Raw genomic sequence first — 72,089 nt, forward strand, 5'->3', positions numbered from 1 at the left:
TGTAATTTTATCAGAGCAACAGTTTGGTCTACTAGCTGAGTAGCTGTGGGGCTGGTTACTTTATAGAAGTAAAAATATATTTTTCACTGTTTCTTGTGTTACTTGATAAACACCACTAGGAGGTAATGGTACTTTGTTCCTCATTTTCTATTCCTTTTTTTTCTTTTATTTATTTTAGAGGCGGTGCAGATAGTCGTGGCACATAGCATTGCACATACAGTAACAATGACAGTACACACCGTTGCACCTTGAAAGCTAATTTTATCAATAACCAAAAGATATATCAAAATAGACAAAAGAGACCTTTTTTTGCAGAAAGTTTAATTTAAAATTCTACAAGTGGTCTCTGCTTCAATTTGATTAATGGTTTGGCCATTGTAAAGTCGAATATCGACTAGTAACAAATGCGATTGTTACTAAAAGCCAATAAAATGTTCACCATGTTGAAAAATGTTGTAATGGAAATGTATGCCAACGTTCTTTCCAGGTATAAAAATTATGCTCATTCAAAATTTCAGCTCAATCGGTCGAACAGTCTTTGTGTGAAAGAGTAACAGACTCACAGAAACCACTAGATTTTTATATATGTATGTTATACCAGATAATGCAAATAAATATGATAAATTCAATTCTCCAGTTTAATTTGTAAGCTAATCAGCATTTGTGTGATAACCAGGATTGTATGCTTATATGGGCTTTGTACTGCAGGCAGTATCACTTTCATCAAACTAATATTTACATTGCTCTGTGTGGTTAGTAATTGATTGTCTTAGATTTAACGCTTCATCTTTGGCGCACATACTGTGAGAATAGCCACCAAAATCTAGACAGAAAACTCAAAGTTACTTGTTACTTAAGACAGCATTAAACATTTTAAAAGTAATAAAAAATACTGTCTTGGTGGTTAAAAGATGAAATTCCTTCATTTTTCCAACTGTTCTATACGAGTACATTTTCAAAAATGAAAATGAATGCATTTTCTAAATCAGAAAGGAAGACTGAAACAGAAAGCTCTCGTAAATTTCTATCTACACATACACTCACAGAGGTGGATATAAAACAAAAGGTAGTTTTGTACGAGAAATTATGCTCACAAGTATAACGAAATAACAAATATACACACTTACTAATACATATAAATACTTTTTTACTTATTTATTTTAAGAATATTGTTATTCTTTTTTCATGACTGCCCAAAAAAGAGTGAAGTGCATTTAGAATGTATGTTTGTTCCATAATAACAGCTCAAAGACTGAACCAATTTAGATGTATGATTCTGGGTTGGAATCCTAGCATTACTGCGACTGTCATAGGCTATATAAATATGTATATATGTATATATATATATTTGTTTAAATAAATTTAAAAAAATCTGATGTGGACACCACATGACTTCTTTATAGGCCTATTAAATTACATATACACATTTAAAAAAAAATCAAAAGTATATAAATATTTTATTTCATGATATTTAATATTAAATTCTGATATTTTTTCATAGTTTTTTTTTTTATTGTTACTATTGAATTATTATTTATTGTAAAACTTTTTTACAATCAGAGCTTAATAATTATTAATAAATAAATATATTTAAATTGAAGTCTTAGAATTATAACCGCCTGTGACTTCCCCTTCTAAGATCCAAATATTTCATTAATTAAAATTTTACTTTACTGTAACTCTAGAACAAACGAAATAAGTACCACTTATGATATATCGTTGAAAAGCTCTCAATGAAGGCTGATTACTGCAATTAAGAAATAGTCGAAAATCCAAATTTGTTTTTGGAATTTGGGCTTTTTTGGAAAGTTTTTCTTCAGCCGATTGCAATCAAAAGGGCAGATGCACAACTAGATGTTACAACAGTTCTAAATCCAAAATTTCAACATTCTACGATTAATCGTTTTTGAGTTATGTGAGTGCATACGTACGTACAGACGTCACACCGTAAAAAAAAGACGTTTCGCCGAAACTAGTCAAAATGGATTCAGGGATGGTCAAAATGGGTATTTCCGTTGAAATCTGGAAACTGAAATTTTTCGCGATCTTAATACTTCCTTTACTTCGTACTACAAGTAATAAAGCACTGGAATTTTTATTTACTAATATTGTCATAATATTTTTATTTGCCTGAGACAATCCGTTGGATCATATTTGATTCCATTCTCTCGTCTGTTTTTATTGTGGAATTATTAATTTTTTTCTTTTGATTTCTGAGTGTTTTTGATCTCTCTGGTTGTTTGTTTATAAAAAATTACTTTTCAAATTATTTGTATTCTCTAAATGTTTTAAGAAATTAAAGAATAATCTTTTTTTTTCATGTAATGCAATGCTACAATCAAAATAAAAGTTATTTTCGTTGAAGTTCTATGTATATTAGCTTGTAAAAGTTATGTTATTGTATTCGCAATAATTAACGAAAATAAGATATGTTAATAAACGATTTTTATTAGCAAATGTCATTTTTATACGCATTACGTAATTTTTTATTATTTTTTATTTTTTGCTTTTACTTACACAATTCATTTAATTTTATTGAATTAATCAACTTTTGCTGCTTTTTTGAACGACTAATTAATTTCATATTACTTTACAATAAAAGGTAATATAAAATGCCCTAGATTTTATTTCGTGGTCGAAATGATTTTTGGGGCATAATTCGTTTATATGTGAAAATAAAGAGTGAAAAATTGTGAGAATGTGCGTGTGTAAATCCGAAGGCAACTGAATTATTAGTTCTATACGGGTATGTGTGTTTTTTTTTAATGATTATGCGTGTATTTTTTAGTTCGAAGTTATATTATGATGTTAATAACTAATATGCTACACACTCAGTTGAATTCACGCAGCTATCTACAAAAATTAAGAGATATTATCTTTTATTCATCTAATTTTTCGTATATTTCTTTTATTAATAATGTTTTACTTTACGCATGTTGAATATCTTCTCTTTTTTCACGCACCACATCTCTTCTCCGCTAGTATAAAATTTTCAGCCCGACTTCTTAAAAGATCTAGTTTTTTACCGTCAGTACATCGAATAAGATCTGCTTGTCTTCTCCTGTTTCTTCTATTTTAGAATATATTTATTTACAATTTTTGTTTCGTGCTTTTGTGAATTTTTTTTAGTGTTTTTATTAATAAAATACGATACAAGAACATAATTATGGCTAATGTGTATTACGTTAGAGTATTATTATCAAATGCAGTATTTATTATTTTGTTAACAAATAGTGTAATATCATCTTCAACGCCAACATCTACATCATCGGATACCTGGAGTTCAATTGTACCACGAGAACTTAAGGTTTGTTATTATTATTACGTTTTACATTTATAGCGATGAATTATAAAAAAATTTCATTTCAACTAATTAGGGGTTTATAATTTACCATTAAACACAGTCTCCAATCTCCGTAACAGAAAGGGTAATACGACCTTTAATCCCGATGTTTTGGGTTCACATTTGTCAGTATTTTATATCCGGTTATAAGAATCGGAACAAATAAATACAGTTATTAGGGAAATTTCTCTAAAATTCTCTAAAAATCTAAATTTCCCTTGGTGTTCCGTTGTAAGTTTTCCAAGTAGCTTAGTTAAACGGAAAACTTTTAACTGAAAGTTACATTGTTTTTTTTTCTTTTACTGTCTGATGAATTAATTCATTACAGAAGCTTACAAAGAAACTTGTTCATGGAAATATGAAAATGGAAATTTGTAGCGTATGAAAAATGCGATGCCTGACCGGAATTCGAACCCGAGACCTACGGATGGTTTCGTAAATGATTTGAAGATATTCTTTATAATGTATTTTCACTGTAGTATTGGATTGGTGTAATGTAATATTATAAAATCTGATATTTAAAGAATATTTGAGGAGAAATGAAAGAAAATTTGTAGTAAAAATTAAGTAATAATATATATTCCAGGGAAAAGGCTTAGAGCACGTTTGATAGTATTTTATTTGCGTAATTTCTTCTCTTACTTTTATCAGAATGTGGGGTTGCAAAACCTATTATTATAATAAAAATAAAATGAACTTAAAAAAAATAAATAGTATAACAAAAGATTTTAAAAATTTGGTACAACTTTTTCGAGTCAGCGATAAACTTTTAATTTAGACCTAAATTAAAAAAAATAATAGAAAATTTAATAAGTTAATGTATTAAGTTTTGAAGCTCTTTTTGTATTTTGAAATCAAATTTTTTCAGTTCATTTAATACACATAAAATTCCTGTTAGTTCAATTTAAATCTAACATATATCTGGATTAAAAAATCTAATATGTTTGAAATATCTTTGAGATCTTTCTGTTTTTTTATATTTCTTTTAGGATCCCTAAATCTAAAATGTTTTCTAGTAAAATTTAGGAAAATTATATGTTGAGTATTTTTTAAAGTATGTACAGGAATGTACTCTACAGTGATAAATTTATTAAAAAAAAAGATTTTTAATTTATTTTTCGAAAAAAAAAGAAAACATTAAAACAATTTTTAAACTAAAATCACATACATAAATTTTCTCACGAACGATGACAAGTAATATAGACCATGATGAAAGTAACATCATGATATAGACCATATGTTATATTATCAGCGATTAAAAGCATATGATATCGCTTCATTCGTCTTTAACTAAATAATTATTTTTGTTATATTCACACCAATAAACTCATTACGGTAGGATCCAACAATATTCTTCTGATACCGAATATTTTTATTGGATACATTTAACAGCTACCCATATAGATTTCACCGATCTGTCTATGCGATCCACTTGCATTGTTATACGATAGATTTACACTAGAGTGACTTAAAATAAGCTTTTTCTACGGCTGTAATAGCGTTTGAATTACGCGGCTGGAACCTATATTATGAGGGTAATTATGAAACAGATTTTCCGCTGATCTCTTCATAATTGGATAGACGAGATCCTTATGGTGTACTCCAGCGCCCCAGATGAGTGGCTGGGAACTAAATAAAACCGTTATACGCTTGCGCGACTATAATCGTAATGAGGGATGTTTATTTCACTCGAGTCAGATTACTAAAAAAACGGTCATTTTTCCAACACAAGCAGAAATTTACGGACAGTTTTAGAAAATTTCAGAATTTTTTTTTAAACATAATTAAATAGCTGATATTTATACAGAGCTAAAAAAAGTATATGAACAATTTTTCTACGCCAATCTGAACAACTAAAATATAATAAAAGATATTCAATTTTTTAAATCAATTTCTCGCAACATATTTTGAACAAATTTCAAAAAATAATCTGCGCATGCGCCGTTTCATTTTATTTAGTACTGCCACTCATTTGGTGACGTTAGGTTTTTACCAATTCCAATACATGAGATCCATGAGATTTTCATTATGGTATAGGTGTTAACCTATAAAAAGCCTACTTTTTTCAATTAGTGACCAATCAGAAGCGGTATTCTTTAATCTATCGGTTGTTTCTTTACTTTGATTTTAATCCGATTTAGTAGTTAGCAAGCAGAGAATAATATGCAAGTACAATGTAGGTAACTAAGTTTCTTATTACACAGTTTATCCTTTTGTTAATTATGTCGTATTCTGAGGAAGAAATATCTTTAACACTTATCGATACTAAAAAAGAGGCAGAATTTATGAATAATTTTAGACAGAACTTATGACCTATGCCACAAAAATGTATTTTTTGAAAAAAAAATTTCATAAAAAATCTATTTTATCATAGATTTAAATCAATAATCCCAATATTTTCTCAGCCGTAGAAAACGTACGGTATGCAACTACTCTCTACAATGCTCTCTACCAATGCACTCTTGCGAAGTTTAACGAGTGTCGTAAACTTCGCAAAAGTGAATTTCGTCGTTACTTCGCAAAAGTGAATTTCAGACCATTGTTTTCTGTTGTGTTATATGTATTTTATTCAAACTACATATTTAATCCGCCGAGTTAGTCTAATAGTTAAACTCGTCATAGTAAAATCAGCTGATTTTCGAAGTCAAGAGATCTAAGGTTCGAGTCCTTGAAGAGGCAGTTACTTATATGTATTTGAATACTAGACTGTGGTGTACTTTGATGGTTGGGTTTCAATTAACCACACGTATCAAGAATGGTCGACCTGAGTATGTTCTAGACTACATATTTACCGGTACATTTTCACTTAGATTGCGTTACGTCAGACCTGGCAAGTTGGTAGAAGTAATTGCATTTATCTATACCACACGCATCCAAATCCGGGAGTAGCTGGAAAACTGGTTGGAAAAACAAACGAATATCTTTATTTAAGACGTGTTATATTGTTGCCGACGAGTGAGGAGTTCGATAAATCTTTTCATTTTAAATAAAAAATAATGGTCTTATTTATTTCCCAATGTTATTTTTTTTACCCGTGCAAAAATTTCTTACTGAAATTTGTCTCCATAAAAATAAACAAAAGTTAAAGAAAATTATGTTCTTTTACTATTTTTCAGCCTAAGCAGCTTTAAATTCACGTGAACCGGGCAAATAAAGTTGTAAAAATGATCCCTATAAATTATTTAGTAATTTGTATTATATAAATTGTAAATTACTTGAGAGACCAGGCAATGCTTTGCTATTGCTAGATTTGGCTATACATATATATATATATATATATATATATATATTAAATGAACGCAATTAAATTTAGATAAAACGTTAAAAAACTGAACATTACGAAACTTCACAAAATTTAACCTTTCTCTTTTTCCTTTTTCCATTTTTCCCCTTCCTCCTTTTCCCTTTTCCCCCGCACGTAAATCGGTACACTGGTTTTTTAGTCTATAGCGGACACATATATGAACATTGCCTTTTATATATATATATATATAGAAAATAAAGTCTGTTTGTATACATATTGTACTTGCTTCTTTGTTTCGTAAATTACTCGACACCGGCGCGGCTATAGTTTTTGCAAAAATTTTTCTTTTCACGTAACTAATATATATTCTGAATATGAGCCTAATCGGACCACAAATACAATTTTTCAAAATATCTCGACCCCCAGCGTCACCTAGCGGGTTCAAACTAATTCAGAAACCTTCACCCAACTCACCAAAGTTTCATCGTAATCGGGTGAATGGTATAGGAACGCATACGGGACAAATAAACAAAGATTCATTTTTATATATATGTATAAGATAGAGGAAAAATTTACAGCCCCTTTTTTATTATACTATTTCTTTTCGTTATCAGGAATTTTTCAAGCTATAGCTCTTTCATTCATTTAACTGAAAACTGTGAGTTATTTTAGATAAGATAAATTTAAGAAAATATGTGTATTGATGAAAAATAATCATTCTTAAATCATGGTTAAATTGTTTATTTTATATAAAATGTGATTAAATATCTTCACAAGTGTGACCGACCGCTTATTGTTAGCAGCAGGACACAATCTATAATATTTTAGAAGCTACCTTGACAGAAGGATCATGTTTAATTAGGGGAAATATAATTAGCTGGTTATGGTAGTAAGTCTACTTATTGCTAAGGAATCATATACTTCCCATACATCATGGAGACGTGTGTTTTGATATCAACAGTTCTCTCATCAACTAACTCATGATTCATGAACTTACAAATCATTTTTTACATAATACTGTAGTCAGCATTATTAAAACGAGTTTTTTCTTGTAAAATATTGTAATATTTATTAAATGCTGTTATAATTGATACAATAACATTCATCATGTCTAAATATAATAATTGTCCTGTAATCTTATCTCAAAAGTCCTTAACACACAACAAATTAACTCACAACAAACATTTTTTTTTGTCTTCAGTCATTTGACTGGTTTGATGCAGCTCTCCAAGATTCCCTATCTAGTGCTAGTTGTTTCATTTCGGTATACCCTCTACATCCTACATCCCTAACAATTTGTTTTACATATTCCAAACGTGGCCTACCTAGACAATTTCTTCCTTCTACCTGTCCCTCCAATTTTAAAGCGACTATTCCAGAATGCCTTAATATGTGGCCTATAAGTCTATCTCTTCTTTTAGCTATATTTTTCCAAATGCTTCTTTCTTCATCTATTTGCTGCAACACCTCTTCATTTGTCACTTTATCCACCCGTCTGATTTTTAACATTCTCCTATAGCACCGCATTTCAAAAGCTTCTAATCTTTTCTTCTCAGGTACTCCAATCGCCCAAGTTTCACTTCCTTATAAAGCAACGCTCCAAACATATACTTTACAATACTTTCCACAAAACAATATTTTCCTGACGTTTAAGTTAATTTTTGATGTAAAAAAATTATATTTCTGACTGAAGGCTCGTTTCGCCTGCCTATTCGGCATTTTATATCGCTCCTGATTAGTCCATTTTTAGTAATTCTACTTCCCAAATAACAAAATTCCTCTACCTCCATAATCTTTTCTCCTCCTATTTTCACATTCAGTGGTCCATCTTTGTTATTTCTACTACATTTCATTACTTTCGTTTTGTTTTTGTTTATTTTCATGCGGTAGTTCTTGCGTAGGACTTCATCCATGTCGTTCATTATTTCTTCTAAATCCCTTTTACTCTCAGCTGAAGTTACTATATCATCAGAAAATCGTAGCATCTTTATCTTTTCACCTTGTGCTGTTACTCCGGATCTAAATTGTTCTTTAACATCATTAACTGCTAGTTCTGTGTAAAGATTAAAAAGTAATGGGAACAGGGAACATCCTTGTCAGACTCCCTTTCTTATTACGACTTCTTTCTAACAAACATTAACAGCTTTAACTCGCAACAAATATTTCTGATTATCCAGCTCTCAAAATATTAAGTTAATTTTTACTGAAAAATACTTTTTATGAGAGGATTGATTCAATATTTTGTGCAGGTGTTTTGCAAAGTGATCATGATGCGTATATTTTCATCCGCTATGGTACTTATTGTCTGATACTACACCCAATTACATTTTAATACAAATAATGCCATTATTTTATTCATCTAATGTTATAAATTTCAAAATACCTAGCTACCATAATTCAGAGCACAATTAATCCTTTCATTTTCTTCTCTCTAATAAGGATCAAACTGACACCTGTTCCATTTTGTCAAGGATCATGTCGTTCATTATTTCTTCTAAATCCCTTTTACTCTCAGCTGAAGTTACTATAACATCAGAAAATCGTAGCATCTTTATCTTTTCACCTTGTGCTGTTACTCCGGATCTAAATTGTTCTTTAACATCATTAACTGCTAGTTCTGTGTAAAGATTAAAAAGTAATGGGAACAGGGAACATCCTTGTCAGACTCCCTTTCTTATTACGACTTCTTTCTAACAAACATTAACAGCTTTAACTCGCAACAAATATTTCTGATTATCCAGCTCTCAAAATATTAAGTTAATTTTTACTGAAAAATACTTTTTATGAGAGGATTGATTCAATATTTTGTGCAGGTGTTTTGCAAAGTGATCATGATGCGTATATTTTCATCCGCTATGGTACTTATTGTCTGATACTACACCCAATTACATTTTAATACAAATAATGCCATTATTTTATTCATCTAATGTTATAAATTTCAAAATACCTAGCTACCATAATTCAGAGCACAATTAATCCTTTCATTTTCTTCTCTCTAATAAGGATCAAACTGACACCTGTTCCATTTTGTCAAGGATCATAGATTTCAGTTCTTTCTCAATCCAACTTATCTTTTTTTTGGTTCCATGGGGAATGCTTTATAAAATTCTTTGGAGTTTAATTAATCATAATTATTTTTGTCTAAGAGAATTAAAAGTAGATTTAAGTAAATATTGTCCTTGTTTTCTCTAATTTATTTAATGGATTATATTTTTTTTGAATTCATCTAAGTTAATAGTTTTTAAATAAGATTACAAAGCACATTAACATAATTTTGAATTTTTTTTTTTTAAATTATAAATTAACTATTTTTTGAATTTTTTTTTTCAGGTTGTAATGGACTCCTGTATGTCAAGAACAGACAAAGGTTACTGTTTGCAAAGGAAAATGGTTGATTTTTTGGATCGTGCTTTAGTGAAAGATTCCATTACATTAACAGACGGACTATCGATTGATAAATCCAAAGATGCAATTAATATCTCAGATTCAAGACAACAAAGACAACAGGCTGGTTCTATAAGTGAAATTTTATGGGACAGATTACAGAGATTTTATAATAGCCGTGTTATTTCAATTAATCTTGCTGAAGCAGAAGGTAATTAATTAATTTTATAATGAAGCTTAATATTTTAGATACGGTCATATTTATAATTTAATAATTTTTGTCTTTATACTGTATATAAAACAGAATACAAATCAATGTTTGTTTAAACTTTAAACGAACATCAATTTGTATTCTGATCTTTAAACTTTAAAGGTTAGGAACCACTGAAGGATTAACTTGCCCCTATTTTTTATTGAACTTTGAGGATGTGAATTTGTCCAAATAAATACATTTTTGGGCGATAATTTGATATTGTGTAGTATTTCATAGTACTGATTCTATATCTGAAATATCTGAAAAAACTTTTTCATCTTTCGTGTATTAATATTTTGAGTCATTAACTAAATCAAATTCTGCAAGAAATTTGGCATTCAAAATTTAAGATTTTAACATATTTATGCAAGTCGAATAACCTGTCTTTGAGATAAGAGCGATTTATTAGAACATTTTATTCTACCACAATGTCTTTTGTAAATAGATGGGTGATGTTTTTTTTTTTTACATCGAGATATGTTTAAGTTTTGTATTTAATACAAAATACAAAGGGCTTTCTTTAGCTTGAGTGGTTTTATTATTATTATTACTACTACAATGTTTTTAAATCAGCTTGTGCTGATTATTTAGATTTCTGTTTATCATCCCCAATTTTAATAATACTTGAAGAATAAATGTATTTAACCAGGTCTAGATGTTTACAAGATGAACATCTTATCAATATCTGCTACACCTCCACTTGAAATCTTTAACAATTTGCTTTCCCTTATTTACAAAAAAATTATTTCTGGTATTTACTTCACTGATCTCTGTAGCATCTTTAACGCACTGCATCAGGTTGGTCTAGTGGTGAACTCGTCATCGCAAATCAGCTGATTTCAAAGTTGAGAGTTCTAAGGTTCAAATCTTAGTAAAGACCGTTGCTTTTATACGGATTTGAATACTACATCATGGATATCAGTGTTCTTTGGTGGTTGGGTTTCGATTAACCATACATCTCAGGAATGGTCAACTTGAGACTGTATAAGACTACATTTCATTTACATTCATACATATCATCCTCATTCAACTCTGAAGAAATATCTTATGCTGGTTCCAGAGGCTAAAACAGAAAAAGAGAGAGCATCTTATGTTTCATCTGGAGGTTACAGGTTTGAAGGCCTGGTAAAGGCATGGAATTTTTCAGGCAATAAAAATTTCTGTATCTCATTCCTGGTAGTAAGTTGATGTTAAATAGCAAGTTGGCATTTATATAAATTTTGTCAGATCACACTTACCTATCCACAAAAAAAGAAAAAAAAACAGCTGTGTGAAGTAGGCGTTGAAAAACTTATAAAAAGTAGCTAATAAAAAAAGCAAACCTGTTCTCCTTTTGAAATAAGTTTTTCATTTATGCACTCAGGATGAATTAAAATAAAATTTCAACTGATGAAATTACAGATTGAAACAGCTTTCTAGGCATTTAAAAAAAAAAATTATTTTGATGCTAAGAGTTTCTTCCTCCTACTGACCACTTTTTTTTATGATTTACTGGATGAGCATGCATTTTAGCAAGCATTTCAAGAATGCAATGAAACTAAAAGAAAATAGAATTGCAGACAATCTTCACAATAACTTTTTTAAAATGTGTAAGCAATGGGGACTTCCTTTCAGTCTTGGATAGAGAGTTTTTCTGATTGAATTTTTGTAAAAGATTTCAAGAGAAAAAAAGTTATAGGAAATTAAATTTTCTTTCTGGGGTTCCTTCTGAGTAAGAAGTAAAGATTATAACCCCCATGAATACCATATATATCTGGTTGTTTATTAATAAATGTTAATAGTGTTCAAACTCATAATTCACCCACATCATTTGTGGTTTCTGTTAACATACAGAAAACACAGCAAATTAAAGAATAGATCAATACAAACCACAGTAGTTGAAATTCTGTTATCTGATTGTTTTGTAAATAGAATAACAGTTACGTCATCTGTTTCTTAATCAGATTTATGTGACTTCCTCTTCAAAATTTTTTTTATAGCTTCTCAATACGTACAGCCTAATTATTACTAATAGCATAAAAATATATTTCTTTATTATTATAGTTACTACTTCTATTACTTTTTTGATTTTTCTTGTTTCTTATTTTTTAGGAAGAGGAAAAAAGAAAAAAGAAGGCGAATACTATGCGGTAGCAATAGCAACAGCTGTAGCTGTTTTAATCCCATTAACTTTAAAAGGTCTTGCAATTATCGCCGGTAGCGCATTATTAATTGCTAAGGTGGCTTTAGTATTAGCAGGTTTAGCAGCATTGAAACACTTTGTAAATGGTAACCAAGGTGGTGATAATTCTTCCCATCGAAGAATACACATCGAAGATAGACCTGAGGCTCATAATCTTGCATACAGTGCTTATGCCACTCAGTAAAATTTAACATCAGAATTGTTTGGTCAACATTTAAAATTAATTCTATGTATCATTTTTATTATGCATTTTCAATTTTTCTTAAGGAATTCTAACTAATAAATGCCAAGGAATCTAATTGTCAAGAAGAAAAAAAATTGATATTGTACGTTGAAATAAACATGTAGTATTCATAATAATATGTAAACATGTATTTTCTCTAGTACAATTAGCAGAAAAATATATTATAATCAAACTATGATTACATATTTGGTGAGAAGCATCAAGGAATGTTCCCCAAATCCAAATGTCAAATTTGGCCGAATAAAATATTATGTATGTATTTTTTCAATTAATAGTTCATGCATACTCTCTTCGCAACAAAAAGAACCAACAAGCAAAATATTCTAACAAAAATCAAAATTCTTGAAACCTTTTAGTCAAATTATCTTTATTTATGTAAATTCTAGCTATAAATCATGTAGTGATATATTTAAAATTGTAACTGTTTAAGATTATTTAATTTTGTAAATCAGTGACTTAAAAAAAACATGTTAAGAATGATTTGAAGAAACGCCTTTTAATTTTTAAAACACGAATACAATAATGTAATTTTAAATATAAGTAAATGATAAAATTGAAGTATAATATTTATTATAATTAATTTTATTTAGAGGATTTTAATATAAGATACCCGTATATTTGTTGATTTCTTATACTCATTGAAATACAACTATTTTAATAATTCAATAATTTTGAAGGAAATTGTGGTATTGTGATCTTTGATAAAATATATTTAAGAAATAAAAACTTCTATAAATTGTTTTACACACATGCACACACACACACACACACACACACACACACACACACACACACACACACACACACCTCAATTATTGTTCTAAAAATTTCTCAAATGTTCTATGAATATAACGATTTTATTTAGTATTTATTTAATGGTTAAAAACTATATTCCTCTTATATAAATTTTAATTAATTTGTACCACCCCACCTGTCTGTATTTAATTTATTTGTAAATATGTTCAATAAAATTATGTTTTATTTTGTGTAAAATTACATTAAGATTTTATTTATGATTATTAAACATTAAATTAAATAATATTGTCTTACTTGATTTTTCTATTACACAATTTACAAATTTTCTCCTTTGACAATAATTAAATTTGTTCAATGTAACAAGTTCAAAGTTAATATCTTTAAAACCTAATAAAAACCATAACAATCCTGGTTTTAAAGATGTATATCGATTGATTTAAGTATATTTTTTAAAATTTTTATTAAATTATTTAAAAAATTTATGAATGAAGTTATTTGAACAATCCTGGCACCTATATTTGATGCCAAAATTATGAATGATGTTAGGTATACTTATGACTAAATTAATTAGGTTAAGCTTAAGGTGTTGGTTTTGGTAAAAGTGCAATATAAATTATTTAGAGAGTAAACAATTTTGTTTAAGTGAAATTTAATTGAGTTTAATTAGGTTTAGGTCAAGGTTAAGGTGGTTTTAAGTAATTTATAAATTTGAGGGAAACTTACCGTCATTTATCTGACAAAATCACAGTTCAAGACTTCTGTTCAACTTAACCTTAAGCAAATCTAACCTTATTCTTGACTAAATTTAACTGAAATCAATTTATTTAGTCAGCCAATAATGCATTTATATTACACTCGTACAGGGTTGAATTACAAAATTTTTGGGTAGCGTACTGTACATGAAATAAATAACTCGGGTAAAAGGTGTTTCTGACAAATAATTTCAATTGTAATGAATAACTTAGGTCCTAAATAAGGTACATTCCAAATTGCAACAAATTCAAAGGCGAGTCTGTAACTCTTTGTATATGTTACTTATGTTCTTTAGTTATAACTTAGGAGTTAAATTTTATTTAATTTTGTCTTGCTATCTTACTTCATATATAGATAGGTAACCTGATAAGCTCCATTTATATATTTTTGAATAGTGATTTTAATAGCATAAAAATCATGCTATGAACAATGCATCTGTTGTGCACTTTAGTCATGATAATTAATAAGTTTATTTCAGTTACTTGCCTTCTCCATGACAAGACTGTCTTTTTCTCCCAGTATCCTTGGGATCTATTTAAAGCACATACTGCCCTGGCACTTAAGAAATGCGACAAGCTACTTATCATACCGATAATGAATGGTAGCTTCCTGTTGTATCGTCTTTCTTTTTCTGTTTAGCCTCTGAAATCACCGTAAGGTATTACTTCAGAAGATGATACATCATGATCATTTTTCTTTACATTTTCATATTCTGGTATATTTTCTTAAAGCACAAAACTTTTCATTCGGTGAAAAGCATCAAACTGCTTTCATGCAGTGTATAACATTTTAATAGCATTTAATTCTGTAATTTCTTTTAGCAAAAGTATTTCATAACATGCTCTATTGGATTTCATATTCAGTTAATGAATTTTTTGTACCAGACAAAACTGTGAGTAAAAGATAAGCAGAGTGCTGTATGGTAGGAAAATAACTGAACAGATGAAAGGAAAACGATATAAAACTGTGATGCGATCAAAATGGCTACGTGATATGACCAGTTACAAAGACATAGGAGCTGGTGGTAAAGAGAATGGTAAAGTGGAGAAGAGAGTAACTTATTATCCTGTTCTATGTAAAATGAGCCTAAATAAAAATTAAAAATGTTGTATTTTTTAATGAGATACATATAATGTTTTTTGTGACCAGCCTTCTACACATAATTTATTACAATTAATTAAAAAAAAAAGCTTTCATCACCAAATAATACTCTTATTTTTTATGACTATTGAGTATTTTGCTTATCTTCTTCATGAAATATTTCTGTTATTATAACAAATCAATAAAAAGACAGTTAAATTTTTAAACTATAAAGATAAAATTATCTTGAGAATTAAGAAATAGAATAAGACTATTGTAATACAACAGCCTTTGAACCGAATTATGATTATCAACCGATGGAAATAAGATATTTTTCAAGAACAGTCATTTTCCTCCAGTCTTTATCGAAGGTTAAAAAATCAGGGGAAAATCTTTGACCAGCCAACACACGAAGCATTTTTGAACCTTTCTTTATATGAACGTCTTTCTTTGTTTTCACCAGTAGAACATATCCTGAAAGTTTGTTACATTCTTTATGAATTACCTGCTATACTCATTGTAATTTTCAATACGTTTATTTACTCATAACTATTCAAATACTACTGCTCAATAACTACTATTTTGTCATATTCTATAAATTGTGTGTTTAATTCAGTTTTTATGAAATACATGCTCCTTCTGACTTACAATTTTTGTCATAGATATGTTTCCTCTCCTATTTTCTCTTCATTTTGAATTTTATTTACTCAAATGACTTTCATCATCCTATTTTAATCTTGTATTTCAAATATCATTAATTGTTTTTATTTCTGATTTTCGTCACTGTTTATGTTTTATTAACATAAAAAATATTTTTAAGAAAAATGTACATTCTGATTTTTGTACTATACACTTTTCATTAACATAAATTTTGGCATTCCTTTTAAAAATAATATTTTTAAGAACAATTTTTTGATTTTTAAATCTATATTAAACTTGCCCATTAGACTGGTCTAGCGGTTAACTAGTCGTTGCAAAGCGGTTATTTAACAGTTGATTTTCAAAGTTGAAAGTTCTGAGATTCAAATCCTAGCAAAAGTTAGTTACTTTTAATGGATTTGAATACTAGACAGTACACACCGGTATATTTTGGTGGTTGGAGTTCAATTAACTACATGTCTCATGATTGTTTGACCTGAGTCTGTATAAGACTATACCTCATTTATATATTATCCACATCTCATTGCTCCTTTGAGGTGGTGGGGTTTGCTTATTGTTCACTAGTTGAACACATGAGGAATGCAATGTACATGCAGTGTACATGCAATGTACACATGAGGAAAAAAAAAATTAAATATTAGTTGATTTACATTTTGCACAAAACCTCTCTATTTGCTTATGCCAGTCTATTTTGATCTTTATTTCATGGAGCCTTTCTTAGATTTTCTCCCAAAATACAAAAATTTTTAATTTCTATAAAAAAATAATGCAATAGGTGGATCTTAACATTCTCATTTTTTTATCTTTTGTTCAAAATTATCTTTTAATCCCTATATTATTTCTTTTTTATAAGATGTAAAACAAGAAGTAAAACTTTTAACAATATCCCACTAATTTCTCAATTGCAGAAAGGAGTGAGACAAAGATATATTTCCTTTCTTTATCTTCTTCAGATTTTATTACATTTTGACATGAAACGTCTTTAAAATCACACCGAAACATACGGGTACCAGAACAGAAACTTGTAGCGTAACGAAAAGGTCTACATCGTCCTGCCTTAACTCCCTAACTATTAGTCTCATGCGATGTCATTTTATAACTTATGGTCAGCTCGCCGATACGACTTTGAGTTTGCGTCACTGGCGAGCAAGTTGGCGGAGAGGAGGCACAGCACAGATCGGCTAAAACTGGCGCTCTCGCTCATTTCCATTTAGTGTAGCTCACGACTTAGACGTGATAGCGCGGTGATTACTGTGTTTATGCTGAGAGTTTCTCGAGATAGATCGATTTAAGTAATAATAAGAAGTGTATTTTAGAAAATATTTATATGTAAAAAATTAAAGTAATCGTGTAAAAAAGTATAATAAATCAATATGTCAGCTTCAGCCTGCGCAAAAGCCAGCCGGAAATGTAAATTACGCATATCGTTGGAAATGGAAGATCATGGGGCACGCACAGATACCCAAATGTCCGTCGCCGAAAACTGTTCGAGACTGTTTCGGGAGCTTCGCAAAGCTGGCACGGCGCGCTCAGTGAACGACGCCGACGGCGCGAGCACCTTTACCGCTGCTAATTATGCCTTGTGTCTTACTTCTCATATCACAGACCGATGTTGAACAAAATTATCGTCAAATATTATTCGAAATAAATATCATGTACCATTTAGTATCTATTTTTTGTTAAAATTAAATTTAGTACGCAGTCAATGTCTCGTTTTTATTTCAATCCGATACACTAAAAGTGACTCGCTGACATACAGACCGACCAATTTATCTGTAGAGTTGGCCAAATGAAGGGATTAAAATTTCCATTGGAAACTTTCAGTTTTGTTCAAAAAATACGATGGGGGTGCTCCTATTTAACTCTACAGATAAGTTGGTCGGTCTGCAGCTCGGAGGAACTTCTTCCAAGGTCTGTAACGTTTCACGTTAAATCAAGAGACGTGCGCCTCGACACAGCCCCACCCGACTTTTTTCCATTTATTTCATTCTAAAATGTTAAATATTTTGTTTCATTTAAAATTATCAAATGCTTTCTCGATATTTTCAAATGCCATCTAGATGGAGTTTTTATTCCTTTAAGATTGGTCCGATGATCTTTTTCTCCTTCTTTGAATCTATGTCGTCCTGAAACCAAGCCGATCATCATCTATTACTCGTTTCACCACAAACATACTCTATTCAGTTGTAAATAAATCTGGTGAATATTTTTGATGTATCGAAAACGTAGAATTAATATATCGCTATTACATATAAATTAACTGATAGTTATCAGCAGTGACGGCTCGTGTGTACACACTGTGGAACTGCAGCACCTCTATTTCCACTTGATATTATCGATAACATTTAATATAACGAATCCTTTTTTCTTTAATTCTTTCTTTATACTTGTACAATATATAATCCTTAATCTTAATGTCAGTTGTCATACCCCGGTTCATGAGAAAGATACAAAAATCTTTGTACGGAACTGTGCGCTTCACAGTTCCAGCGGCGTGGTGTTTGGCTGTTATGCGAATGCGCACGTAGGAAGCTGCACGTGAGACCGCGAGAGGGAGAAAGAGCACTGTCGCTTCCGCAATGCCGATCCTGGCGTGCTGGTGGAAGGTAGTTTTTTTTTTTTACTCCGCGTGTGTATGGAAAGTTCCTTGTTCGTTCCCTTTCCTAGTTTAGTCGGTGGAAGGAATATGAAAGTGATTTAGTTGTTTTTTTCAGTAGTGATCAGAAGATGGCGGAAAGCAAAGGCTCTTTGATCGCTAAATCTGTCCAAAAATACGCTGGAAGGGCGAAAGAGAATGTAATTAATAAAATCTAATTATGTATTTGTTTCTGTGTACGTAGAAATTTAGATTAAGCACCACTGGAGTAAAATGTTTTTAAGCGGAAATTTTATTAAGTAAAAAAAATATATATATTTTTTATTAATACTAAAAAAATATCATCTGTATTGACATTTTATTATTTATTCGGTTTAACCGAATTCGGTTTTTAAGTGCAATGTGCTTAAAAACGTGTACCATATTCTTGAATGTGATAAAGTGTAGAATTCGATTATTATCCTGCTTCCAGCTATTCTATTTAATTCATTTTTTCGATTCTTTTATTTTACAGAAGACATTAACTATGGCCTTGAAAAGGCCCAGAAAGGAATTTTGTGGACCGGCACCCTCATTAATTTTAATTATGAGGCGCCACTGGTTATCAGCCCGGAACTTATTTCGTGAAAATATAATATTATTCTACAATTGTAGGCTAGATTATTAGATAATTGCAGTCATATATTATATAGAACATGTATATATTATTGAGGTATGGAATTATTTGATCTACTTGACTATTTACCTTTCGAAAACTAGAAATTTTTACAGTCATTCACGCGAATGCATGTAACATTATTTGCGTAGCAATGAAGACGAACGTGTGAGGATTCATGAATTGTAAATGGAGGGAAAGGAATATAGAAGGACGAGAGTGAGGTAACTCATTAAGATAGACTGATTGTTGCTAATTGTGCTGTGAAATCTAGACCGGAATATCACGTGCGAGCTCACGTAACTATAGTTGCTTTTCCTTGTAGCAGTTTTACCGGCAGCGGATTTGTAGATAGACGAGGGGAAGCAACTAGTCGTTCGGTATTAACGAATCTACTTGGATATGAATTAAAGATGATGTGATGCGAAGAACGTTTCCTTAATACGACCGGCCGCGACCATCAAATTGACCGATCTAAAGTCAGCCTCTGTTTCTGATTCTGCCGTTGACCGACCCGTTATTGCTGCTGACTCGATAAGGAGACGCTTTTCTTCTCTTATACTTTTCTTTTTATTCTTTTCTTTTCGCCCTAAAATACTTCTCCAGAGTTCCAGAGTTTTAACCCTAGTTTTTCTTAATGAACAACTTTTCTTTTCTTGTTTTCAAATCAGATGATAAACTAATAGAAAAATAAAATTTCCTCTTTTCTTAAAGAAAGTGGAAAAATTCTGTAGGCTATTAAATTTAATTTCATATCTTAGAATACATAATTTATTTATAATGATTTCTATTTATTCTGTTATTAAATCGAATTACAATAAAGTACAAATTGAACAGTGGGTTTTTTTGTAAATTACATTTACATGTAATTCACATTTACAATATTTACTTTTTATTTTAGAAAAATTTAATAAAGATTAATATGTAATATCTAATTATAAAAATTATTTCATATTATTTCCTTATATTATTATACTGCAATACTTATATTATTATATTATTATACTTTGCAGACCGGGCAATGCTTCGCTAGTGCTATATATATATATATAGCAGAGAGAGAGAGAGAGAGAGTTTAAATGAACACAATTGAAAATTTGATAAAAAAATTAAAAAAACTGAACTTCACAAATTTTACCTTTCAGTTATTCTCCTTCTCCTTTTCCGTTTCCACTTCCAACTTCTCTCTTTCACCCTTCTCCCTCATCCCTCTCCCAGCTTCCTTTTTACCCTTTCCCGTTTTCCCTTTTCTCTTTCCTCCTTTTCCCCGTTTTCCCTTTTGCCCGCGCGTAAATAGGTCCATTATTTTTTTGGTCTTTAGCGGACACACATACGAACATGCCTTTTATATATATATAGAGTAAAAAAGTGTGTTTGTATATTTGTTTGTTTGTTTCGTAAATATCTCGACACCGGCCCCACCAAGAAATATTTCTTTTCACGTAACTTTTTTTTGTCTTCAGTCATTTGACTGGTTTGATGCAGCTCTCCAAGATTCCCTATCTAGTGCTAGTCGTTTCATTTCAGTATACCCGTAACACGTAACTAATATTCATATTCTGAATATGAACCAAATCGATCCGTAAATATAATTTTTATAAATATCTCAACCCCAGCGCCATCTAGCGGGATCATGTTTTGCAGAGATAATTCTTTTCGTGTAAGTAACACGTATTCTAAATACGAGACAAATCGGACCGTAAATACAATTTTTCGAAATATCTCGACGCCAGCGCCACCTAGCGGGTCCAAACTAATTCAGAAACCTTCCCTGGTACGCGTCCAACCATTCTCTAAAGTTTCATCGCTATCGGATGAACGGTTTAGGAAGGCATAAGAGACATACAGACAGACAAACATTCATTTTTATATATATAGATTTGGTTTTGAAATTTTTTTTATTGAACTTAAAACAGTTTTTATTTTTTTAACTGATCTATTTTTACACAACTGCCCAAAAAGGAATGTAATGTATTTAGGGTATATGTATGTTGTTCCACCGTAGCAGTTCAACGGCTGAACCGAGTTAGATGTATGACCCCGCGTTGGAATCCTTACGTTACCGGGAGTGTCTATATATACGTATGTGTATATATAAAAAAATTAAAAACACTTGAAATAAAAATTATACTGTATATAAATACACTACTATATACAAAAGTGTCACCTGCACGCTTTTTAATTATCCTATATTGAAGTGCACTGTTCGTCAGCAATGCTTTTTTTGGCAGTCGTGTTTTTTAATTTTTAATATTTATCATTTGTTTTCTTTGTTATAAAAGAGCGGGCATCAGCAGCTGTGGTCATTAGCCTGGTAGAGATTGTATATGAAAATTTTCCATCCCTGACCGAGATTCGAAACCAGGATCTCCGCACGAAATGGTGAAACGCTGCCTACTCAGCCACATTGGAGGTCATCCAATTTTTATTTATATATCGTAAAAACTTAAAAGAAAATGTATTTTCTTTTTTAATTTTATATATTTATTAAAAATAAACAGCTGCAATAGATTACGAAATTATAAATTGACGCCAAATTCAAATATTCAAAATTTAAAGAACAACTGAAAAATTATTAATTTTAATTTTTTAATACCGTTTTAAAATCGGTTTTATTTTTAAAAATATGAATTTAATATATTTTTTTAGCTATATTTTTATTCAAAATATTTTATGTTTTAAGAAAAATTTTGCCTGATTAGAAATAATAAAACAATGCATCATGATAATAATAAAAAAGGATGAAATTTCACAAAAGACTTCTGCTCAATCTGAGTTAAATTATTCTGAAATTGAGGAATATCTGTTTATTTATAGTTATCAGACAATAAATTTTCTCTGTTTATACGAGGGCTATTCAGAAAGTAAGGAACGTTTTGGAATTTTAAAAAACCAAGTACAAGAAAAACGTTTTATTATATACATGTGAAAGAAGGACTAAAATACTACTTTTCAACATAATCACCATACAAATTCAGGCACTTATCATAGCGGTGGACAATATTTGAAATTACTGTGTCATAGAATTCTGCCGCCTGTGATCTCAACCACTCAGTGACGCGTACTTGGAGCTCCTCATCGTCGTCAAAACGCTGTGTTGCTAGCCAGGTCTTCATTTTCGGGAACAAGTGAAAATCTCTTGCAGCAAGATCTGGACTGTAGGGGGGATGAGGAAAAACTTCCCGGTTGAACGAGTTCAAGAGTTCTTGCGTACGGTTTGCCGTGTGAGGTCGAGCATTGTCATGCAAAAGCAAAATTTTGGATGATAATTTTCCTCGGCGCTTGTTTGGGACAGCTCTCCTAAGGTTTTGCAATATTTGGCAGTACCCCTCAGAGTTTATTGTTGCACCACGCTCGAGAAAATCAATAAGAAGAACACCTTGCCTGTCCCAGAACACTGTTGCCATGATCTTCCTTGCCGACAAAGTTTGCAGACATTTCCTTGGTTTTTTAGGGGAACTTGTGTGCCCCCCACTCCGTAGACTGTAATTTTGTCTCAAAATTCACATGTTTCACCCAGGTTTCGTCTCCTGTTACGATTCGATCCAGTAGTGCATCTCCATGACTGTTGTAGGCCTCCAAAAACGTCAAAGCTGCCCTCATTCGTTGTTCTTAATGGTGATCTGTAAGCATTTTTGGCACCCATCTTGCACAAAATTTGTAGTAGCTTAGCTTCTGTGAAACAATTTCAAACAATAAAGTCCGTGAAACTTGTGGGAAACATAGAGAAAGCTCAGTTATTGTGAAACGGCGGTTTTTACGAATCTTTTCGTCAACTTTGGAGACCAGATCGTCAGTCACAATGCTCGGACGTCCACTCTTCTCTTTATCGTGAACGTTTGTTCGGCCATTTTTAAATTGAATGCACCACTTACTGACAGAACTTTCACTCGTTATGTTCCCGTACACTTCACACAGTTCCCGATGAATTTCTATAGGTTTTAAGTTTTTTCCGACAAAAAACGAATTACAGACCGCACCTCACAACTGGCGGGATTTTCGATTGCAGCACACATTTCAAATTTGTATATAAAAAAAAACGGGCAGTGCGGAGATGTTCCCGTTGTCACGGATGGACGCTGACTGAGGTGCCGAGCACGAGCACACCAATATATACGCGATTGGAGTGCGCCTGGCGGCGTCAGGTGGAAACGTTCCTTACTTTCTGAATAGCCTCGTAGTTATCAGATTATAATACTATATATCATTATGTTTTAACAATCCACTTCACTTAAATACTTACAATGATTGAGGAAAAAAAATTAATTAAAAAAAAATTAAAATTATTTATGCAGTTGTGTAATGTTTCGTTTACAATTCTATTCCTTGAGCTACTCTGAAAAAATATGTAACGTGCTTTCAGTATAGTTTCCAAAAAAGAGTAAATAAATTTATAAAAAGCATTGAAATCTGTTTTTATGACCATTGGTAAGCTTGAATGTACGTAAAAGCCAGTTTTACTGATTACTATGAAACAGAGTTAATAAAAAATGTTCTATCAAAAAACTTTGGTTATTACTATTGCACATCAAAGGACGTTTAAGTCTAAGGTACAACAGATGAAATTAAGGTAACAAGATTGTTTGGTAAGATATATATATATATATATATCCTAAAGGACGGAACGGAATGCAAAAGTGGCGGGATTATCACAAATTTTCCCTTCGAATCGCAGAGCCTGGACAGTGTCCCTTGCTGCTGTATGATTCTGTAATCGGGCGAGTTTAAGGGTTTATTTTTAATGATGGGTCTAAGTTTTAATGTTTTATTATATTTTATGGACGAATTTGTGATTAGCGTTTCATATCCGTTTTGGACCAGCGTTCTCAAACCCATTACTGGGTCCGACCGCGGGAGACTAAGCTTTTAAAATCTGTGCTCCCGACGTAATTCCCCTTCAGACCGTCCGCTGAAGTTCTTTCGGTGCTAGAGCTTCATAGGCTAGCAGGAATACGCCACAACGGGGCCCTAGTTGTTTGGAGGGAGCAATGCGCCCCTTCTCCGGAGGGAGTCGCAATTGCTGATTTAATTAATTGTAAGTATTAAAAATTTGTTTTTAAGGTACGGATAAAGGAGAAGATCTTCATCTACTTCTTCGGTGGCTGCCCTTCACGTTGCTTCTCTGCTGGGCTCTTTTTCCGGACTCCAGTCCGTGACGGCGGGTCGCGTAGCGGGTCTTCTTTCTTCTTCAGATGATCTCTTCGTTCTTCTTTGCCTACACTTTCCGAGACTCGGCAGTAATCGAAATTACATGCCAATAACCTTGCTGTTCCCGTGGCCCTGAAGGGCTGAACGGGGGAAAGTGCAGGTCTCTTCTTTCTTCGCTCTTCTATGCTGTTGGTGACTGCTGGGCTCGTTTCCTCTTCTTGGTTCTTGAAAGGAAAGGAGAAAGGGAACTTACAATCGGGGTAAAACATGATTCGGTTTGGGAGCGGCGATGCTGATACCCAAAATGTTGGCCGATATATTTATAATTATAAAGGGAACATATATCTAATTTGCTGCAGTAGCAATAAAGCTACCGATGGTAAAGTAAAAATATAATAATTACATCTCGTCAGAAAGTGTCGAAATAATTAGATTCGTTCAAAATGTGTATAAACAAACTTTATATTACTTAACCTTATAATTTTATTAAATATATTAAATGTAAAAACAAAACGATTGTTAAAGAATTATATTTTATTTTAATACTTTTCCTGTATGACGTTGAATTTAATTCAGAAATGAATTTCCGAAATTAATTAATTATTGAAAACATCACGATGAAACCAAGAAAGATAAATAATTAAAAATAGAATAAAAAGAACGATTGAATTTATTTTTGACGTTACATCTCTGGATTAAAAAAGTAAAATTCTATTTCATCATAATGCTTTATATAGAATCTTAATATAACAACATTGCTGTATACTCAATACACTGACAATTTTTGTTGTTCCACAAAACATTAATTTTTACTAAGGTATAACTGATACGTTCAGTTCTACAGCGGTAAACTGCTGCGAAGCTTGGATGGTTAGGGAAGAGGCAGGGTGAGTGACGTCATTGTAACTGAAAAACAATGTGTGTACAATAATTTTATGATTATTTCTGTTGAGTGCGCCACCATCAGTTTAAAATGTAACGCGTCAGGTCAACAAGCAGAGACTAATTGCTATGATGATCAACAGGTTAGTTTAATAATAACTAATATTTTTTTGTACGTGTACTTATTAGTTAAAGTAAAATTGTTAATTAATGGATTAAATTATAAAGTACAAGTTAGAACTAAATAGTATACTTCATATTAACGTTTCAATTTACTTATTTTTTACAGCGTCTATTATCGAAATCAACTCGATTTTATTGAAATGATTTCGTTACTTTTTTAGTCTATCGAACAATTTTCGTTCTAATTTTATTTAACAGATGAATATTTGCAGTGAATAGTTGTAACAGTAATGGATATAATTTACTTTTCTATATGTATATGTTAATTGCATATATCATTTTGTATGTATATTGTGTGTGCGCGCGCGCGAGTGCCAAACTACTACAGCTTTTAAGTAATTTTTCAACAGTTAAATTTTGAAACGAGATTTAGCATATAACTGCTACGATCCATTTTTCGGTATGGCCAGAAGCATCCAGGTGATAGACAATTTGAAATTTTTAATAAAAATGGTAAGATTGTGACATTCACCGTAAAGAGGATTGAAAACTAAACATTTTGATGTTAAAAACATTGGGCTATGACAATTAACAAAAATGAGAGCCTTTTAATTCTTTTTCACAGTTAGTTTCAAAAGTTATCTTCATTCAGTACCTCTTAAATTACTACTTAACAGAAAAACACTAAACAAATAATTAAAATTTAGAAAAATACTTCTGCTCACAATGATTTATTTTTTGAACTATACAAAAATAACCTTTGGCAGAACTCAAAGATTGTAAATGGAAACAGTAGGGTTGTGAGACGTAATTTTCCACACCAACCCTGTTTGGACCCCTACAAAACATTCAGTTTCATAGGGGCTCTAATAGGATTGGTTTATTTCAGCCTTTCAGTGATGCTTTAAAGTTTAAAAAGGAATTTTATTTTCTTTCTTTTGGGAATTATTTGATTTATTTTTTGGTTCCTATTTTAGGTTTAGTTATTTCTTTATTATTTTGGTGTTTGTTTGCCTTTAGTTTAAATTATGTTGGTTTTATTTATGGTTTATTTTTTTTGCATTGTTCTGGTTTTGGGGTGTATTTTATTACAATTGCTGGTTGGTCATCAAATTTTGTTTGTTCTTTATTTGGTTATATAGAATCTCAAAGAATTTATGAAGTTTTTTAAATTATTTTTTGTTTTGTTTTTCAGTGTGGAGAATTTTAATTTGGTTAATTTATATTATTTTCATTTGGATGTTTGATTTTTTCGTTTCCTTCAGTTTTTATTTTTCTTTCTTGTATTTTGACTGAAATTCTCATTTTGATTTTCCTTAGGGTGAGCCAGAATAGGTTTTTGGATTTAATGTTGGGTATAGATCTTTTAGCTTTTCTTTATTTTTTGTCCGAGTATAGTAATATAATATTTATAAGATTTCTGTCATATTTAATTTTTTTGGTGATGATTGTATACGCTTTTTTTAAGGTTGTTTTTATTATTATTTTTTCTTTTCTTTTAATTTGTGGTCTTTTCCTTGTTATCATTGTGATAAGTTAATATATTTGTGTTGAAAGAGTTATTTGCCTGTTCTTTTAAATTATATTTTGTTTTATTTTTATTTTTTTAAGGTGTTTTATATTTTTAATATTTTAAGGTTTTTCAATTTGGTTTTGTTGAATTTTGAAATTAATAGTAGATTTTACTTTAGATATAATTTCAAGTAATATTGCTTAAAGCTTGTTAATTTAATTATAGTAAATATACAAAAAACCGCTTACCAACAATTGTATTCGATGCATTCAAGCGCTTTTGAAATTAAATTTAATCTTCAGAAACTCTCATATTTGTCCTATTAATTAAAACATTAATTAAAACTTCACATGTAAATTGTGAGAAAGTCATGATATTTGTGTAAAACATAACAGTTGGTTGTCATATGTTTTAAAATTATGTGAACATAAACGTCCTTCAATTTGGTGGTCACAACTGTTTTGTTTAAAATCAGGTGGATTAGAAACTAATTCCCCTGATTATAATTATATACTTATACCAATGGCCATGCTTAACAAAATTATTAACTTAGATTTTGTCTCATATTTTAGTTATTATTGGGTTTGAATTATGAAAAGTGTATTTGTTAGAATTTGGTCTATAAAGATGTATGGTTTTTCAATTGGACATGCTCCAGTTCATGTTAATAGGATAAATATATATTATAGTTCAGAGTAATATTTTATTTATTGGATAAAATGAGTTTGTTTGAAATTTGTTTTTTATTGAGAATGATGTTGATAAAATGATTGATTGATTTAATTAGGGTGATTTCTACTCTTAATTTTCTGGGGATTGATTGTAAAATTGCATAGGCGAATAAAAAGTATCATTCTGCTTGAATATAGGGCGGGTTGTTATTGGGTTTGCGAATGTAAAGTTTTCTGGATCTATAGTTAGAAATGGATTTATGTTAATTATTATTGTAAATGTTATTAGTGTAATTATTATTCCTATAATGTCTTTAATGGTAAATTATGGGTGGAATTTTATTTTATCAATGTTATTTTTTATTTCGATTGGATTTGATGATCCTGTTCCGTGTAAGAATACCAAGTGTATTGTGATTATTGTTACTTAAATGAAGGGTAAAATAAAGTGAAATCTAAAGAATCAATTTAGTGTTGGGTTATCTACTGCAAATCCACCTCAGATTCATTGAACAATTATTTCTCCTGCGTTTGGGATAACTGAGATTAAGTTTGTACTTAGTGTTGCTCGTCAGAAAGACATTTGTCCTTAGGATAATACATAACCTATGAACGCTGTTTCTGTTAACATTAGTGTAATTATAGAAATTGATAGTCATGGTTTTTTATTTAGTTTGTATGATCCGTAATATATTCCTTGTCCTGTCTGTATGGAATTTAAGATGAAGAATATTGATGTCCCATTTGCAAGAATATTTTGGATTATTCATGCATAATTTACTTCTTGAGAAATGCGGATGATTCTTTTAAATGCTTGATTGCTTCAGTAGGGGTATGGCTAGGAATAGGCCTGAAATAATTTGGATTATTAGACGTGTTGCTGACAGTGATCCAAAGTTTCATCATAAGGAGATTATGATGGTCTTGGAAGGTCGATTAGGAATGAATTTATTGAGGTTACCTTTTGTATTGGTTTAAACATAAGTTTTTTTTAATGGTCTTTGAAATGTTCTTGAGATATCTGTTACTGAAATTATTGTTAAAATTATTATTATTATTATTGTGCTTGTAATGTTTATTTTGTATATTCAAAGAATTTGGATATTGTTTTTTCTTCAGTTAGTTCTGTTGTGTTAAATTTTGTTTCATTTATTTTTGATACGGTTTCTATAGTAGGATCTAATTTATTTATTAATAGTATTAATATTGCTATAACTATTATTCATGTTGTTATTATTACTTTTATGTTTGGTTTAAATTTTTTGTTTGACGTGATTCTTGCTAGGTATGTAAATATAATTATATTAATCCTCCTACTGTTGTTATGAGTATGATGTGTATGAATCAAGAAGATTTTATAATTGTTGATTGATTTACATATATTAGTGTTTCAAAAATTAATATTAACTCTAATGAGATTGGATGTTTTAATATTGAGATATTAGTGTATTTAAAAAAAAAATTATGTATTTAATTGAAATTAGGTTAAGTTTTTAATAAATAAAATATTAGTTATGGATTCTAAAAATGATTTTTTCTTTACTGATTTGTACTTTGTTTGGATAAAATATATTTAAATTCTGGTTTACAAGACTATTGTTTTTTTTAAACTACATTAAACATTAATTTTTTTTTTTGGTTTTACTTATGTAGTTAATTTATATTTTTGATTATTGTGTATGATTTTCTTTATTCGAAAACATTTTTTATTATGTCTTTTGGTTTTGAAGTACTTGCTATTATTTTTTTTTTTATAGGTTTTTTGTTATAATTATTATTTTTTAGTGTTAGGTGTTTGAGTTAGTGGTCTGGGTTTATCGTTGTTGGTTTTTTTAATTCGTAAGTCTGGAAGAGGTTATTTTGATTTAATCTTTATCTTAAACTTTATTTTTTATTTTTTGTTCTTTTTTTGACCCTTTTTCGTTTTTAAATAACTGATTTTTGTATATGATTGGTTTGTTTTTTATTTTCTTATAATTGTTGTTTTTCTTTCTGTTTATTCTTTTTATTATTCTGATTTTTTGTCTAGGTTCTATATATTTTGTTTTCAGTTTTGTTATTTTTTTAATTTTAGATTTTATTGTTATTGATTTTTTATTTTTAATATTTTTTTTAATGTAGATTAATTCCTGTTTTTTGTTAGTTTTTGGTTGGGGGTGTCAACGTGAGGGTATTACTATGGTTTTTTTTTTAACTTTTTTATACTCTTTTCCTTTTCTATTGAGAAATTTTCATGTAAATGATTTTTATGGTTATAATAATTATCAATTTTTTGATTTTTTTGTTAATAATTATTTGATGTTTTTTATTTTATACTCTTTCTTAATTAAGTTTCTTTCTTTTTTTGATCACATTTATGGTTGCCTAAGGCTCATGTTGAGGCTCCTGCTTCCGGTTCAATAATTTTAGCTGGTATTATGCTTAAATTTAGGAATTATGGATTTAGTCATTGTTTAGATTATATTTATTATTTTTTGTTTAATTATGGTTATTTTTATGTTAGAATTTGTTTATTTGGTTACTTTATATTATAATATTTTGTATAATTCAGAGAGATTGAATGATTTTAGTTACTTATTCTTCTGTTTGCCATATCGGTGTAGTTATTTGTGGTTTGTTTTCTATAACTGGTTCTATAGTCTGTTCTATTTCTTTTATGGTTTCTTGTGAATTTGTTTCTTCTGGTCGTTTTTATTTGAGTGGGATTATTTATGATAATTTAGGTAGGCTAGATTTTTTATTGTTAGGGGTTTTTTGAATTATTGGCCTCCTTTAAGATTCTTCTGGTTTTTATTTTGTGTTATAAATATATATTGACCTCCTAGAATAAATTTATTTTCCGAGATTTGTTTAGTTATTTCTATTTTGATTTGAAGATGTAAGTCAATTCTTTTTTTCTTTTTTTTTCTGCTTGTTACACAATTATAATTCTTTCTTTAACTCAACGTGATTTATTTTCTGGTGATTTAGTTTGGTTCTTTTCAAGAAGATGCTTGCAGCCTGAAGGTTTTTGTTAAATTATACGATAAATTACTGTACTCATAAAATACTGTGCTTCATTTTACTATTTTATTATTACAGTATCATTGTATTATTTTCATGACATTACAGTACAATGTATGTATTTAAAAAGAAAACTACAGCTGCGGTTATCTTGAAAAGAACCGTATTTGATTTTTTAATTTATTTTGTTTATTAAAAAAATTTGTTTTGTGTGTCAAAGATCTCTATGAGGTTAGGCTATGTTCTTTTTTGTATTTATATACAAGTACAATTTATTTATTTTTTGAGTGATTATTTTTTATGTATAATTCTTTTTTTATGAGTTTAATTTTTTCTTTGAGTTTATTGTTTTTTTTTAATTATAGATTGTGCATTGTTATACAGATTGGGATATATTGATGGTGATTTAAATTTAATTCACTTTTATTTTTTGTTTTTTTATTTACTTTGAGAATGATTTTTTTATTTTGATGCCTGACTTATTTGTTTATTATTGGGTTAACCTGGATTGGAGTTAGTTTCTTATTGTTTAGTTATTTATTATCAGAATAAAATTTCTATTTTTTTGGATTAATTATTTTATTAATAAAGTGCATTGGTGATGTGTTTTTGATTTCGAGTATTAGTATTTTTTTAATTTTGATTCTTTCCATTATTTTTTTTTGTATTTATTTTGTTGATGATAGTTTTATTTTATTAATTTATTTAATTTTATTTGCTTATTTTACTAGAAGAGCTTGATTTTCCTTTTCTTTTTGGTTGCCTGCTGCTATAGTGGCTACTACATCTGCTTCTTTTTTGGTTCATTATTCAACTTTGGTTACTTCTGGTATTTATTTAATTTATTCGGTTTAATTAGTTTATTTATTTTTATGATACTTACTATTTAATATTGTTTCTTTAATTACTATTACTTTATCGGGGGTTGTTGCTTGTGTAGAAAATGATTTAAGAAAAATTATTGCTATTTCTACTTTAAGACAATTAGGATTTATATATTTTTTTCTTTCTTTTGGTTCTTTAAGTCTTTCTTTTTTTTCATTTATTAATTCATGCTATTTTTAAGTCATCTTTTTTTATGCTCTGGGTTTTTTATTCATTATTTTTTTTGTAATAGTATATTCGTTATATTGGGGGTTTAGTTAGGTGTGTCCTTGTGTGTTATATTTTTTGTTTCTTTAATTTGATTATTTCCTTTTTTTTGGATTTTATTTTAGATGTGATTTAGAGATGTGAGTTTATTTTTTATTTTTTGTGTTGCTGTAACTTTTATTTATAGATTTTGTTTAATTTATTTATTTATTCTGATTCTTTTTTTCCTTATATTAATTTTTCTTATAGTATGTATATAAATTTTTCCTTTTTCTACTGTATTTTTCGTGGTTCTTTTATTTTTTGATTATTTGTGGATGATTATTTTATTTGTTTTGCCTTTTAAAATTAAAATTGTTCTTTTAATTGCTTTTTGGATTTTATTTTTTATTTTATTTTTTTTAAAGTGGTTTTTATTTTCTGTAAATTTAATTTTTTTTCAGTTCTACATGGTTTTTAAAATATTTTTCTTTGGGTGTTCCTATGAATCTGTTTTTTGTTATTTGTAGTATAAATTATAGATTTGTTGATTTGAATATTTTATTTCTGGTGGTTTGTTTGGATTTTTAAATTGGTTAGGATTTGTTTTTGATAAGTTTACGTTAAATATTTTTAGGATATATATATATATATATATATATACCCACCGGGTTGGTCTAGTGGTTAACGCGTCTTCCCAAATCAGCTGATTTGGAAGTCGAGAGTTACAGCATTCAAGTCCTAGTAAAGCCAGTTATTTTTACACGGATTTGAATACTAGATCGTGGATACCGGTGTTCTTTGGTGGTTGGGTTTCAATTAATCACACATCTCAGGAATGGCCGAAATGAGAATGTACAAGACTTACACTTCATCTACACTCATACATATCATCCTCATTCATCCTCTGAAGAATTATCTAAACGGTAGTTACCGGAGGCTAAACAGGAAAAAGAAGAAGGATATATATATATATATATATATATATATATATATATATATATATTTTGTTTAGATAGCTTGAACTGTTAAAGCTTAACACTGAAAATGTTACTATGATTCTGTACTCTAGACATTTTATTTATAAATTTTTATTATTTATATATTGAAAACGTATTGTTTTTTTTTTAAACTATATAAATTTTAAACAATTAAGTTATCACCGTAAAGATAGTTAGCAGCTCCTTTGTATTTTATTCTTTTAACTGGATATTTATCATTGTTTTCAAAACAGTGAATAGCTTCTATTTAGCTTCGTTAAGTTTTGGTAATTTGAGTGTGAAGATTATTCCTTAAATTTAGGTTGAAATTGAATGTGTTATTACTTCTTTACTCTTTTTTAAGAAAGATTAATTTTTCAATACTTTTTGTTTGTAGAATAAATGTTATTCTTAAAAATAATTTAATTATTTCTTCATTCTAATATTATTTTTCATTCATGAATTAATCCCAAAATTAAAATTAGAATTGTTATTGTCGATGATAATATTCATTCATTAATGTTTATTATTTTTGTTGAGAGTATTGGTGTGATTATTGAGATTTCAATGTCAAAAATTAGAAAAATTGTTGCAATTAAAAAAAAAGTGTGTTGAGAAAGATTTTCATGTTGATATTTTTGAGAATCTGCATTCCAATGGCAAATTTTTTTTCATCTTATTTTTATTTTTTTGAAATTGTTATTGTAATTGTCATTAGTGTAATTCTTGTTATTATAATTTTAATTAACTTTTTAAATTAATCTTTTGGTTGGAGGCCAATTATACTATTTGCATTAAAAAGATTTTATTTATTTTATTTCCACCATAAATGCATGGTTAACTATAGGAACAGTCTTACTACTTCTACAGAGTGTCAATATCAAACTGTTGCTTCTAGATCAAAGTGAAGGTTTCTGGAGAAATATGTTTTTATACATCGTATTATTGGTTCCGTTAGGAAATGTTGTTCCTACAATTACGTAAAGTCCATGAAATCCTGTTGTTAAAAAGAATGATGATCCATATACTGAGTCTGCAATAGCAAATTGGGTGCGAGTATTCTCATTTTCATAAAATTGTGAAGTATAATCCTAATATAATTGTAATTAATAATGATTTATTTGAATTTGAGAATTTATTTGATAATATTTTATGATGAGGTCATGTTACTGTAACTCCTGAGGAGATTAAGATGATGATGTTAAGTATCAGTACTTCTATTGGGTTGACTCCTTTCAACCCAAGAAGTCCCTTAATAGTAAATATCCCCAATAAAGTAACTATCGAATATTCTTAATCAGGAAAGCTAGTTTAAAAAAATCATTCATTTGTCAAACAAAAAAATATGTAATTAAATGAGCACCTTCATCCCACAAATATCACTAATTTTTTTTTTTTTTTTTTGCGAAGGGAGGTGGAAATGCATTTACGCACTGAGTGTCAGGCTCCTGCTGATGGTATTATCCGATCACTATCAGCATACTACCGACTAAAACCACCCCCCTTTCTACCAGGATTCGACCCAGAACCGTTTAACACATTACTTCCGGTGGAATCCTCCTATTCTAGCCTGATTAGGTGCTACCTAATTTTCAGGACTATCCATGTCAACCTTTTTGGCCCTGAGAATGTTGTCGACGAATCGGGCTACACTTTCCCAGCAGCTCAGGTCACGGAGCATCATCACAACCACATTGTGAGGACTCAGTGCTCCGAGATCCGCCTCTAGTGTCCTTTGATCTTCCGCCCACCACACACGTTTGAAAAAGGTGTGCTCAGACAAATATCAGTAATAATATGAAACAGAATACTAAACAACAATCATAATCATAACTAATGATTATTATGGGAAGGGGGGCTTCTATTGATTTTGGGGATCAATTTATACTAATTTCAATAGATGGTAGTAGTCTTGATTGGAAGAATATTCAGAAAAATGGGAAGAAAGATATAATTTCTGAGATGATAAATATTATTCCTATTTTTATGAGTGATTTTACTTTACTTATGTGATTTTCTTGAAATGTTGATTCTTGAGTAACGTCACGTCATCGTACTGAAGCTGTGAATATTGATATTAAAGTTGCTGCTATTATTAGGTTATAATCATTTGTTTGAGTTCATTTTACTTTTACTGTAAGTATTGTTATTACATTAATTGATATAATTGCTGGTCATGGTCTTTTTGTTACTATGTGAAACGGGTGATTTTGTTTCGTATGGAATTTCTCTAGAATTAGTGTTAGTTGAAAATACATGCGTTTGAATAATTGAGATCGCTGATTCAAATGCACTTAAAATGATTTGGATTGGTGAAATTAGTATAATTGATTTTATTGAGCGTGTATTTCTAAATAAGGTAGTTAGTAAATGTCCTGCAACTATGTTTGCAGTTAGATGTACTGATAATGAGATTGGTTGAATAATATTTCCTGTTGTTTCAATTATAATTATTATTGGAGTTGCATTTGGTAGAGAGTGTTTAAATATTTCATTTGTAAAATTTGTTCATTGTATATTGTGATTATCATATACAAAGTGCAATTGAAATAGAAACCGGTAAATGTCTTGAAGTAAATACTTAAGGAAATAATCCTATTATGTTTCTTATTATAATAAATATGAAAATTGAGATTGATAGAATTAAAATTTCTTTATGGTGGGTTATAGATTTAAGTTTATGTGTTAGTTTGTTATTTTTATTTCACTGGACGAAGTAAAGGAATTATTGTGTTAGTGAAAAATTTCAGTTTTCAGATTTCAACGGGAATATCCATTTTGACCATCCCTAAATCCATTTTGACTAGTTTTAGCATGACGTCTGTATGTACATGCATGTGTATTTTGCATAACTCAAAAACGATTAGCCGTAGAATGATGAAATTTTCGATTTAGGACTGCTGTAACATCTAATTGTGCACCTTCTTTTTGATTGCAATCGACTGAAACAAAAATGCTCAAAATCCAAAAAACATTTGGATTTTCAACTTTTTTTTAACTGCAGTAATAAGCCCTCATTGAGAGATTGTAACGATATATCATAAGCGGTACTTATTTTCACCGGTTCCGAAGTTATAACCTAACAAAATTTTAATTAATGAAATATTTGGATCTTACAAGGGGAAGACACATCATTTCAAATTGAACTTCATCTCCTTTTTTTCTAACTTTGTTTTTATTTTAATTTAAATATATTGATTTATTTATAATTATTAACCTGTTATTGTAAAAAAAGTTTTAAGATAAATAATAATTCAGTAACAATAAAAAAAAATGAAAAAAATATCTAAAGTTATTAATTTTATGTTCTTTTCATTTAAAAAAATGTTTATATGTAATTTAATAGGCGTACAAGAAAGTCTTGTGTTGTTCATGTCAGATTTTTATTATTATATTTCATTGGGATTTGTTTTTATTCAAAATCATTTTGGCATAATAATTATTGGTGCTATTGTGATAATTCAGTTATTTGTATTATTTTTGTCGGGTCAAATGTTGAAAATAGTCTTATCATTTTCAGATTTTTTTCTTTATTTCTGTTATGAAGAATAGATTACTTATTATTGCGATTGTTGTTATTAGTATTTTATTTCATATTATTGGTAATACTTGTGGTGTGGGATCAAGATGCTCGTTTAATTATGGATCTTTTATTTGATAAATAATTTTTTTTTTTTAAACTATCTTCTTTCATTAAGAGTATCTGATATTTACTATAGTTTGGTTTAAGAGACCATTACTTTCATTTCAGTCACTTAATGAATTTGCATTTAGTTTATTAGTTTTGTTTATGATTTTATTCATTTATATTATTCTATGTTAACTCTTTCTATGGATATTTGGACTCTTTCTATAAAACTATGATTTATTCCGCAATTTATTCTGAACATTGTTCGAAGAATAGTCCGGTTTATTAATTATAATTATAATTAGTGGTCCTGGGATTGAGTCTATTTGAACTCCTATTGAGGGGATTGTTCGTGAGTGAATTACATCTGATGATGAAACAGTTATTCACAGTCGAGTTAGGAATGCGATTGTTATTCAATTAACTGCTTTGATTAGTGGAAATGATTTTATTTTTGGGTTGATTATTTATGATTCAAATTCTATTTGATTTAAGTCTTAGTATTTGTAGAATTAGTATCATTGATATCCAATTGTTTTGATAGTAACTGATGGAATAATAATTTCTTCTACCATATATAAAATTTTAATTGATGGAATTGCGATAAATACTTAACTGCTGGTATTGTGATTCAGAATGTTTCCGTTATTTGCCTTTCTGTTAATATTTTATTTTTTAATATTATTGTTACAAAAATTGGTACTATTGTGATTGATAATAGAATTTTTATTGTGCGATCGTGAAATATTAATAGTTTCTCTTGAGTTTTATTCATGAAGCTAATTTCTACGGAAATTTAAAAATAAATGTTAATGAATTTTAAGTTCATGGCAATTTTCTGCCACTCTTAAAATTTTGTGATGGGTATTTCGTTATATGAGTGTTCTGGAGGTGGTGCAATTGAAAATTATTCAATTGATGATGGTTGATTATTTTTGGAAATTGTAATTAATTTAAATAAGAGTGTTTCTCATATAATAAATAAGAATATTATGATTCTGATTACTGAAATGATTGATGCTATACGTGATATTGAGTTTCACGGTAGATATGTATCTGGGTAGTCTGAGTATTGTCGTGGTATGCCTGATAATCCTAGGAAATGTTGCGTCAAGAATGTTAGGTTTACTCCTGTAAGTATAATTGAGAATTGAATTTTTAATCATTTTTATTTATTGCTAGATCAATATTTAACAATATCTATCTAAGATCAATTTAGGTAGATATCAATATCTATTTTTCATAGATTGTTATCAATATCATAGCCGATCTTAAAACAAGACAGTTACTTTTACACGGATTTGAATACTAGATCGTGGATACCGGTGTTCTTTGGTGGTTGGGTTTCAATTAACCACACATCTCAGGAACGGTCGAACTGAGAATGTACAAGACTACACTTCATTTACACTCATACATATCATCCTCATTCATCCTCTGAAGAATTATCTAAATGGTAGTTACCGGAGGCTAAACAGGAAAAAGAAAGAAAAGGATTTAAATACTAGATCGGGGATACCGGTGTTCTTTGGTGGTTGGGTTTCAATTAACCATACATCTCAGGAACGGTTGACCTGAGACTGTACAAGACTACAGTTAATTTACATTCATTAAATTGTAGATATTAATCTGAAAAAGAAGAAGGGAAAGGAAGGTAATAATTGATATTTTACAAAAGAACCAATTTTGATTTTCTTTAGAGACATTTTAGAGAAAATTTTATTGAAGCAGATCTGTTACCTACAATGCATTTGTAAATAATCAATAAAACCTTTTTTCAAACAATTCAACCCCCATATCTTAAAGTAGACATTTTTTGTTCTTCTGCTCTACCTTCCTTCGGTTTAAATATTTTTCAAAAAAAATTTTGAAAGTTTATACTTCATATATAGAGATATCAAGAAATATCTACAAATTTTTAAAATTATAGATTGCTTACCTAAAATGCAGAAAACAGTTTTGAAATCTTTTTTTCTTATTTTAGCCTCAGTTGGAGCAGGTGTTAGATTTAGAGAAAACTTTACTTAAACAAATTTGATAAGTTTAACCTATATATGAATATTTTTAGAAAAATTTCTCGTAACAATTATTCTCCACTTCTAAAAAATAAATTGGTTTTTGCTTTTTTGTTCTAACACTGACACTTTTTTGCTCATCACTGAAAGGGCTGTTAAAATTAAAGTAGCTTTGGCACCTAAATTGTATTTGAGACCCAAAATGAAAAGCAATTTTTGTCATTACTAACGTACTTTTCAATATTTTTAAACGATTCTCTTTTAAATTAATTTTAAAATAAAAGTCAGATCTTTAATGTTTGAATAAAAGTTCAATTCAAAGTTTTTGAAGTGGAAAAGCCGTGGAACGTACAGTATAACTTGACCGGCGTAGCCGGGAAAGTCATGCAGTACTTTGCGAACTTTTTATATAATCTATTAACGAAGTTATAGAGGTTGAAATTACGTAATAACTAAAGCAGGTGAAAAATCGGGATAATTTTTATGCATAATTTTCCGTAATTTTTACAGATTTTCTTCAAATAAATTGAAACTTAACAATAATGCGGGAAAAGGAAAGTTTATTTTAGAATTTAGATGGTTTAACATAGTGTAAGCATTTTATGTTTTCTAATTAACATTAAATATACAAATTGTATACAATTATATACAAAGTGGTGCGGTAGATTGCAAGTACTGTAGTGGTAGACCTCATGATGATGGTAGACCGCATACTAAAGTAGCACCGCATTATTCGGTACAAAGTTTGGTAAATTTGCAATAGAGTACAAAACCTTTGTAACAATTGAAAAATCTTTTAGTGATTTGGCCAAAGAATTTAAAAATTCATAAGATGTAGACAATTTTCTGGCCTGCATTACTTAGCAAACTATTCTTAATATTATTATTATTTTTTTTGTCTTCAGTCATTTGACTGGTTTGATGCAGCTCTCCAAGATTCCCTATCTAGTGTTAATCGTTTCATTTCGGTATATCCCCTACATCCTACATCCCTAACAATTTGTTTTACATATTCCAAACGTTGCCTGTCTACACAAGTTTTTCCTTCTACCTGTCCCTCCAGTATTAAAGAGACTATTCCAGAACGCCTTAATATGTGGCCTATAAGTCTGTCTCTTCTTTTAGCTATATTTTTCCAAATGCTTCTTGCATCATCTATTTGCCGCAACACCTCTTCATTTGTCACTTTATCCACCCATCTGATTTTTAACATTCTCCTGTAGCACCGCATTTCAAAAGCTTCTAATCTTTTCTTCTCAGGTACTCCGATCGTCCAAGTTTCACTTCCATATGAAGCGACGCTCCAAACATACACTTTCAAAAATCTTTTCCTGACAATTCAATTAATTTTTGATGTAAACAAATTATATTTCTTACTGAAGGTTCGTTTCGCTTGTGCTATTCGGCATTTTATATCGCTCCTGCTTCGTCCATCTTTAGTAATTCTACTTCCCAAATAACAAAATTCTTCTACTCCATAATCTTTTCTCCTCCTATTTTCACATTCAGTGGACCATCTTTGTTATTTTAAATAAATATTATTTAATACCCTTTAAACTATTCTTTATCTTAATAAATAAAGAAAAACCTTGTAAAAAATATTTTTAGAAAATGGCAGGCATGTTATGATAAATATAAAAAAAATCAAAACAATTGAGCTTAATTATTTAATTTAAATTCATTCGCTGAGTTGATTTTTATCTATTTATAAAAATTAGACGTACTAAAAATTACGTTAACCAATCGCGAGATATTACAAATCGTGACTTGAAATTTCGTTAAAGATTTGTTTTTATCGTATCTTATTACAAACTCAAATCTCTAAGAAAACATTATTTTGTAAAATAAGGTAATAAAATGCTGCAAACTGGTTACTTTCAGTATTTAAATTAAAAATAAAATAAAATTTATTTATTGTTATACAAAATTAAATTTGCAACTACTTCTGTAAGCTGTTATTTCATATCTTAATTTAAAAAAAAATCAAAATATCAAAAATCTTCAAAAAACGGTAGAAATGATAGTTTTGTTACCATCCATAATTGTGAGTAATATGAGATAACAAAAACTAGCCAATGGCTATTAGGAATCGAGAAACAGGTTAATTTTATTTAATTTTTTTATTTCATTGTTTATTGGAATATCAAAATGGAATGAAATATAATTCTGAGGCACACGGAATTTTATATAATATAAAGTTTATGAATAATGTTTCTCAAATTATTTTCAGCATTTAAGGGAAAAACTGAAACGCTTTTATAATGATATATTAATCTGATCCTTGTACGCATATTAAATTAGATATACACATTTAAAAAAAATTAAAGGTACATAAAATTTTGTTTCACTACAATGATTTTGTTTTTTACAATGAGAGGTTAATAATTATTAATAAATCAACGTATTTAAATTAAAAAAAAGGAGATGAAATCTGATTCGAACCGACGTGCTTTCCCCGTGTAACATCAAAATATTTCATTAATTAAAATTTTATTTGGCTATAATTTTGGAAACGATGAAAATAAGTACCACTTATGACGTATAATTGAAAAGCTCTTAATGAGGGCTTGTTACCGTAATTAAGAAAAAGTCCAAAATTTAAATTTTTGCTGGATAGTGGACTTTTTTTGACACTTTTTCTTCAGTCGATTTCAGTCAAAAGGGGAGGTGCACAACTAGATGTTACAACAGTCCTAAATTACAAATTTTGAACATCCTACGGCTAATCGTTTTTGAGTTATGTGAGAAACATACGTACATACAGATGTCACGCCGAAACTATTGAAAATGGATTCAAGATGGTCAAAATGGATATTTCCTTTGAAATCTGAAAACCGAAATTTTTCGTGATTATAATACTTTACTTCGTATAAGGAAGTAGCAATGCAAATTTGCAATTACATTTTTCATGTATGTAATCGAAAAACTATTAGTCGTTGAATGTTGAAATTTTGGATTTAGGAGTGTCGTAACATCTAGTTGTTCACCTTACCTTTGGATTGCTATCAACTTGACCAAAAATGTACAAAAAAACTCAAAATCCAAAAAAATTGGATTTTTTTTAAATTTAAATATATTGACAGAGATTGCGCCGAAGGATGTGGCCAAGTAACGGGGAGTTTGGCTGTACAGGTCCAGGGGATTCGCTTTCCATGTGCAGCAGGTACCCATGAAGGAGGAGGAATAGTATCCTCGACACTGATGGCCAATGTCGAGGGTCCCAGGGCATCTAAACGCAGGATATTAGCATTTACGGTGGTGTCGGTCATATTGTATGAGGCACCGGTTTGGTGAGAGGCCTTCAGGATAGGGAGAAATGCCCGGAGGCTGAACAACGTGTATACGAACTTGGCAATCATAGCGGTCCAACTTTACAGGACGGCTTCCCAGGATGTTTTACTAGTGGTGGCGGAAATGCCACCGTTGGTACTCGTGGCCAAGGAAAGAAGGGGCGGGACCACAGAAGGCAAAGTGAAGGTGAGAAGCCGCATGTTTACGGAGCGGCAGGAGAGGTAGAGAATGCAGAAGAAGGATGTAGGAAGTATATTTTAATCCCAGAAGCTGCGTGGGTCAGTAGATCACATGGAGAGTTGGACTTCTGGACTGCTCAGTGGCTAACTGGTTACGGGTCGCTTCGGGTCTACGTACGCAGGATTGGAAGGAGGCGTACGGATCAATGTCAGTATTGCAAGAAACGGACGCGGTGGAGCGCACCGTTTTCGTGTGTCCCAGATGGAAGGAAGAATTGCCATATGACGGTTTGGACTCGCCGGGTGGAGTCATGCAGCTGATGCTCTCATCAGGTGAGGGTTGGACCGTGTGTGCTCAGTTGTTTAGAAGAGTAATCTACCAGAAGCTACTGGAGGAAGAACGTGAGGAGGACAGGAGGATGTCGGTTGAGGGCGGCGCTGGGCATCAGCCTTCGGGGGCGGGTGGCGGGGATGGCTCGGCATTGTCTTTACCAATGGCTCCCGCGGGATACATTCCTGCCGTCTAAGCCCGAAATAGCTGTGCGGGTTTAAGAAGAATCCACGTATGTAGTGTATATATTGAGTTGTAAATACGGTGTGAATGTGATGTGTAAAATTGTAAAAATGTGAGGTGTGCCTGTAACCCACGTGATGCTGCGGTTGAGCCTTTACGTCAGTTTCAGCAACAAGTTGCGTGAGGAAGTGGTTTTTTAGTGGGCCCGACTGCAGTAGGCGGTGAACCAGTATGTAACGCTACTGGGCGTTTGATTTAGGCAAATTTTCCCAGTTCCGACGTAAAAAAAGAAAGAAAAAATCCATCAGTGTTTACTTCAGGAGTTCAGATAGCTTTAGCTGTATTACCTTATTTTTTATTACCTAAATCACCTGAGAAATTTTAACCTGTTGAAACTTCATTATGCCCGAGTAAATAGTATTTTAATTAAGATTTGAAGTTCAAATAAAAAAGAATGAAATTCAGCTCAAGATAATATAATTCCCGATTAAGCAGCGTTGACTGATTAGCGTTATCTAAAGTTGTTAGTAAATAAAAGAAATCCTTTTTAGCAATCTGTGAAAATAAGGAACGAAATAAATTCATAGGGATAAAATAATTTGTAAATTTGTAAAGGCAATGCGATGCAAATGATATGATGTATTTATATTTCTATTCCAAAAAAAATAAGAAATATGTCGTTGTAAAGTCAAATAAGAGAGGATACGAAGTCTTCTTGAAAACGAGCTAAAAATCATTAACAAAATTCAAATTTTTTACTCCAGCACAGTTCAAGGTCAAATGAAAATATCCTGAGAAGTATGGTCCTCACTAAATCGTCCTTTTAGGTAAAATTCTTTAACAAAGACCAGATTAGTCGCATCAAGAACCCAACATTAAGATCTATTAAGAAGCATCCTAACTCCGGAATTACTGGTTAATATTAATTTTAATGGTTAGTCTTTGCTGCTTAGACAATCATTTTTGATGTCGTGAATACTTTGGTGATGATCACCGACTCAAATTATATTTAAATATGTACACGCGCTTGCACGCACGCACGCATACAGACAGACGGACGGACCGACCGACAGACAGACAGAATATTTTAAAATTATTTTTTAATTATTATTTATTACACTTGATAAATGTAAGTCATATATCTAAATAATACTATTTTTTTTTTAAGTTATGATGTAACCATCAACAAAATGAAAACAAAAACGAAACGGAAGAAGGTACTAAATTTTATAGCGATATTTATTATCAAGTAGACTGAGAAACAAATGTATAAACAAAAATAATACAATTCTAAATTATAATTTTCAATTAATATTAAATAATCAGGTGTTTCACCAAATCTGATGTAAACATCACATGACTTCCGTGTACGCCTATTTAATTATATATACACATTTTTAAAAGTACATAAAATTTTATTTCACTAATAACTTCTAATTTTTTTTTTATTGCGATTATTGAATTATTATTTATTGTAAGTTATTTTTACAATCAGAGGTTAATAATTATTAAAAAATCAATAAAAAATTTAAAAATAAATTCGGAAAAGAAGTCTGATTCGAATCGATGTGCGTTCCCCTTGTATGATCTTTGTATTTCATTGATTAAATTTTTATTTGGCTATAACTCTGGAACCAATGATAATAAGTACCACTTATGATGCATCGTTGAAAAGCTGTCAATGAGGCTTATTACTGCAGTTAGAAAACGTCCAAAATCCAAAATATTTGGATTTTTGGCTGTTTGGATACTTTTGGTTCAGTCGATTGCCATCAAAAGGGGAGGTACACAACTAGATGTTACAACAGTCCTAAATCAAAAATTTCAACATTCTACGGCTAATCGTTTTTTAAGTTATGCAAGGCCTCCGTGGCGCGAGTGGTAGCGTTTCGGCCTTTCACCCGGAGATCCCAAGTTCGAATCCCGGTCAGGCATGGGATTTTCACACGCGCTACAAATCATTCATCACATCCTCTGAAGCGATACGTAACTGTAGACTCTGAGGTTAAAAAAAATTACGCGAGATACATACGTACGAACAGACGTCGCGCCGAAACTAAGGAAAGTGGATTCAGGGATGGTCAAAATAGATATTTCCGTTGAAATCTTAAAGCCGTTGAATCTGAAAGAATAATATTGATAAATAATTAAAACCTGAAAGCTTTCTTTTATCCGACCTTTCCTCATACTTGACATAGAAGTTGTTATACGCTGCTGTTGTAGACGACATATTTCTTCTTGGTTATCCTTTCCAGTTCCGAGCATGACTACGACACACTTCTGGCACGGCGCCAATATATCACCAATACGTATTTAATCTTTATATTATAGCCGAAGCCATTTTTATCATTATACGACCTTGGTAGCTGTAGAATGACATCAATATGAACACGTGAGAAATTCAATTGCAAATTTATTGCAGTTCGAGTCAGGGGGTAGCGCTCTCGGTCAGCAGCTTACCGAGAATCACTCCACTCGCATAGGTTTTTCAGAGGACCGAGATATTCTCATTCTTTTAGCAGACTTTGATGAATAATAAAGTTACTTCTCTTTCTTGAAGGCATATTTTCTAACTTTTGACAATCCAATATCGACAGCAAAAATAAACAATCAAAATCCATAAAAAAAGTTCGCTAAATTTAAGTAATTAATTTAAGCTAATTACAATAATAATAATAAAATACTAAAATATTTATAAGTATGTAAATCTGAACACGGAGATCTTTTTCTTTTACCATGATGACAGAAATTTAATGAAGTAAAAGGATTCATTTTTTTTTTCTATAATGAATATCTGAACTCCCATCAGGAATATCGTAATAATTCTAACTGGAGATAATGACAAAGTCTCTAAGATATAAATTTGCAAAATTTTATTAAAATCTGTCCAGTATTTTTTTGGTGATGCGTGCACACAGGGATGATCCTAATTGTCATATATATATATATATATATATATATATATATATATATATATATGTGTGTGTGTGTGTGGGCGCGCGCGCGTGTGTGTAGATAAATAGTGAGTATGTGTGCTTGCAAAATAATGAGCGCTTGAATGGGTTATATGTGCAACTTCTGATTTTTTCCCTGAAAAACTTACTGCTTGTATAACGGATACAGTGTAATAACGAATTTAATATTACTGTATGGAAAAATGATTCTACTGTTACACCTTTTTACAGTATTAGTGCGATCATTTTTTTATAAGTATTTTTTATAACTTTTATAAGTAAATTATAAGATTTATAAATTAACTGTAATTTCTATAAGTTTCGATAACTATAGTAACAAAATAATAAAAATATTTAAAATATAAAATTTACTATAAACAATTAATCAATTATTATACGATAAATAATAATAAAATATAATTTTACTAAAAATTAATAATAATTATCCTATTAATTTTTTACAAGTGTAGTATTATATGATTGTTATTATTACAGTCATAATTTTTTAGCATAATAACAATAACTTTTACCGTTGTTTAAATAAAGAATAATTATCCTTTCTACGGAAATACCGTTATATAAAATTGTTGATTTTGTAAATAACACATTGATGCGTTTTACAGTTAACCAATTTTAAAGAAATAACAGGTATTATGGTTCATTGGGCTGAATTGTACTGTAAAAATAATATAATATTTTCGTACTTTATTTAGATCATTTCTTTATAGTTTATCCTTTTACTCGCTAGAGAGCATTTCGAGTTCTATTCTTAACTGCTTACGAAGTAATACATAGGTATATTTTATTTCGAAGTAATTCAAAACCATTTTATTTTTGTTTAAAATTAACTTTGTATGTTTTTGAATTTTTGTTACGGTTGTTTTATCATATAATGCTAATGATTATAATTATTGGAATAAGATAAATACTTTTTTTTTTTTTTTTTTTTTTTTTTTTTTTTTTTTTTAGTTTAACAAGATTCTCTTTTTTAATGTTATTTTGTTTTTAAATTCAAATATTCAAAATCGAAAACAAAACTTTTTGCTTAATAACTTAATTCTCTTTTTTTAATTAACCCTGCTTTTTCATAACATTTTTTTTAGTGTCGCCAAGCGGTAATTGAAAAAAAGGTAATTTATAGATATTAGCAATTTTATTTTTGGTATTTTTTTAAATATTGTTTTAAGTACCAATTTCGCAATTTAAGGAGTGTAGCAGAACTAGCGGCAATGGTTGGCACTAACTAAACTAATGTAATTTCACAACTTACATAGAAAAATTTTTGCTGGTACGACAGACTGGTATAGCCGCGAGGCTTAACGCATCAGGTATTTCGAGTCAACCGGACGATCGAGTTCGAGACCTTTTTTTTTGCTGTTTAGCCTCCGGTAACTGCCGTTAAGATAATTCTTCAGAGGATGAATGAGGATGATATGTATGAGTGTAAATGAAGTGTAGTCTTGTACATTCTCAGTTCGACCGTTCCTGAGATGTGTGGTTAATTGAAACCCAACCACCAAAGAACACCGGTATCCACGATCTATATTCAAATCCGTGTAAAAATATCTGGCTTTACAAGGACTTGAACGCTGGAACTCTCGACTTCCAAATCAGCTGATTTGGGAAGACGCGTTCACCACTAGACCAACCCGGTGGGTTAAAGACCCACCGAGTTCGACCAACCCGAGTTCGAGACCTAGCCAGACCGAGCGTTTAAATATTATTAATTTATTTAATTCTGCCACTCGCCTGCGACGTCACAATATAGCAGATGACTACAACAGCTGTACTTCAGTGCTACCAACCTTTGAAGTATTAACTAAATTAAATAAAATAAATAATATTTAATGTATAAAAAATAGGTTGGTTGGCAAACTTATAGAATTTCAAATTTCCACGAAGGAAAAGGAAATTTCCCATAGGGAAAAAGGGAAATTCCAAGATGGCGGAATTCAACAATAGCGCTCGTAGTGCTGACAGGGATTACTATTTACGCAGTATGCCCACTTGTCCAGTAGTTTAGAGCACTTTTTGGGGTGAGAATGCGATTTTAAAAAAAAATCAGTTTTTGCAAATATCGTTGTTTTTTAATCGTTTACAATTGTGCCTAAGAAAAATGTGATCTTAATTAGGCGAAATCTCCAGTTACTGAGGTTGAGATTGATCTGCAGCCTCACCCCCTTGACCTTTTAAATTGAAAATTTAATGGTATCAACGCCCCGAATATAGAAGTAATCTGATCAAGTTTGGTAAAAATCGGTCCAGTAGTTCTGGAAATATAAGGTTATTTGGAGGCAAACACCGAATACACACACGTACATACAAACATTTACATCCGCAAAATTTCCATCCGGTTTTTTAGGTTCCTTAGGTGTCAAAACGTCAAAATCTGTTGAAAACCACATATGACCAATATCGACCGATTTCAATACTTTCTTTCTAGAGCTATAGCTCCGCTATAGCTATATCTAGACGCAAAGGTAAAAGACTTTAAATAAATTACGAATTGCTAATTTAAGTTTAAAGTCGAATTTAGAAATATCAGCTAAGTTTTAATTAATTTTAATTGCAAATTCATAAAGACATCGTTAGAAATCTCCTATTTGAAAGAAATAAGAAAAGAGATCTCCGAAATAATGAAATTCTGAACTTACTATGAGATAGGCTGTTTAGAAGACGAAGACATTTTTTAAACTTTTTTTTACATCAGTTTTATAAATAATTTTCTTGAATTTTCTAGAAGAAATACTTTGAATATCAAAATGACATCATTTATTTCATTTTATAACAATCCAATAGAAAAAAAAATTGAACAATATCATGAAATAGTTTACTTATAATTCAATTTGAATAGTTTTTGAATGGAATCTGGAAATGAATTATAAGATATTGTAGAGGACAACCAAAATACACTTTCAACGGAATAAAAATTTAATTATTGAAACCATTAATTGCACTTTGTAAAAATTAAGGCTCGGTTCATTAAACAAAATTTACTGATCGATTTGAAATCCTCCTCAGTTTTATAAAATAGGAGGTTTGTTTGTTTTTCACCAACCAGTCTTCCAGCTACTGTGTATAGATTAGAAATTGTAACCACCGCTTCCGGCTTGCCAGGCTTGACTTATCTGCATATGTAGTCCATTATAAGTGTAAATGTACCGGTAAAAATGTAGTCTTGAACAGACTCGGGTCAATCACTCCTGAGACGTATTTGTTAATTGAAACCCAACCACTAAATAACACCACAGCTTAGTATTAAATCCACATACTACTAGATCGAGGATACCGGTGTTCTTTGGTGGTGGTTGGGTTTCAATTAAACACACCTCACATCTCAGGAATGGTCGACCTGAGTTTGGACAACACTACACTTCATTTTCATTCGTACATAATCATCCTCATTCATCTTCTGAAATAATACCTTATGCTGGTTGCGGAGGCTAAATAGAAAAAGAAAGAAAATAAAATTTGTATTCCACAAGTAGAAATCTTGTTGAGATTAACAGCAGATTTTTGAAGTAAAGGCTCTGAAGTTCAAATATTAATAAAAGGTAGTTATTTTTATACGGATTTTGATACTAGACCAGTGATGGTAATACTACTTGGATTGTTGGGGTCCTATTAACCCCATCTCAGGAATGGTCGGCCTGTATATGTACAAGACTACACCTCATTAATTACACGTCATACATATCATCCTTCATCTTACCGGGCCATGGGAGGGTAGCTTATAGTTCACTAATTGAACAGATTGCAACGTAAACATTAGGAATTTATATGTATATACATATAAATATGCATGTGTGTCTGTGTGTGTTTATAATTATAAAGAAATAGTCAAAATATTGGAATTTTTACGTAAAATAAATTGGTAGGTAAGATTGATTATAAGATCAACACAACGATTTTACTTAATATAAAAATGTAAATAGCTAATTTGATTAATAAAAAAAAAACATCATTGGTAGACACTGTGGAAAAAGTAGAAATTAAAAAAAAGCTGATGTGGACACCACATGACTTCCTTTTACGCCTATTAAATTAGATATACACATTTTTTTTTAAAATGAAAAGTACATAAAATTTTATTTCATTAATAATTTATGATATTTTTTATTGTTATTATTTAATTATTATTTATTTAAAATTTTTTTTTACAATCACGAGTTTGTTAATATAAATCAACATATTTAAATTAAAGAAATTTAAGTTAAAACAAGGAGAATAAGTCTGTTTCCAACCGATGTGCCTTCCCCTTATAACATCCAAATATTTCATTAATTAAAATTTTATTTGGCTGTAACTGTGGAACCAATGAAAATAACTACCATTTTTGATATATCGTTGAAAAGCTCTCAATAAGGGCTTATCACTACAGTTAGGAAAAGTCCAAATTCAAATGTTTTGGATTTTGGGCTTTTTTGGACACTTCTGGTCCAGTCGATTGCAATCAAACGGGAGGCGCGCAACTAGATATTACGTCAGTTCTAAATCCAAAATCTCAATATACTATGGGTAATCGTTTTTGAGTGATGCGAGATACATACGTAGGTGCAGACATCACGCCGAAGCTAGCCAAAATGGAAATTTCCGTTGGAATCTAAAAACTGAAATTTTTCGCGATCACAATATTTCCTTTATCGTCGTACAAGGAAGTAAAAACCATCATTGGTATACGCTGTGGAAAAAGTAGAAATTAAAAAAAGTAAATAAATAAAAGTTTAAAAAAGATATGGTCGGAATAAAAAAATATTGAACATTAAAGAGTGATTATGAAACATCATAAAAAGAGTATTGTAATACAAGCTACAATTGTCGCTTAAGGCGATCGCAATAGAAAATATTTATTTAGCTTTGAGACATTTAAACCTTCAATTTAGACTGCCCACTACGACTTAAAGCACGTTTCTTGTATAGAATTAGTATAGAATTATAGAATTATAATTCTCTACTAATTATAATTATACTAATTATAATTCTATACTATTCTTGTATAAAATTGTAGAAAGTTACAGGTGTTTTGCTAAAAATATTGTTTTCTTTAATGTGTAGTTAAAATCTGCCACATTTTATGAACCAGAATCAAATTCTTTACAAGTTTTGTTTAAAACGTTTATGTGTTTAGTATCATACATTTAACAAAGTAATTTTACGCCAAATAAAATAGTGTGTTTTTCGATCCCAATCTTTTCTTTTTTACCCCAGATTTTTCGAAAATGATTAAAACAGAGTTCTGGGTCCTGTTATTTTTAAATTTTAGCTTAGATTTTTTTAATAAAAAAATCCTTTGGGTCCAAAGAATTAATATTCTAGCTTAATTTTTTTCTTCTTTTCAGCACCTTCTTAAAGGAGGTGGTTGGCGGGCCACGTAGCCTAACAGAGCCATGCCATGTGAACTCAAAGGGAAATCCTTCAGGAGTTTTAATGCAGTGGTTTCCCGCTGTCTTCTGAATCCTAATGTCATCGACCAATTTTGGTTCTTCCGCCTTTTGGGGTTATTTTCTGCCCCAAAGAGGGTAGAGTGCCCTGACCTCTACAGACTCATCCGCTCTCAAAGAGGCAGTTGGCATTTGGTAGAGTGGATCTTTTTATTCCGGTAGATACTAGGTCCTTCATTAGTTTTCCGCGTGCATGTGACAACATGCTATAAACATCCTTTGTCCCTCTCTAACACGTGGAGCTGAATGTTATGATTTCACCATCATCGAAACTGAGACCGCCATCCAAGTACAAACCGCGCCCGACGTTGCTTAACTGCAGTGAAACCGAGACCATCTGAATTCCCCCCGTGGGGAGAAGATCCCGCCTCGTAGCGGGATCTTCTCGTAGCGTGTCAGATCGTTACACCACCCCCTCCGTTCCTTGCCAACAATGGCTTTAACGGAGGACATCTTCTTGCCCTCAAACTGATCACATTCCACAGCGTTCAGCCCGGCCACGTGAGATGCCACCGATGCAGATGTCCCGAGGGACATCTACATCGGTAAATTCACCCCTGAAACCAGGACCACTGTAAAGGCATTACTCAGCATCTCTGAATCTGTAGAGAGGGACTTACATTTACCTAAGACCAGAATCAGGGGAACATTTTGCCAGCCAACACTCGCTATCGAAGCGTTTTCGAACCTATGTTTATATGAACTTTCTTCTTTATTATTACCAGTAGATAATGACCTGAAAATTGATTATTTTCTTCACGAATCATTTTTTATACACGGGACAGTTGTCTTATTAAAGATAAATAAATAAAGAGCATGAAACTTAAACCAAACAGATATTGTCTGTCGTAAAGAAGATTTAAATGAGAGGTCAACAATTTACTATTATTAGGATTGAAAACTTGGGGAAAATTTTTAACGAATTAAAAATTCTCCTATCATTTTTTAACAACGGAGTTTCTTCATCGTCGTTGATGAAGAAAATTTACCCAATTATTATCTAATCCTTATTCTTTTAATATTATTTCACATCTTTTAAAACCTTTTTCTAATGACATAATTTTTGAAGCAGTTTTTAGGTTATGTCGGCTTTCTAAATTTTTAATGAGCCAAATCTTCTTTATTGCCAGCCTCCGTGGCGCGAGTGGTAGCGTCTCGGCCTTTCATCTAGAGGTCCCGGGTTCGAATCCCGGTCAGGTATGGCATTTTTACTCGCTATAAAAATTATCATTCATCTCATCCTCTGAAGCAATATCTAACGGTGGTCGCGGAAGTTAAAAAAAAATCTCCTTTATTCTAGTTTGCCTACATATATACTAAATAGAAAACACATTTATTTGTGCAGTCAATAATTGCAGAAATGTAGATCTGGTCTTAGATTCTAAGTAACATTTTTAGTAAACGGTTTTTGAACGTATTCTATTTTCAAATTTGATTTATTTTATTTTGTTTTTATTAATATTAATGTAGAATCAATATAATTGATTTTTATGCCCACCCTTTTTTTTATGCGTTAAATCGATAATAAATTATTTTTTTCACGTAAACAAACTGTAAAGTTGTTAGGTATTTACATAAAATTACATATTATGATACAGAATACTTTACCTCCCTTCAATGTGCTTTAAACAGCCCTTTCCACAAATTGAACTGACTGGTTGCGTCATGTAAATTTCATTAGAAGCCCAGCAGGGCAGGTTGATCCCTTCTCTGCAATTTCCGCAGTCTAAGCCGTTCAAATCACAATATACGAGCCGATTTCTATGTGTATTTGTGTGTTAGAGTACGCTACTACATCATCGATGTCACATCGACTTGCCTCCTGCCCTGTGTGGATCAGAAACAAATTACACTAATAATACTAATACCACTGTGACAATCAAATCTAATTAAAACGCCAGGAATCAATTAAAATATTCACTGAAGGAGATTTTATTATGGTACGTACAAGTCGTAAAAAAAAAGTTTACATTATATATCATCCGCTGGATCCATTACGTTTAAATAAGTTTTTTTTCAATTTTATTTTCCCTTTCATTAATAATTATTACTCCCACGACGTTTACGCAGATTGACTAATTGTTATTCGCTTTTTATGTAAATTTATGTTTATTAATTATTTTTTTAATAATCTAAGAAATACAAAGGTAATTAATTTTTACTTTTTATCGGTGATGATTAGTTTACATCTAATATACAGAATGATTAACGTAGAGTTACCGGCGCTTTCTGATCTAATTCTTTTAGCGAAAATAATAAAAATAAATCATAAAAATATGGATCATATAATGGCGAATTTTCCGAACCTTTTTACATAAAATCCGGACTGAGACAAGGCGACGGACTTTCGCCTTTATTATTTAATTGTGCGCTAGAATTTCTGATGCGCGAACGGTTTAAAATTAATCCAAAAAATATTCACATAGGATACAAAAGAGATAACTTAAATTTAAATCGCCTAGGATTTGCCGACGACTTAACTTTATTAGCTAATAGTATCGCGGAAGCCAGAATACAAATAACAAGTATAGAAGATCTTGCGAATAAAATTGGACTTAAAATTTCATACGAAAAGACTAAAATGATGGCTATAGATCCTTTAGTTATTAATTCTGTGAATATTAATGGAAACAAAGTAGAACTTGTAGAAAAATTTAAATATCTTGGAGAGATCATTACTTGTAATTGTAACGAAAAACAAAATTGGACCGAAAGAATTAATAAATTGTTTAAAGTGCTACAAGTAACCAAAAATACAACAAAAAATCGCTCTCGATTAACACTAAAATTAGACGTTACAAAACTGTGGTTAAACCGGTAATTACTTACGCGAGCGAGACTTTATTTAGATTAAATCGGAAAAATAGGACTGAACCTTTGCTTAAAGTCGAACGCAGGATTCTTAGAACCTGCATAAACAAAAAATATAAACACGAAAATCAGTACAGATTATCGCCTAATAAATTTCTGTATGAAAACTTGGAATCCTTAATCGATACTATGAAAAAGAAGCGAATTTCTTTCTGCGCACACTTGCTAAGATTACCGCAGGATAGGATTACTAAGAGAATTATCTATCGATTTTGGTCTTTAAAAAATCCGCCATTATGGATCAAAGAAATTAAAGAAGACGTGCAAGAATTAAATTTGACTTACGAAGATTTACTTAATAAATCCGAAAAATTAAAATTCGTTATTAAAGATCCGAATACCGACTTTAAAGTAAGAACTTTTTACAAAAAGGGTTTATTCAGAAGAGGATCGTAAAGCAAGATCATTAAGAACGACTAAATATTGGGAGAAAGTAAAAAGCTAAGAACTTAAAGGCCAAACGATCGGCAAAGAAGACTTGAATTATTCTGACTAAAGTGGTTCTTCGCGGCCTTAAAAGTAAAAAAAAAAAAAAAATAAAAAAAAAAATATGGATCCGTAAACATTAGCGAGTTATGGTTAGGGAAAGATTTCGCCGTGATTCCTGAGCAAAGGGTGAAATAAAACCATACTTAAATTCTAGGAACAATTATTAAGGAATTAACTTGATGGTTTTTTTTTATAATTTTTGATTTGATAAGTTCAATAAAACAGGTTTCTGAACCATACCTTTAGTAGTTTTCATAATATTCGACATAAAACAGTAAAATATGTTGTTTAAAAACACGTTTTTTACGTTTTTAATACAAAAACTTTGTTAAATTACTAAAAAAATGTGTAAAATTTATATAAAAATTTGTAAAAAATTTAATTTTCAGAAAATTAATGTGAATTACTCGAATAAAAAACAAATATAAGTCGAAGAAATTTGATTTTATTACTAACATTTTCCGTATGAAAACGAAGGAATTAGACGTAAAGCATGTATGCTTTCCTACAAAGTACAGTGATACAAAAAGTAGCGTTGTATTAAAGATAAAAATAAAATAAAAATAATAATAAAATAAAATAACCAGTACTAATTTCATTCATAAATGAAGTTTATGTATCTCGAATTCACTGGCAAATTGAAAATTTGAGAAATTATGATTTCGAAAGTTGGTAACATAAAAATCAGCTGGCCAACAATGAATTTTATGTCGTATCATCATTGCATTGCATGTTCTGCGTTACTGCTCTGAATTGGTGCCAGTACAGTGTAGTTTAGAATGGCTAATCAGCTGATTTCGAAGTCGAGAGTTCTAAGGTTCAAATCTTTGTAATGACAGTTACTTTTGTACGGATTTGAATACTAGATCGTTGATACCGGTGTTCTATGGTGGTTGGGTTTCAATTAACCACACATTTTAGGAATGATAGACCTGACATTGGACAAGAGTAAATTTCGTTTACATTCGTACATATCCTCATTCATCCTCTGAAGTAATACCTTACGGTGGTCCCGGAGGCTAATCAGAAAGAGAGATAGATAGAAAGAGAGAGAGAGAGAGAGAGAATACAGTGTAATTTAATTAAATGTGTGTGTGTTTGTTTTAATTGGTGTCATACTGCAGCAATGTATTTGTTATCTAAGACTGAGGAATAAGTCGACATGGTGCTTATTTTCGGGGTAAGTGGTGGAAATGCTACTGCTACAGAATATTTGCCTTTTTCCTAACCTTTCAAATCTAGACTTTCAAATCATAAAACAATCATAAACGAAGTATTCTACCTGTTACACAACACCTTTCCCGGCGGTTCGGAGTTTTCCAGTCTGTGTTGTGGAGGACACTTCGTTATAACACTTCATATAAACGCGATAGTTTGAGACGGTTCTATCCGGTTTTGCAACAGCATCACGCGAGAACCAACCGCTCGATTATTTTCAAATTTTCAGGATACATTCGTGTTGTCGCAGGGAAGATTTTATGCCGTATATCGAGACCCTGTATTCCTCGGGAGTGAAGTTGTGAATCTTTCCTCCTGGGCAACGACCTAATAGTCTTTGATTTCGTTTGTACTTGCTTTTCTTTAACTTGCAATGTTCTTTTTTCAGATTTGTCCTCAAATCTTGCTTCCTTAATTTAACGTACTTCTTGACAATGCCGATTGATGAAATTTTGCACAGTTATTAAGGTCGGGTGAAAATACAATATTCCAACATTACTTTTGCAAACATTCTCTTGTACGGGGGTAAGTTAAGGATCCAGGTGTAAAAAAGTTACAAAATTTGCAAAACGGCTATGCGGGGTTTATAGGGTCGCAGATGACAAATCCGATAGCCATTTGACAAAAAAAAAAAAAAAAAGATAAAAACTTGGTTTTTTTGGTTTCGAATTTGACAAAATTTCGTCACTAATAAAACTTGGTCAGCTTTATAAAACTTCACTATTTTGTTACATTGTATAGTAAATGTTTGACTGAAAATGTATTTGATATTTTATTAATCCATTAGAGATTTCAATATACGATGTTACCTTTTGAAATCCAAATTAACCTACTAATTAAACTCGTGCAATGTACGATAATAATTTGATTAAAGAATGACTAAAAAGTATAAAGAAAGTTTTTAAAAATTTTTGTAATATTATTTCTGACAGACAGCCGTGACAACGTCACGATTGTTAAACGTAAGGTCCAGTGATAGAACTAATTTTTCAAGTTGAAAATACTAGGCTAAGCGTTTTATAATATATCCGATTTTCAGCTCTCTCTTGACTCCTACCCGACGTAGCGTATTCTAGAGTAATGGAAATTGGAACCAAAAGGGATATGTTCGTCTTCAGCAGGAGCGCATTAAAGCTTTTATGCCAAAAACAAGGAAAACGTTGGAAGAAACAGAGCTTTTCAGGCTTCAATTTTTATTTATCAGTATTATTCTCATAACCATGAGGATAACAAACACAGCGGTGGTCAGCTGGTGATCTCCCTGACTGGCTAGTGTAATATAAAAATATGTAATACTGTACACGGATCTGTTTAGAAATTCTTTTTAATCTCTGATAAATGGGTTTGCAATTACGATTTCTTCCGATGTTTCGTTTTCATTTCTTTCCAAACATTTTTCATTCTAAGTGCGTGAGCATTCTTCTTTCTTCACTTCATTTTAAATTCGGATTTAGTTTTTCTCTTTAATCTGAGGGTTCTTATTCCTTTTATCATATCTGTTTAATCACTCCTATTTTCTTCATCTTTAATTTTGATATTTTTCTTTTTCACGTCTTCCTTAATTTCTTTAAACCAGTTTGTTGTCGGTTTTTTGTCTTTCAAAGTAGTCCACTGGTTTCTTCGCTAATCTATCTTAATTACTCTTTTAATCTGACCGTAGAACATTAACCTTCACTCCTTGAATGTTTTTGATATACTTTCGATTTTCTTCTATAGATCTTTTTAGCTTCTTAATTTATATTTTTCATTTACTCTATTCTGCCAACTTCTTTCTTTGTTCTAAACATTTTATAACGTATATTTCTTCTGGTTTAACCACAGTTTTATAATGTTTTATTTTGGCAGTGATGGAAAGTGCTTTATTATATGTATTTTGGCAGATCTGATAAGCTGTTTCTACATTTCTTGCTCTTTTCTTTAGAGTTATAGTAAGATTTTTCGTTAGCTTTAACCATTTTCCAAGATATCTAAATTTATACATTTTTTTTTTAATTTCTCCATATTTCGTTTTCATCTGCGTCATGTTTTTAATTTTAATGTATAAAAACATATTTATTATTTTGTTTTTAAAAGCTTTTATTTAACTTGCTTTTGGAATAATCAAATCTTGCAACTGCTATATCTTTTGATCTATCTTATGAAAATCAATGAAATTTGGTACACGTATGTAACTTCGATGTGTAAAAATAAATATTTTTACTTTTTTTTTTCTTAAAAAAAAAAAAAAAATTACAAATATATATTTGATTACAAATAAAAAATAATTTTTTAAAAAAGCTTTTATTTAACTAATATTTTATTAATGTTTTATTAACATTAATAAAAAAAGGAAACGGATTAGAAAAACCCTTTAAAAAGTAAAAAATAAGAATTAAATCAAATTGAGAATTTTAAACAAAAAAAATATAATATATTAACAAATATAAAAATGGACTGAAAAGTAAAAAAATAAATTACATAAATATCTAATAAATAACCAATAACTAAAAAATAAATAAATGTAATAATTATTAAATTTTAAAATTAATATATTTTAAAATACAGCAAATGTCTATAAATACATATTCAAAAAGATTGTTATAAAAACTGCGCCACGCTTTTGTTTAACTAAATATTTTCATTACTTTTAATTTTAAAATTTAATAATTATTACATTTATTTATTGGTTATTTATTAGATATTTATATAATTTATTTTTTACTTTTCAGTCCATTTTTATATTTGTTAATATATTATATATATATATATATATATATATATATATATATATATATATTTTTTTTTTAATCCTTTTTTTTATTAATGTTAATATTAATATTAGTTAAATAAAAGCTTTTTTAACAAATACTTTTTTGTATGTAATCAAATATATTTTTGTATTTTTTGTTGTTTTTTTGTATTTTTTTAAAATTTTATTTTAGCTTAGCAGTGGTAATACACGTCAGCAATAGAACAAGACTGCTCTTGAAAGCAAACTATGAGAAAAAGAGTAGGATTACGGATTACATAATACAGTAACATAAATTTTTGTAATGTAACAGGTTTTGTCATTTGTATAATAAATCTTTTTTTAATGTTAAAAAATAAAACGGTAATAATAAAACTTCAATGTATACTGAAAATAAGAATAATTTATTAATATCCTCTTTTCGCGGTAGAGTGGTCTCGTATCGGTCTTTCATCCGAAGGTCCCGGGTTCGATTCTAGATCAGGTATGTCATTTTTCATACGCTACAAAATTTTGTGTTCATATACCCACAACATAAGTTTTAAATTTTTGTAAACAAAGTAAATTTATTACTTCCTTGTACGAAGTAAAGGAAGTATTATAATCGCGAAAAATTTCGGTTTTCAGATTTCAACGGAAATATCCATTTTAACCATCCCTGAATTAATTTTAACCATCCCTGACTAGTTTCGGCGTGGCGAATGTTTCCCTCATAACTCAAAAACGATTAGCTGTAGAACGTTGAAATTTTGGATTTGGACTGTTGTAACACCTGATTGTGCAGCTCTCCATTTGATTGCAATCGACTGGACCAAAAGTGTCAAAAAAGCCCGAAATCCCATAAAATTGGATCTTGGACTTTTTCTGAACTGCAGTAATAAGCCTTGATTGAGAGCTTTTCAATGATAGATCATAAGTGGTAATTATTTTCATCGGTTCCAGAGTTTTAGCCAAATAAAATTTTAATTAATGAAATATTTGGATCTTAGGGGAAGGCAATATCGGTTCGAATCAGACTTCATCTCCTTTTTTTTTAATTTAAATATATTGATTTATTAATAATTTATTAACCTCGCTGATTGTAAAAAAAAATCAGAAGTTATTAGTGAAATAGAATTTTATGTAGTTTTCATTTTAATTCAAACATTTTTACAGAGGTTAATAATTATTAATAAATCAATATATTTAAATTAAAAAATGAAATTTAAATAAAAATATACGTATATGAAGTCGGATTCGAACCGACGTGTGCACGGTTACGGATCAGACATTATCTCACTTACACCACATAACTACTTCAGGGACATGTAATAAAATAAAATTAATATACACACTAATATTAAATGTTGATATAGACACCACAAAAAAATGTGATATAATGTGTTGTTCATCACAATGCAAATGTGTAACTGTCCACTTTATTAAAGAATTAGAGGATCGTATCTCACTTTCAAATGAAATAAGTTTAAATGAAATGCAACAAAAAAATGTGTATATGTAATTAATTTGGCGTACGAGGAAGTCGTGTGGTGTCCACATCAGATTTTTTATTTTTATTTATGGAGAAAGCGTTTCTTTTGGTTCCGTTGTTTTTAAACGAAAAGGTTCATCGTTAAATTAAAGGATTAAATGATATTATTTATTTATTCATCATTATCGTTGTTTAGCATTAAATTTTATAGCATAATTTGTTTAACCAATCAACATTCAAAGTATTTTAACAAAAAAGCTAAGAAAATTAGTTGACAATTTTGTAAATATTCTAATACGTCATTGGTATAGTTAAACGTATTTTGGAATTCCAGAAATGCTTCATTTTTGCTCGATAGAAATTTGTTTACACCAGTTTTTCTCAATTTTTTATCTTATTTTTTTTACAACATACAGCAGGTTTACCATTTCGTATTTTTTTTTTAAAAACCATATTTTTAATTTATTAAACGGTTTTTTAAAGTAAAAGATAAGCTTTTTATTAAATTAAAACCTATAAAAAAAGCCTTTAAAGTATTAAATGATTTTTCTACGGTCATGTCAAACAATACCTTGCACAGCTTTTCATTGCAAAACCTTTTGCAATTCAATTATTAATAAAAGTCTTAATTCTATTTTCATAATAACCGTTTAATATAAGTAACAAAAGAAAAAGATTTTCCAAATTTTTTAAAATTTTGGAGTCCCCCTATCAATGAGGATTATATTGTTTACCAAAATAAAATTTAAGCATCAAAATTTCCAAATTTCATATAAAACACTTTTTGCTTTTATGAGCTTTCTTACTCTTTGGGGACAATTTAATAAAAATCTTTTTATAAAAAAGTGATCCTTAACAAAAAAATAGTTGAAAAATATTGAAAAAAAAGTGTAATTTTTAGGATAGTAATGAAAAAATATTTTTTTTTGAGGACCGGGGTATATTATAGGGGCTTCAGCAATTTAATCTTTAATTGAACCTTAAAGTGACAATACGTTTTTTTTGTAATAAAAATTAAAAGATTTAGAGCAAGAAAAAGAAAGGATATTATATTTTTTAGAGGTAGGAATAAAATAATAAATAATTCGTAGGGGCACGTATAGATTAAGCTTAACTATTTTGCTTAAGTAAAGTTTTCTCTACATAAAACAGGAGTTTAGATGAATTAATTAGACCCCAAACCGTAAAGAATTGCAAAACAACCGATACCCCATTTTTTGACACGGTCACCTAGACCACCACGTTCACACGAAGTAAAAACCAACAAAAAAATAATACAATAAATTAAATATATATATATTTATATAATTTTTTTCACGAAACTGTATAAAATTTAAATAAAGAATCTTACAAAATCAAGAGTGAATGAATAAAAAAAAATTCTGTATACAAATAGCAAAGTATATATTTTTTCATTTTAGTATATAATACATATATTGGCCGATCCGGACAATTTTAATTTTTGTGCACAGCCAATCTTAATCCGGTAATCTATAAATAACTAGTTTATAGCGACTAGAAAAATTAATAATTTATCCAAGCAGGTATGAATTTTATTTAATCTGTGTATGTTTATAAAGTAATTACGTATCCATGTTTTTGACGGGTTGTAAAATGTATTCATGTATGAGAACGCTTCGATAATTGTAAAAAAATAAGAAAGTAAAAGAATTATTGAATAAGGATGGAGATAAAAAAATATTGTAAAATGATGGATAAAATAAGTATTTGGAATCGATGTTAGGGGTATGGAAGTGTACGGCTTAACTCGTTTGTAGGTGGCGAACGGGTTTTAGGCTTTGGGCTGTATGTAGGCTACATATAAAACCAGAGAGAAGGGTTTAGCTCTATATAAGCAGCAGAGAAATGGAAGGCAGCAGCACAAGGGTATACTGACGTGAGTTGCATAGTGCTTTGGCCTAATGAAATTACCTCTTATTAAAGCAGACTCAGCAGAAGCTCTGAAGCTCTTATGTGCATACTAAAACATTTTCCACGCTCCCAAATTAATGTCGTTTGCATATTTTCATTCAGGACATTAAACTACGTATTGCATTGTACATTGTGTTACTGTATTCCCTTGCTACATTCTCTGAACACACTCCCAAATTCTACAGCTACTGCTGATTCTACTATTACTACTTCTGGTGGCATAACCTTACACTATGAACATAACACACACACATACACACATAAACACACACACACACACACACACACACACACAAACAAACACACAGAGGTTAACAGTTTAAAATGTTTTTACTGAAAAGTAATGTTATTAATTTTAAGTTACCTTAAATGCGTGTTCTGAATTACATGATCATTGAGTCGGATTATAATTAGAAAAAAAAATTTCTATTTTTATATACGTGCAGAGAGAGAGAGAGAGAGAGAGAGAGAGAGAGAGAGAGAGAGCTTGAGCGGATGTATCAATATAACATATATATTAGGTATATAGTTTATATTATTTAATGGACAATGGAATCAGTGTTAAAAGAATAAAAATGTAATTGATACATATAATAAAGTTTACAAAAAAAATTTCGAAAATCTGTTCTATTTCAATACATTTGTACGCTTTCAGATTGCTAGCGTTTCTCTACGCAATTCTGCACAACTTTCCTTGATTTGTACGGCGACATCTGTAATACGAACAACCGTTCATATTTAAAGCTTATGAATTAATTTTTCTTGTACACAATACTTTTCATTCAACCCCATACGCAGAAATCTAACGGTGTTATATCAGGTGATCTTGGGGAACAGAAGTATGGCCCGCCGGGTCCGATTCATCGCTCTGAAAATTGCTCATTTAAGCGTATCGATACGGCAAGCGAGAAATGGTGCGGAGGCGCACCATAGTGATGAATGTACATGCGGTTTGTTGATGCTAGTGGAACATCTTCTAATAGCTACAGCAATTGTTCCTTAAGGAATTCCAAGTAAATGTAGGAATTTAGACGTTCTGGCAGAATGAATGGTCAATTAGCACAGAAATCAGGGCGAAATTTTTCGCTACCTGTAACTCGCTAACGAAGCGTTTCCGAACCGATGTTTATATTAACTTTTTTTATTATTTTCACTAGTAGAATGAAATCGGGAAGCACCGGTAAAATTATTTTTTTACGTAAATCACCCTGGTATATACGAGTATATATAAATAATAAGACATATTTTACTTAAAAATATTATCTTTACTAACCTCTTGGGTTAACCGGTTATCTATACAAACTTTCTTTTATTTTTTCCCCCTCTTCCCCGAATCGGATTCCACAGTGAAGCATAACATAATTCGGGGGAGTGTCCTTTTATAAGCCGGCTGGATCTTAACTATTAATGCCTGCCTTTAACTGCCAGAGTAAGGTAACCAGTCCCGAATATGTCGTTCCTGTTTCCGCACCCTAGGAGCCGGGACTCTGTTTTTATGCTTTTTTGCCTCAAACGAGAACACCCAAAGGAGCATTCTCGCCGGGACTACGGTCTTTTCTACAAGAGGACGAGAGATTTCCCGCGCCTCATCATCGCTACCCATCTGTGCATGCACAGATATTATACGTGCACAGATATTATACAAACTTATAAATTATATTCACTAAATTTTACTTTGAATTTTCTAAGCTTCCTCAGGTGACAATACACATTCATACATACGTCATACAAAATTCTCTTACACACTGAGTCTTACAAACTACTCTTACAGTACATAATACATAAGAGAATTTTGTATGATGTGTTTATGAATTATATTGTCACTTGAAAAAGCTTAGAGTATTTTAAGTGAAACGGAAAGAATTTAATTTATAAGTTTGTGTAGTTGATTTGTTAACACAAGAGATTAATAAAGATAATATTTTAATTAGAATATTTTATGTTAATTAATTGTAAATCTGTTTCTGTCTGTCTGTCTGTCTGTCTCTCTCTCTCTCTCTCTCTATATATATATATATATATATATATATATATTTATTTATAAATCTCAGAGTGAGAGAGAGTAAGTCCCTTAGTGTGAACAGAATTAAGATGTTACTCGCAGAATTAAACTTTCCTGGATTTCGGTGGGGTTGGCGTGCTGATACTGAATAAGTATATTTGCGCAGTGAAAAAGGCAAACGAGAAACCGCTTTCCTGCTCAGCGCTTTTAACAAGCATGTATTGAGTACAGTCTGAAGAATGACTACGTTAATTTTAGGAATAATATTTTTTGCAGTCAGGTCGCCTACAATTTTTTTGGTTAAACGGTTTGTGTGATTACTTTTATGTTATAAATATGAGATATTTTAAATAACATGGTATAATCTTCACTTGTAACTAAAATTACAATAGCGATTGAAATTGTAAAATACGAATTATTTTATAAGTCAACACGTGTAATCTGTATTAATTATAATTTTTAATATTTCGGTTTCTTGACATCAGATATGTTCTCATTTTGTTAAAAATGATTAATTAGAAGTCAGAAAAAAGGTAATTTATAATTAATTATTTCCCTAACTAAAGTTGGAATAATAAATTTATTGTTTTCTTTTTCGTAGATCGATTTCATATCAATCGACTGCTTTGATAAACCACTTGTTTAGATTTGTTATAATAGTATTTCTGTTTCAAATAACTGTAAGAAATTATAAATTAATTTCTAAAATCCCATCAAAAGATTATATTTAATTATTTATGTTCTAGTTAATATCGTATACAGTACTGTAACTAAATTAGAATTTCAACGTGATCTGAAGTTTGTATATTGTCACTAGAGGGCGGAGTCGGTGGAGCGAAGGGGTACGGTATGCACAAGCATTGTTTCAAAGGGTGTTTTAGACTAAAGCTTTATTGCATATTCATTTAGTCATCGTGAAGAGAATGAATTTGTGTGTGTGTGTATTTTTTGTGATTGCAATGGTAAAGGAATAGTGGTTAAACAGTACAAGCTCTGATACTTGAATAATTAATATCAGTTTTAAGTGGTGGTACATTCTTGATAAAACTAGAGTCATTTTATAAATACATTTATAAATAAATAAATAAATATATATATATATATTAGAGTGGTCCAAATAGGGCAAAATTTTTGTCGAAAAACGTGCACCCCCTGATTTAAAAATACTCTCAAAAACAAAATTTTTGACGCGTTGATGAACCCTTTCCGTTCGAAAAAAGTCATCCCCCACTCCACTTGAATTTTAAAGGGGATTTAACATGGGTTTTAGGTTATTTTCCAGACGTGACGATATAGCGCTTGCATGTTTCATCAAAAAACTTCAAAAATAACGTATATAAGGGTTTTTGGGGTCGGAGAACACGAATTTGAAGTCAGAAACTTATTTTGACACATCACAACTGTCAAAATTGCTGTCAATCAATTGACAACTAGCGTTTTTATGAAAAAAAATCAATGCTTAACATTACAAAAATTGTCAATAAGGGTTTTTGGGGTCGGAGACACGAATTTGAAGTAAAAAAACTCATTTTGGCACATTGTAACTGTCAAAATCGCTGTCAATCAATTGACAACTAGCGTTTTTATGTATAAAAATCAATGGTAGACATTACAAATAACGTTAATAAGGACTTTCGAGGTCGGAGAACACGAATTTTAAGTTAAAAACTTATTTTGACAAGTTTAAACTGTCAAAATCGCTGCCAGTTAATTGACAACTAGCTTTTTTATGTAGAAAAATCAATGTTAGACATTACAAACAACGTTAATTAGGGTTTTTGGGGTCGGAGAACACGAATTTGAAGTGAAAAAATTGTTTTGACACATTAAAACTGTTGAAGTCGTTGTCAATTAAAAAAAATCTGAAGGATAGATTCAAAAAGATCAACTCTCATTTTATTTAAAATATTTTATATTCATGTATATAATTATTCAAATAATGTTGTTAAAATTTTATGATTTCTATTTCTATTATTATATTAATTACACATGTAATGTAATTATATACATTTGGATGTTTTTTGCGATGAACATTTACAATTTGTAGTATATATTGCAATTGACTTTCATCTCTAGTGAATTTACATCTAAATTCTTTCACCAACTTAACCATTCTTTCTGAGCAGTCATTGACGACCTTTAGATTTTTAACACAATTCAAAGCAGCCAAATAATCTTCGTTTTCGCTCCAATTACATGGATCAATTTCTAGAAAGCTAGTCGCAAGTACGAATCGTTTAAAAAAATTCAAGGACTCCGTGTTGACAAAAAAGTCGATTTCTTTGTTTAACAATTCGTTAACGTTTTTAGTTTCGTAGCGTTTCGTGTGAGCAGGTTTTTTATCATAATCACAATCATCATCTGTCGCAGATAATAAATTTTCGTAAGTTTCACCTGAAATTTCTAGTTTTTCGACCATTTTCAGTTTTAATTCAGTTGAGATGTCTTCATCTCAATTGATTGACAGCGATTTTGACAGTTACAATGTGTCAAAATAAGTTTTTGACTTCAAATTCGTGTTCTCCGGCCCCAAAAACCCTTATATACGTTATTTTTTAAGTTTTGTAATGAAACGTGCTAGCGCTATATCTTCACGACTTGAAAATAACCTAAAAACCATGTTAAATCCCCTTTAAAATTCAAGTGGAGTGGGGGATGACTTTTTTCGAACGGAAAGGGTTCATCAACGCGTCAAAAATTTTGTTTTTGAGAGTACTTTTAAATCAGGGGGTGCACGTTTTTCGACAAAAATTTTGCCCTATTTGGACCACTCTAATATATATATATATACATACATGTGTGTGTGTGTGTGTGTGCGCGCGCGAGTGTGTGTCATAAGTATATATATATATACAATGCATGAAGGACAAGGAGGCAGTCAGTGCAACAACGATTTGACGGTTGTTCCCCAAGGACGGTTACGGGGATGAAAATGATAAGAGTATTGTAAAGGGGGTATAGTACGGGTTTTAGTATTACGAACGGGGTCGTTATAATATCAAGGGATTATATCTAAAACACATTTCATGTAAACACAGTTTCTCCTACCCTGTCCGTCCCCACACCCTTTCAGTTCCTCCTCCACTTTATGACACCTCTGATAAATGAAACGCATGCAAACCCCTCCCTACACTTCAACATCGTCTCGGCAATTAAACGGATTGGTCTATTTCAATTATTACCGGCAAGACAATCAATTCTCATGCAAGAATTCCTTCCTATTCCGGTAGGGTAATAGAAAGTGAGAGCGGAATTGCCGTACTTTATTAATATTATTTGCGCTACGTTCATCGTTGGGTTAACGAAGAGGGGAATAAGAAAATTGTGACTTATTATTAAAAAAAAAAAAACTGTTGCACTCATTTTATACATCAATAACCATAATTCAGTAATGCTTTACGAATAATTATAATCTTTGATTTATTTCCCCTTCTGTTGTTTTTTTACTTGTACATAAACACATTAAAACCGTTAGCCACCCACACACACGCGCGCGCGCGCACACACACAAATATATATATATATAATTAAAAAAGGTAGAAGGAATCTTCCATTTAAAATTAACAATTTAACATTTTTTTAACATTTATTAACATTTTATTCCTCGTATTTAGAATACCAGTTGACCGAAATAGTTGAAATAAGATACAAATATTTGGCTATATTTATTTTACAAGTCAGCTTTGGCTTGTTTTCGATCCAATCAGACAAGAGGGACATCGTGATAGTCATATTTTATTTTTAATTAAGTATTATTTTTTTTTTTGTTTAGCCAAATGTTTTGGTCTTTTTCACCATTTTTTTACAGGATATTTAAATCATTAATATTTAAAAAGCCTTTGGCGTATTTGAAATAAATGTCTATCAAGGACAAAGCTAGAAAAATTGTAGTACCTTATATCGGATTTTTTTTAATAATAGTAATAATGTAACGAAACTCCGTTCAATCGGACTAGAAGTGATTAATGACGTAAACTTTCAACCGGTTACTCTCCTAAATAAACCCCACCGGGTTGGTCTCTAGTGGTGAACGCGTCTTCGCAAATCAGCTGATTTCGAAGTCGAAAGTTCCAACGTTCAAGTCCTAGTTTATACGAATTTGAATTCTACATCGCGGATACCGTTGTTCTTTAGTGTTGGGTTTCAATTAACCACATATCTCGGAAACGGTCGAATTGAGACTGTACAAGATTACACTTAACTTACACTCGTACATATCATCCTCATTCATTTTCTGAAGTAATACGTGACGGTGATTCCCGGAAGCTAAACAAGAAAGAAAAAAATATCCTAGATAAAAGCGAGAATGTCCGACGATTGAAACGCTTATATGTGCTGGACTTAGGGGGAATCTGAGTGACTTTTAAACCGGTTCAGTATCACATACGTGATGAGTACCTTTCTATGCGTTGATGAGAAGCCTATCCTCTTTCCATTTATCTCCATGAGTTTGTCATATGTTTATATTTTATTGTCTTTGTCTATTATTTAATGATGTTATAAATTTCTTTGTTTTTCATTAGACCTTAGACCTTTGTGAACTGTTATACCTTTGTGGTCTTATTCAACGCGAGTGTGTCTCTATATACGAGTATATGAACTTTATATGTTTATGTACTTAATATATCTTTATATATGTGTACGTTTTATTGAGGTTGTTTATAGGAAACCCCTCGTGTGCTTTTTGTAATTCAATTTACTTGCGGTTCTTTACTCGGAATCGATTGTAAATAAATAAATTGCGGGACAAAAAAATGACGAGTTTATTTAATTTTTATTCTTTGATTTACCGATGAATAAATACGAGAAATCTAAGTTTTCTAATTCTAAAATCTTAATAATCTATGTTAATTTCGCCGTTTGTAAGTAATAATATTGCTTTAAATTAAATTTAAGAAAAGCTCAATTCAAAAAAAGATACAAAACAAATGGAGTTTTGAAGTTTTATAAAACATAATGCACGGATTTAACAACCCCCAACACGAATTTAGGCTGGATAATCCGGGTGTTCGGATGGGTAGGGTTCGGAAAAAGAGGGTGTAGTTTTATATACTCGTATTTAATTTAACGGCAGCTTTGATAAAATCCTGCAGTCAATTTATTAAGACTTTGAGATTATTAATCAAATTTGACCGTTAATTAATATTATTATCCATGCGTGCCTCGATCCATCGCTAATACGAGTATATTTGTCAAATTACCCGTATGAAAATGCGTATCGGTTAAATAGTTCCATACTAGTAAATATAAACTCCGTCGGATACATTCATTTATTATAAAAATTTACATATTTATACAAAAGTTGATGCGATGTATTTGATTGAAGTAATGTTATATTATTTCCGCTACGGATGTTATTTCTAGTCGACCGGCAAATAGGGCAATAATAATAATAATAGCACCCTTAGTTTATTTACATAGTAAGAGTATGTATTACATAATGAAATTCTGCCATGATTGATGTAATCAGTCTATCAGTGATGACGCCACCGTTTTAACTCGTCGTCATCATCGGTATTGTATACTCAGTACGATTGCAATTTTCCACTTCCTAAAGATGGATGAATAAAGAACTGAGGGAGTTTGTTCTAACATTAGCAACCCTTAGGGACAACAGATGTAGGAAGGAAACATCCCCTATTTCAATCATTCATACATACGTAACACGGACAACATTTATAGCTATAATGTGTGTGTGTGTTGGTGTGTGTGCGTATGGAGAGAGAATGAGAGATTTGTATTATTTATACATTATAATTTTCACCTGTTTACTATTGTAGTAATTTTGTTGTTGTTTATAATAACAGTTAAATAACTAATTTTAACATCTTTATTTAAATGGTTGTAACTCGTAATAAAAAATATGCTCTTATAAATACGAACATTCCAGCAATATTTGCATATACATGAGCTAATTTTATTTCTTTTACTATCATTTTATTATTAACCAGATTTAAAAAACAGCTGCAAGCACAGTTGTAGAATTTTACCGTCACGCGGCTTTTTTCTGATATACGGCTTACACACACACATAGATGCACAACTTAATTAAAAATATTTATAATTTTATTTAAATAACTAGCAGACACGGCAATGCTTTGCTATTGTTAGATTTGAGTATATATATATATATATATATATAGATTAAATGAACACAATTGAAAGTTTGATAAAAAATTAACAAAATGAACATTACGGAACTTCACAAAATTTAACCTCCCCTTTTCCCTTTCCTTGTCTCCCATTTCCTTTCCCTTACCTTTTCCTATTTTCCTTCCCAATTTTTATTTTTCCATATTCCATTTTCCCCTTTACCCCTCTCAATTTCTCCCTATCCTCCACATTTATCTTTCTCTTATTTATCTTTTCCCCTTCATCCCTTCTCCTTTCCGCTTTCTATTTCATTTTCCCCGTTCCCGTCTTTTTCCATTTTTCCCATTTATCTGTTACGATTTTTTCTCTTGTCTGATTTTTCTTTCTTCCCCTTTTCCGATTTTTCCCTTTTTCCCTTATTCCCCGCTCGTAAATGGGTTCAGTAGTTTTTTAGTATATAGCGGACACACATATCGGAAACATTGAAACAGAATCGTAAAATATTTAGTATAGCGTGTGTTGCTTTTACGTACAACAGATTACTTTTAACATGTTTTTACTTGTCACAGGTGTGACATCTTAGGTATATAAATAGTAGCTATATATAAACACGCGCATATTGGAATGCAATGTTGTGTCAAAATTTCAAAGCAATCGGTGAAGAACTTTCGGAGATTTAAGATTTTGAACAAACAAATATTTACATTTTTAATTATATAGATAATATTTTTTGTACAGTTGTACGTCATTGCTACACTATCGATCCTTGAGATAACAAGAGGTACTATTGACGCAGTGTATCACTTAGCCACTAGTTCAGAGCATTTTTGGCGTGAGGGTGCGATTTTGTAAAACTTTTTGCAAATATTAATTTTTTAATTGTTAACAAATTTCTTAGGGGTCAAAACGTTAAGATCCGGTAAAAACCGCATATTCCCAAATTGGACCGATTACAATACTTTCCCTTCTAGAGCTATAGCTCTATTTAGACGGGAAAGTAAATAAAAATTATTATAAATATTTTTTTAGAAATTTATTTTTTATATCCAGTCATATCAATCAAAGGTAAAATGTTTGTTTGTTTATACTCCTGCTTATAATTTCATAACTACTATATTAATTTTCAGGAATAGGTTTTAAACGCTTTTCAGATGCACTGCACTAATTCCTCAGTATATAACGTATCTCAATATCAGAATGAAAAAACAGTTGATGCTATCATTATCATAATTACTATTATTTTTTCCTAATGTGGATGTTCCAGTCTGTTCAACTAGTAAAAAATAAGCAATCCCGCCACGGCCCAACGAAATGAGAATGATATATGTAGTACAGGAAAATGAAGTGTAGTCTTGAACAGACTAAGGCCTACCATTCCTGAGACGTGTGGTTATTTGAACTCCAACCACCAAGGCACACCAATATCCGCCGTCTAGTAATTAAATCCTTATAAGAGCAACTAACGTTTACTTGGATTTGAACCTCAGAACTTTCTACCTTGAAAATCAGCCGTCTCATTTTCGAAGTCAGAAGTCTTCAAAATCGACTTCGAAAAAATAACTCATTTACGAAGACGAATTAACCATTAGACCGCTACGGTTGGTCGGTCTAATGGTACAGATTTTTTACCTGAAAATTTAATCCAACAAAATTACAATGAAATTTAATAAGAGTTTCGCAGATATCTTTTCTTCGGCTCAAAAATCAAAAATTTCTGTAATATGAATAAAATTGTTTTTAACAAAATGGTACTGATATGAAAAAGGTAAGACACTGCATTTCTATTATCAAAATCTCTTATTAATTTAGAATTTTGTTAAAAAAAAAAAATACATGTTAAAAATATGTAATAGACAACAGATAAACAATAATATATAATAAAAAATGATTTTGTTACATATAATAAGCAAAAAATAGAAAAAAATTGTTACAAAAGTCTTACCTATATTTATTAAATAACGAATAAGAATTTTATTATTTCTCTAAAGGTCATATGAGTTGCATTTAAATAAAATCGGGCTGGTAAGAGTTTTGCAACAAACTTTTCCATTTTTTACTATTTCAACGCTTAAACGTTGTTTATTATCTATTACTGTATGTCTATTGTTTATTAGTTAACATGTATTTTTTTTTTTAATTCTAAATTAATAACAGATTTTGATAATATAATGTAGTGCCTTACTTTTTTGATATCACTTTGTTGCGATTATTCTTTAATTTTTTTATGAATTACTGATTGTACCTTACGGATTTTTTATTAAAATTTACTGTCTTTCTAGAACAAACAAATATACATTTTTTTAAATTTCTCGGCCAATTTTTTGCACTTCATACCATACACTTCAATCATTCACTTCATACCTTATTTTTACTATTTTAATATAAATAGTACTAGTATAATGACCTTCATGAATCGAAAATCCGTGATGTAATATTGCACTTATTACTTTGTAAGTATAAGTCTCGATTTTTATCGTATCCGTGGACACGCTTTTTATATTATTATTACGTGAACTTTTTTTTATTTCTCCATCGATTAGTCATATAGTTGTAATTATAGAATAACAATTTTATCGTTCTTTGGTTGTTGGGTTTCAATTAACCACACATCTCAGGAATTGTCGACCTGAGATTGTAAAATATTAAACTTCATTTACATTCATACATATCATTCTCTGAAGTAATCCTGACTGTGATTCCGGTGGTTAAATAGAAAAAGAGA

General features: G+C 30.4%; 1 protein-coding gene across 1 annotated transcript; it reads left to right on the forward strand.

Annotated features, from left to right (window-relative positions):
* The first annotated feature begins 3,166 nt into the window (after positions 1–3,166).
* Osi21 (Osiris 21) lies at positions 3,167–12,590 on the forward strand. The gene is made up of 3 exons (XM_075357760.1): positions 3,167–3,307; positions 9,918–10,182; positions 12,316–12,590. Exons 1-3 carry the CDS (start codon positions 3,167–3,169, stop codon positions 12,588–12,590), a joined length of 681 nt encoding a protein of 226 aa, XP_075213875.1.
* Positions 12,591–72,089: the final 59,499 nt, after the last annotated feature.

The sequence above is a fragment of the Lycorma delicatula genome, chromosome 2, assembly GCF_047948215.1.
Source record: "Lycorma delicatula isolate Av1 chromosome 2, ASM4794821v1, whole genome shotgun sequence".
NCBI classification, from domain to species: domain Eukaryota; kingdom Metazoa; phylum Arthropoda; class Insecta; order Hemiptera; family Fulgoridae; genus Lycorma; species Lycorma delicatula.

Coding starts and splice junctions, on each gene's coding strand:
- Osi21 (XM_075357760.1), top strand. CDS start 3,167: ATGGCTAATGTGTATTACGTTAGAGTATTATTATCAAATGCAGTATTT. Junction 3,308..9,917: donor TTGTACCACGAGAACTTAAG/GTTTGTTATTAT, acceptor TTTTTTTTTCAG/GTTGTAATGGACTCCTGTAT. Junction 10,183..12,315: donor TAATCTTGCTGAAGCAGAAG/GTAATTAATTAA, acceptor CTTATTTTTTAG/GAAGAGGAAAAAAGAAAAAA.